Source organism: Medicago sativa, chromosome 1 (genome assembly GCF_051527215.1).
Source record: "Medicago sativa cultivar Bolivia chromosome 1, Bolivia_mono, whole genome shotgun sequence".
Taxonomy (NCBI): Eukaryota; Viridiplantae; Streptophyta; class Magnoliopsida; order Fabales; family Fabaceae; genus Medicago; species Medicago sativa.
In genome coordinates, this window is record NC_140749.1 from 21,096,804 (window position 1) to 21,165,123 (window position 68,320).

Below are 68,320 nucleotides of genomic sequence, written 5' to 3' on the forward strand. Positions count from 1 at the left end.
GAATGTTTATTTTAAAGCCATTTACCATGCCTACATGCAATGCATGTTGTATTTTTGTAATTATGTTATTTTTAGATCGTGGCCCTCTACATTAATTCGTGGATCGGGCTTTGCCCCACATCCAAATAGGGAGTCGTAAGCGGGAGTGACAAAGACTTTGGAGGAGTAGCAGTTTGGGAAGTCAAGCTTGAGGTCATCAGTAGGTCTCAAACCAAGTCATAACAGTTTAGAGTTAAGGGTCAACTTAGAGTTTTTATAGAGTTGTACATGCTCTACTTCTCCACATCTTAATAATACCATTGCAAATAATACTACCATGGGTAATGAATACCCAATTTCTTTATCTTAGATTAAGATCAGTTTAGTAGTTCCTTTAATTTAGGCAAAACTTTTGAAAGGAAAATTCTCCCTCTGCGTAGGGATGTACTTATGTCTTGTAAATTATTCAATTGTCTTACAAAGCTCTATATAACTCTGACGTTCATTTTGAAAAGGAACCTTTATTTTATTTTGTGAATAAAAGTCTATAACTTGTGATTAAAAAGGTTTAACATTATTCTTTTGATCTTCGTTAAAAAAAAAAAACAGACGCACAATATTTGGTGCTAAAAAACGGGGCGTTACAGCAAACATTTGTATTTCATTTGAATCTAAGTTGTATGATTGCTTGTAATGTTTTTTGGTTGTTTCGTAATGAGAGAGCAGAGATGTTCAAACGTGTGAAATAGAATTGCTTCTATTTCTATCATACATTGTAAGCTCATGTGAAATGGACCGGACGGTACCTTATATAAAGTGACAGATTAATTTACTTGTTGAATTTGAATTGAATATAAATTGCATATGGTTCTTAGAACGGAGACCTCTATAATTACGTGTGTCGCGATATCTCACACATGTGGATTTGGCTAAATTATACTTTAAATTATTTTAAGTTTCCTTTTGGTCATTTAAGTTTGTTTTGTTTCATTTTATCGCTTAAGTTACAAATTTTATGAAATTTGATCCCTTTAAGTTTTTTTGGGTTTAACTTTAATCGTTTAAGGTATAAACGTTTAACACTTTGGTCCCTTAAAGCACTGTTTGGGAGTTTAAAGGGAGAAGACTTTAGAGGGATGAGATTAGAGAAACAAATAGAGAAATCATTTAATTTTTTTGAGAGAGTGTTTTTTTAATGAATGATAAAACAATACAATGATTAATGTACTTTTAATTTTATGAATATTATAAAAATATATATTAAATTTGGAAAATTTACCCGAACTTCTAAAACCCTTCTCCAATACTATTTTTTTTAGTTCCTTCTAATTAAAATGGTTTTGTATTATAAAGAAAACTTAGCCCTTCAAAGTTCTCCCCTCCCAAAACTTTCAATTCTTTCCACTTATTTCTTCCTTTTTTTCAAGCCCTCCATTCCTCTTCAAACTCCCAAATAGAGCATAAGGGACCAAAATAAAACTAAAAAAAACTGAAGGGACCAAATTGTCTAACATTTCTAATTTAAAGGAGCAAAGTAAAATGAAAAAAAAAAAAACTTAAGAAACCAAAGTAAAATCTAAAATTAATTGAAGGGACCAAAGTATAATTTTACCTACAGTTTTGATGCATGCTGCTTTGATTTTTTTTTTTGAAAGAATGCATGTTACTTTGATGTGCATGTTACTTTGATGAGCTGAACATATTATATGATTCACAGAAAGTTAAATATAAACTACATAACAAAAATTAAATACTCCCACCGTCCTGGATTAACTGAGTCATTTACTAAAAAAAAATGTCCCAAAATAACTGAGTCATTTCAATTTTCAATACTACTTTCATCATTCCCAATTCAATATATTTCACCTTTTCCCCTTTATAACTCTAATTAATAGTATTACTTTCATCATTCCCAATTCAATATATTCCACTTTCCCCTTTATTTATACATTTTTCTTAATAAGTGTGAAATGAGCCAAGGGCTCAATTAATTCGGGACGGAGGGAGTAATATAGACATTCGGTTCTAATTAATTAAGGATTAGGAGACATAATCCTAAAACTGAAAATAATGGTACTAGTAGTCGTAGTAGATAGTTTATTTTTAGTAATAATCAAATGTGTTTTTTTTTTTTTTTGACAAAAACAAATGATATTCATTCATTCAAATTGATAGAGTACATCGATATAGTGCAAATTCGCTAAAAACAAAAAGGATGAATCTGTGAACATACTCACAGTATCCATGTTAATAGCATAAAACGGCAAAGTACAAATGCCTACAAGTATGACTATATTCAAATCACCGGAATAACCATGTCTCCGGATCTGCAACGTGGATGACACCAAAATCATTGATTGGATCTGCACTGGATCAAAGCTGATCTAACAATCTGAACCGATCAAATACCTGAGAGAAACAAAAAGACAAACAAGGTCGCACAAAGACGACGAACAAACTAACGTCGCACGAAGACGACAAAATCACAAAATAAAAAACGAAATAGATGTGAAAATCACTTATTTAAATAAAAGGGAAAGAGGAAAACAAGTTAGAGGGGTGATTTTGGGTCAAAAATTGACCCTAAATCACCCCTCTTTGATGGATGAAGGAGAAGAAAACTAGGGTTTTGGTGACGGCTCTTGAGAGAGAGGAAGAGAAAAAAGTTCGCATTTGAAAAAAAATGAGTTACCTTATTTTCATTTTTGTTGTCTAGAATTCTAATCAAATGTGTTTTTGAATGTGTGCAGTGTTGGACTGTTGGATCATCAAGCATGCATGCATGCCTGTTAAATTTGATTAGACGCATGAAGCTTGAATAAAGATATAGTAAACCAACTTTCACTGAAATAGAATCAATTGGTAAAAATTGATTTGCTTTTATGATTTCAATTAAATGGTGTTCTATTTGTGGCTTATATATCTTTTGAATTATTGTCACTTATCCTAAATGTTTTGCTTCTAATCGTATATTGTGGCAGTCGCCTATTTACTCCAAAATTAACTCCCAAGCACCTAACCTCACTTCACGTTCTTAAATCCTTCACCAACCACACGACCAATCCATCGGCTTTATAACATTCACACTTCACATGATTTATAACACTCAAAATATCTTTCACCTCACTTCTTTAAGCCTTAGCCCAACATGTTGGTTCAACATGTTCCAGATATATATCTCTTGGCTTTTGTTGGATAGTGTCAAAATCCATATTCATTATGAATCAAGTGATGAGAAATGCCAAAGCAAGCTCAAAGGACAAGAAATGGCAAGAGAAAAATGAATATGGATTTTGACACTATCCAACAAAAATTCTCAAGGTTGAAGTTTCTGAAATGATGTTTTCTTGAAATTACTCCTCATTTAGTATTAGATTACGGGGCTTATCTGTTGCACCATTTTTTAAAAATAAATCACTTGTTTTTATAGAAATAATTATTTTTTAAGAGTTATTCATGCTTTGTTGCAACTTTTTGAAGTGCATAAATTGAGAAGCAGTTTTAGTTAGTTTTCTTTTCAGATCATTTTTTATAGATGCTTTTTATTTTATATAAAAATATGTGTTTTGGTATTGTAAACATCTATCTGTATAATGTATTTGATTTGAACTTAAAAAGTATCGTATTAGCCTTTGGATTTTTGTTCTATGATTGTTGGTAATGTGTAATGTGCTAAAATATATCTGTATTTGATTCTTTGGAAACAAGGCTTGAAGATATTTTAGTACATGCAAATATATTGTTTTTTTATTAGTAGTTAAAAAAAATTGTTTGATTTTAGTCATGGTGAAATTCTTCATCTTCTTGAGATTTCTCCCTTTGGCTGGTTTTAGTCCCTTTAATACTTATGTTGATTTTTTTGGTGACAATAATATTACTTATTTTTGTTCCATGATAGATGAACTATTTTAAGTCTTCATGTTCTTTAGCTCATCAATTTCCTTCATTAAAGACAATATGACTTCCTTGGCTCTGGTATTCATTTATTCATCATCAAACTAGTCAAAATAGTTACAAGCTTTTGTTCCATGTACCATGAATATTAATGAGATACAACATTACAACGTCTACCAAGGAACAATAATAAAACTTATTGAATATTGATGAAAATAAAACTCAAATTTGTACATGGTACAACAATATCTATTAATCTTTTGACTTGAAATGCAAATGGTTATTGTAAATATCAAGTGTTTTGATAATAATCCGGATAAAAATATTTTTTTGATTTTACTCCTTGCAACACAATGAAACCAAAGAGCAATGATAGGTTGACACCTTTTAAGTTGTACACTTTTGTACTACTCTGGAAAATTTCAGTTAACCAAATATATTGTCTGTGTGAACACATATTTTCAGTTGTGTGACCACTATTTTTCCAAAATTTAGAAGTTGAAAAATGATCATACTGACCATTTGCATTTCGTCGTACCATAGCTTGCATTTCGTCATAAACAACTTTTTAAGCTGCAATTTTTTCACGCATAAATTCTAAATTCTGGAAAAAAATAGCGGTCATGCAACTGATAAAATATGGTCACACAGACCATATATTTGGTTAACTAAAATTTTCTAGGATGGTACAAAGGTGTACAAGCTAAAAATGTGTCAACCTATCATTTTTCGAAACGAAATCAAACATATATAGTTCCAATCCAACAATATCTTCAATGAAAGAAGGCAAATCAAATTATCCAACTAGAATACAAAAAGTAAAACGTGTGACACAACATTCAATTCTTGCAACACCCATATCTCAAGTTTTACCTTTCATCGAAAAATCATATAGCAAATCAATTCTTCAATTTTATTTTCTCTCTTCCCAATTGATTCCATATTGGTTAGAATGTGTGATTTAAAAATATTAGTATATTTGTGTATATCTTGTTGCAGACGATTCCAAAGGAATATGTGGAGAGATTTTGGTATGGAATATCAAACCCAATACTCCTTAGAGCATCTACAATGCTAGAACAAAATTTATGTTCTTCAAGCATTTTGGTGGGTCCATCATTGCCACATGGAAATTCAAGAACAACTATGTAGTTTTACTCCAATGCAAAAATACAATGTTTGTTCTTAATTTATTTTAAGTGGGTCCTTCACGTCAGTGTTCTCCAATGTTCTTTAGGAAGAACCGTTCTCCAACATGGCATCCACGTCATTCCACTCCAATGGTATAGAACATAAAAACAAGTTCTTATGGCCACAAGAACATAGGATAGAACAACATTGGAGTTGCTCTTAGACTCTCAAATGGTGTTCAACAAGATATATTTTATTTTCGGTGGAGAGTAATGGTGATAATTTGTTTTAAAAAAATTGGGAAATTTTTTTCAAAGTCTCTTAAATATGGATATCTTTTAACTTTTAAATACATAGGTGGATCATATTTCAAGGTTAAAATATTTGGTGCCAATATTTAGAAGTAAACTATTCCAATATAAAATCTGTTGATGAATTAGTTGTTAGAGATACACAAGAAGCAACTAAAGAAAATGTGGAAGTGGGTGATGTATCTAAGCAATCTCAAAGGACAAGAAATGGCAAGATAAAAATGAAATTTACGTCTTTAAGCAATCAATTTCACCCCCTTACACCAAAGCCAAAACAATTTAGGTCCCGTTTGGTTTGAGCTTATTTTGAGCTTATGAAAAATAGCTTATGTAAATAAATAAGTTTTTATTTTAATTTATAAATTTTCACTAACAAAATTCATATCTTCATAAACTATTTTTTTCATAAACTACCTTAAAAACTTATAAATAATACTTAAAAACTTATTTATTTGCATAAGTTGTTTTATATAATCTCTAAAATAAGCTAATCCAAACGGGCCCTAAGTTATAAAGAAACTTATACATCAAGGGATCTACCACGATTGAGTACGAGCATGTTTGGTATTAGAGAAGTTTAAATCACAACGGACCATTATAATTTTGTAAAAAATAAAATAAAATTGAGCGGGGGTATTGTAAAAGTTACATGTAGTTTTTGTAAAGAGAAATGATATTTTGACAACCACTTTTTGACAACTTTTGGACAACTTTCTCTCTCATACTCACATGATGTTGTTATCCTCTCTCTTCCTTTTTCTCTCTCCATTGTTTTTGACCAATAAGAAGTGAGAAAAACAAAGTTGTCAACAAAATTGTCATCAAATTGATGTCAAAATATCATTACTCTTTTGTAAAATCACGACGATGCCATGCAAGTGCTACATAAGTTGTGCATTGTAAAACTAATATTTATATTTTGTCAAAAAAAAAAACTAGTATTTATATTATTTGTTTTAATATGTTTTTCATATGATCATATCTATATTTAAGGGTGGGCATGGTTCAGTTCGAGATGAAAACTGGATTATTTGCTAAATTTAAAAGAATTGAACCGAACTGTTTGCATTTCGAATTGAACCGAACTGTTTCAAATTGAACTGAACTATTCCGAACTGAAACGAAATGTTATTATTGGTACCATTGAAAAATATTTTAAAAAAAACAAACGAAATCGAATTTTAGTTATCAAACTGAACTCAAATGTTCGGAATCGAACAGTTTCAAATCGTCTTTTGATCGCTTGAGCCGGAAGGTCCATGCCGTTGAATTCTTGAAGCTCGACTATGCCAACTGCCATAGTATATAATTTTCATGCATGTTACATTAACGGCCATAGTATATAATTTTCATGCATGTTACATTGATGAGCTGATGATCATAATAGGATTCATAGAAACTTAATTATAAACTATAAAAATAAAAAATAAAAACGACATATATAATTTCAGCCATGTTTTTTAAATATTCATTCAGTTCTTTTATTTAAAAATAAATAAATTTTAATTTAGTTTAATTTCTATCTTTTGTTTTCGATTCCACACTCAGTCTTCTCTGATTCAACGCGCCACCTTTTAGGGTCGTTGTTCCATGGCGCTCTCTCGTTTCTCTATTTTCATCTCTGATCTTCTTCTCCATCGATTCTCATCCTCCACTGAAGAAGGCGAGTCAAGTGATGATGAAGCCACAGAAGAAGTTCAAGAAAGTGATGAATCAAGTGATGATGAAGCCACAGAAGAAGGTGAAGAAAGTGATGAAGAGAGTGATGAGGGTTCTGATGAAGTTGAAATGGCAAAGCAAGCTCAAAGGACCAGAAATGGCAAAAGAAAAGCAAGTATGGATTTTGACACTACCAAACAAAATTTCTCAGGGATTTTTCTCTGTTTTTTTTTAGCTAGAAATTACTCATTTGGTAGACTAAGGTTTGTCTGTTACTCAATTTTTTAAAATAAATCATTTGTTTTATAGAATATAAATAATTACTTTTAAGACTTATTCAATGGTTTGTTGCAATTTTTTGTCTGAAAGGTTGTCTTGAAGTGCATAAATTATGAAGCAGATTTAGTTGGTTTTATTTTCAGATAATTTTTGGTAGATTCTTTTTATATAAAAATATGTGACTTTTTTTGGTAGAAAAATATGTGATTTTTTTTATGATAAAAATTATATATTTGGTTTTTCGTAAAATCATCTTAAAATAATCTCTACATCAAATGTATAATAAATAGTTAATGCCTAAACAAAATAGATTATTATATCTCTTTAAACTTTGCAGGTAGTAACAAAGTGGCCATGGTGAAGAAGGCTAGAAAATATCCAACATCCGAAGCTGTTAATGAGAATCCCTCTTTTCAAGTTATAATGACACAATCTTACGCCAATGGCTATCACTTGGTAAGTTTGCTATACAAAGTATCTATTAATTTTAGTTTTAATTAATATCTCTGATAATCCATGATTTGAAACCGTGGTTACCAAGTGAGTTTTCAAGAGAACACTTGAAAGATTTTAAAGGGACTGCAACAATAAGAGTTGGTAATGAAAGGAGTGTGGAAGTGGGTTTAAGGTATTATGATACCAAGGAAAACTCTTGTATGGGAGGTGGTTGGAAAATATTCAGGCAAAAATATAATTTGCAAGTTGATGATGTTTGTAAATTTGAGATGATTCAAAGAAGACCAATTTTATTCATTGTTACTATTACTCGTGCCAAGAAACCAAGCCCAAAGAAATTACTAGGTGTTTCTTTCTTTCTTTCTTTTTTATTTGTTTTTTTTGTATGTTATAATTTTTTTTATTTGATATTTGATTAAAATCTATTTTTCTTTATTTCTTTTGTCCATGATAAGGTTATAAAAAAGGGGTCTCTTGTCATAGTAGTGTTGTAAAGAAGGAAGACATTGGAGAAACTTCTATGAGCCATCCAAAAGGAAATTTTCTTGAGGGTATTCTTCTAACTTTTTATAGTTTTTTAAATTTTATAATTGTAAATGGGTTTGAAATATTTGTAACTTTTAAATAGTTCTTTGAACTATCATATATATAATTTTTAATTTGGTCTTCAAACTTATGAATAACTTATTAGTTTTTGGACTAATTTTTTAATTGTATATCCTTAATCTTAAATTTAAAAAAATACCCGTGAATTTGAAATAATTTTAATTTATCTTGTTGAACTTTTTGTTAGTTAGTGATAGACCTAACTTATCCGGTATTCAATTTTTTCTGTTAGTTTAGAACCTAACTATAAATCTATTCAAATATATCTAATTTTTTTGGGTGTTAAAAAAATTATATTAGATACTATCATTTTGTTATGCATGTACAGAAGGTCCTGATGTGATGAAGCATAAGACATTCAAGGTTTTGGTGAAGAACACAGCCCCGGTAGGATTAATTACATAAAATATAGTTACATATATAGATAGAGATGTACCGAAGGAGTTTATGGAAAGAGGATGTCATGAAAATATTGTGGAGTTGAAAATGGGGAGGAAGTCATGGTTTGTAAAAGTGAATTATTATGAGAGTATTCATGGCTGCAGATTCAGTAAGGGATGGAGAAAATTTATGAAAGAATGCAAAGTGGAGATTGGAGATACTTGTCTCCTTAAGTTGATTGATGAACGGAAATTTGTGTTTGATGTTTCAATTGCAGGAAAGAATCCATTAGCTGTTTGTTCTCCAAGAATCCATTAGTTGAACATTTATATTCTATTGTATTCTATTATTGCAAACATCTGTATTTCATTTGAATCTAAGCTGTATCGTGTCAATCTTTGAACTTTTGCTCTATGGATTGTTTGTAATGTTTTTTTGGTAGTTTTAAACTTGATTCCTTGGAAACAAGGCTTGAAGATCTATTAGTTAGTACATGCAAATATATTGTTTTTTACTAGTAGTTAAAAAAAGATACAAAATTACAATGTCTACCTTAACATACCACACCCAAAAAAAGGGCAACCGCGGGGTTTTCATTCGTTCAAGCTGTCGTCAATGGTGAACCAATTCTGCAATAACAACATTTTCTTTTTCTGGACACATTTTTCATGATTTACTAGAGTGTAATGGAATAAGTGCGACGAAGAAATGGATGAATTAGAATATGATGTACAAATTGAAACATAAGAAATTTGAAACAATAAGTAGAAATTGAAATAGAATGAGAAAGCAAAGCAGGAAGGAGAATAAAAATTGAGGGACAAATAATATGTTGCGAAAATGAATGAAGAAGGATAAATAATTACATGTGTGAGAGGCACACAAGCAAACACAATATTACACATATTACACATGAGTGAGAGGCAAACAAGCAATTAGTTACGCCACCAAACCTTTTTGGAAGGGAACCAATCCTCATAAACACAATATTCATGAACCTAACAGACGTGTATTGCTTTGCACAACCCTTTGAGCATTCAAGGATAATATGATGCTAAATTGGATGAAGAAAGGGACCAGTGAAATTTTCTTTAGGGATTTCAATATTTTATGGTTTTCGTGTTCTTGTGAAGATAGTTTGAATTATGAATATAAAATTGGGAACTAAGGGATTAAACAAAGTATAAGGATAAATATATATGAAATTAACATATCATAACATTTTAATTTTAATAATTATTATATTTATCAAAACATAATACTTCACTAAAAATTATTGACAATGATAAAATTTGAAGAAAAAATGTTACACCAAAACATGATATTTATTTATATAAGATCAACATGAGGTTTTTTAATATGTGCAGTATTGTTCCTATTATTATGCATTGAATCCCCTATTATTGTGAATTTTTTCTATTAATAAGATTTAACTAATTTATTAGCAAAATAAAATTTCATCAAAATAAAAATTAAAGTAAACAGGAACGAAAAAATTAAAATAAAATTTCAATCAAACTAAAATTAAAACAAAATTATAGCAAAAGAAAATAATTAACTAATTTTAATATATGAAAACAAGAACGAAAAATAAAATTAAAAATAAAATTTCAGCAAAATAAAAATTATATATATATATATATATATTTAAATTAAGAAATTTTTAGTATCTTTTTTTTTTTTAAAGAAGAAAATTCTAAGTATCTTAAATATAATCGATTTAAATTTTATCATGAATTAAGAATGTCTTTTATGTCATTTTATATCTATTTGGTTGTTGACCATATACTTTTATCAAACACTTCAATTAGTTTATCAACTATAATCTATCAACCATATTGCCTATAAGATGTGCGTTAAATTGTCAGTTATTCACTATTTTTACCAAAGAGTGTCTTAGTCAACCCTTCTTATTGCTAGCATTTTCTTTTTGAAAGAATTATTGCTAGCATTTTCAACAACACTCATATCACATTGAATTCAACTATTAAAGTATATGATGAAACTTATTGATCTAAAGATAAAAAATATAAACGTTTTAATGGTACAACATCTTATATTAATATTTTGACTTAAAATGCAAATATAAACGTTTTAATCTTTAACTCGGTAAAAACATTTTTGATTTTACTTCATTGCAACACAATGAAACCAAGTCAAACACATATAGTTCCAATCTAACAATGAAAGAAGGCAAACCAAATTATCCAACTAGAAGACAATAAAGAAAACGTGTGACAGGTATATTAGCTACAAATATATATATATATATATATATATATATATATATATATATATATATATATATATATGGAAATAGATATAGAAACTTTTAACTTGACACAAAATCATGTCAAGATTTTCATCGTAAAAAATAATTGAAGTTGACAAATATATGCTACAAAAGTGACTTTGCTTTATCGTTCTCAAAAGTGAACTTCCCAGCACCTCACCTCACCTCTACATAGAACCTTGACAAATCCATATCCCAATTTTTCCTCTTTCAATGAAATGAAACCTCAAATTGATTGCATTTCAATAAAGGTTGGCTGATCCATCATGCTTCCTACTTATTCATGCTGTCTGCTTTCTTTTGCTGATCTCACACATTTGCTTATTACTTAAAGTTCACAAAATCAAACTCCCTGGCACCTCACCTCACTTCACTTCTTAAAGTAACATACTAATCGTAAAACTTGCAACACTTATCAACAAGAAACCATATGATGCTTTAATTAATGCTTTGAAAGCTTGCTAAACTTGATAGATCTATATACCAAATCATTCCTAGGAAAGCTGTGAAAGTTAATAATCTTTAATGGTACAACTATGAATCATAGTATAAAGTAATGGTAAGATATAAACTAATGCTTTTATTGGTACAACTCTCACTGACTAAATTTGTCATGCCACCAAAGATTAGATAGATGCAAGAGACCTTAATTGTGTCATCTCATTGCTAAATTTTGGGGTAATATAAGGAGTATCAATTAACAATTTAATTTATGCATTAAAAATTATTGAAGTAATAAATAATTCATAATTGTGAAATAATTTTTGGTTAGGTTATTGAACCATTTTTAATAATTTGTAATTGTGTTTTGACGGTTTATTTCAAATTTCTGGGGTTTAATTAAGTTTTCTATGTCAGACCCTATCTACAAAATTATTATAAGATTTAGGACACAATGATATATGCATCTAGTTCAAAGACCAATTTAAATTCTCTAAATAATTACGGACCTTCTGTTTATTGTATAAAATTTATAAATTAACATTTTTTTTTTGTTTCTCCAAATTTAAGATTTTTGTGAATTCCAAATACCTAGGGCTTGTTTGGATTGAGCTTATTTTGAGCTTATCAACAAAAGCTTATGCAAATAAATAAATTTTTATGCTAATTCATAAGATCTTACTAACAAAAATTGTATATTCATAAGTTGTTTTTTCACAAACTACATTAACAAAATTATTAATAATAAATTAATGCTTCTTTATTTATATAATCTGCTTTGAATAAATTCTAAAATAAGTCAATCCAAATGGACCTATAATTTAGGTCTACTATTTACAAACATGCATAAATAATAATTGTGTTTGTATTTGCTGGATGCGCCAAAGGAGTTTATGAATAGAGGATGTCATGAATTTTTTTTGGAGATGAAAATGGATGGACAGTCGTGTTTAGCAAAAGTGAATTATTACCATAGTTTTTAGGTCGATTATGGAATTATTTGCACTAGAATATACTCATTGCACTTAAATGTTGAATTAAGTTCCCTTGAGAATCCACAAGTGGTTTATGAGACCTTGCTAATTCACGTGTGTCGGATGATCCATCTGTGGTGGCGAAATACTCTTAAGGCCAGTGCGTTTGCACGCCTCAGTCAACAATTCGATAAGTTTCTTTATTCTATGTTTTATTTTATTATGAGTTAAATTATTTGTACTATTATTTCTATTTGATTTATTAGTTAATAATAATTCTATGTCTAATTTTTCCTACAATAGTGAGGCTCGAAGCCACTTGTGGGTCTTTACGACCTTGTAATCCTCGATTTAAAGTTTAAGATTTGCTTAAGGTTGTGGTTTTTAGAGCTTAGCACAACTGGTAGGAATATTGTATATTATATTATATGTAGGGGCGGGGGTTCGAACCCCGAACATCTCACTTCTTCACATTTATGAGATTAGGCGGGGGTTCGAACCCCGAACATCTCACTTCTTCACATTTATGAGCTAATATAATACCTTAACAGAAGCACATTTTAAAGTCACAACCCAATACCTTAGTTGAGAGGTTTTTTTAATTCTTTAGTTTCCTATTCTATCACCACCGTCATTCAATATCCACTCTCGTTAAATCGCCATTACCTTTATAATTCTCTGGTTCCATCGCCACCGTCATTCACTATCTGCTCTCGTTACATTTTTACACACACACGTTGCATGTCCAAAAATAGCGACTTCTCAACATATAAACTTAATATACTCTTGTGTCACATCAATTATTTACTAAAACTTCAATGAATCAATACCTGTATAGTATGAATCAATCAATACATGTGTTTAATTTTGTGGAAAAGTCACTAAATTGACTTGGTTGGCAGCCAGTCGGTTGGTTGCGGTGGAATATTTTTTGGCTTTTAAATTAGTACTTCCATAGAAGGTAAAAAGAAAATGCAACACATGTTTTATAAACATTTGTTGGTGGTTCAAATATTTTAATAATGTCTTAGAATGTGTTTAGTCAATGCTAATTTAAAAGTTTATAAAATGTTTTTTTTCAACACATACTTTCAATTATTTGATTCCTTAACAAATACACTTTATATGTGACCTAAGGTAAAAATGCAAAGTTGTCTCATACATTTATAATTTTTCATAAAATTTTGAAAAAGATGACTTTTTTTTTTCTCTCTATTTTTTATTAAAAATAGTAAATATCCCTCTTTAAGCTATTTTTGAGAGATCTATATTAGACAATCAAGAGTCAAGAGTAATACAAAATGTTTGCATCCTATACCCTCTAATACATTTAATTGTATGCACCTTAGTATAAAATTATATTACCCATACATTTTAATAATATGTTGCCCATCGTTTAAGGCATTTAAAAACACATGAGTTGATTGTTTGTAGTGTGTAGAAATTAAACTATTTTTTTTAGATTGGTTGATTTATTTATTTTTTAAAAAATTTTGATTTTATTTTATACGAGTGACATGCATCCAAAAATCCCTGACCACATGCTTAAGGGTTCCAAGTCCCTTAATACCCACCGTTGCTTAGCAGTGACTAATCTTCTTTAGAAAACATGGGTCACACAAGGTGGGTGCTTCTATATGAATTGTTTCCATACGCATGAACAAGAAATCAAACCCCTGACCACATGCTTAAAGGGTCCAAGTCATTTACCACTTGAATCTACGCATTGTTGGTTGCAACAACTTATCTAAAAATGCCATGCATCATCCAAAAATCAAAAGCCTGTCGGTCCATATATTTATAGTCATCCTCTTCATCATCATATCATTCAAAGAGTGAAAATTTGAATTACATGAACTTTTAGTACAATGACCTTATTTCAGTATATTGCATTATTTGTAACAATTCTCTTCATCATATTCTACAATATATGGAGACGAAACAAAAATGAACTTATACCAAATTGGCCAATTATTGGCATGCTACCATTAATTTTGCATAATCAATCCAATATTCATGATTATGTAACCTTACTTTTGAAACATCATGGTGGCACTTTCCATTTTAAAGGACCTTGGTTCACAAACATTGCCAACCTTACCCTCACCAGTGATCCCATGAATGTGCACCACATCACTAGCAAAAATTTCAGCAATTATGGGAGAGGATTTGATTTCCCTGAAATTTTTGAAGTTCTTGGTGTTAGTCTTTTAAATTTGGATTCCAATGATTGGAAACAAGAGAGGACAATACTTCATTCATTGCTCAAAAGGAAAAGTTTTAAGACATCCCTTCAACAAATCATTCAAAAGAAGTTAGAGAATTGCCTATTACCATTTCTTGAGCATGCAACAAAAGGTTTACAGGTACTCGATTTACAAGATATTCTTGATAGGTTCACCTTCGATATTATCGGCACCTCTTTATTTGGATTTGATCCTAATTGTTTTCCTTACAAGTTCAATGAGTTCTCAGATATTGCGTATGCTAAAGCTATTTCTGTGATTGAGGATACGATATTGTATCGACACTGTATTCCAAAATGTTTTTGGAAACTACAAAAATGGCTACAAATTGGTCAAGAGAAGACAAACAAGGTAGCTCAAGAAAATATTCATAAATTCTTGAACAATTGTATATCTCATTACAAAGACGACGAAGAGAAAAGAACGTTTAAAAGCGATGAAGACGTGGATGAATCTCATTCTTGCCTGCTAAAAGAACTAATGAAGGAAGGATTGGGAAAGGGGGAAATGGGTGAGAAGTATGTTAGAGACACAACACTCAATCTCTTGGCTGCAGGAAGTGGTACAGTTAGTTCAGCTCTAAGTTGGTTCTTTTGGCTTGTTTCAACTCATCCTAATGTGGAAGCAAAAATTATTCAAGAGATCAAAGATAATTTTCTAAAAGAGGTTGATAAGCTAGTTTATCTTCATGGAGCTATTTGTGAAGCCTTAAGGCTTTATCCTCCTATACCATTTGAACACAAGTGTGCAATTAGATCAGATATACTACCTAGTGGAGACCATGTTGGTCCAAATACAAAGTTAATATACTCTTTGTATGCTATGGGAAGGATGGAACAAATATGGGGAGAGGATTGCTTGGAGTTTAAGCCAGAGAGATGGATATCAGATAGAGGAGAAATTATACATGTACCATCTTACAAGTTCATAGCATTCAATGCAGGTCCTAGAAATTGTATTGGGAAAGATATTAGCTTTGTTCAAATGAAAATGGTTGCTGCTAATGTGTTGTGGAAGTTTCACATACATGTGGTGGAAGGTCATTTTGTTACTCCAAGGGTTGCTATGGTTCTTCGTATGAAACATGGTTTGAAGGTCAAAGTTAGCAAAAGATGCATTTGATATAAGTATTAATCTTAAGTTCATATTAATCACTATGTTGCTTGTTGAGTGTTTCCTTTAACCTATTTGTATTTCCTATTTGTCATAGTTTAATATGTTATGGTGAGATTATTCTATTTTCTAGTTATGTTTGCTTTTATCAAATAGATAGATGCATATCCTCGTTGTTTGGAATTTTTTGAATTTGTTCGATGGCATATGAAATGTAGATTAATAAGCTAATAAAATGTATATGATTCCTCTAATTGGCAAAAGCATGATATGACAAAATATAACTCTAATTGCTAAAAAATTAAAACATTCTTCAAAACAAATTCAATCCATATAGTTTGGAATTATAAGAAATAAAACATAAACATAAAACAATGATACTAACACATAACTCTAATTTAACTTCTCAAATACAAGCTTTTGGACCATCTTCAATAGGCAAGTATCACTCTTTTTCAAATCACACCCCTTCACAAATTCAAGCCAACCCTGCGCAATAGTCCAACACATGAATTACTACTATATTGTGAAAAAAAGAATTTTACAAGCCATAAATTTTTCATAAATCATAGAAACTAATCAAATATAATTACCTTCAAAATAAGGAGTTTCCAAGTCCTTTTCCAAAGAGAAAATAACAACTTGAAATGGAACTGTTTCTTTGCCTTTGTTTAGCACAAAAACACAAACATCACCAAATTTCAAATTATTCTCTTCACGGAATTCTCTCCAACCACAAGTTAGTGCAGATTGTTTATTTAAAGTGAGCTTCAAATTCCATTTATCTTTGTCAACAAAAAGGGTAGCATCATCTCTTCCTTCCATCATGTCCATATGTTTCTTGACAAATTCATTTGGTATGACCTATAAATACACACATATAGTTTGCATAAAAAGAAAAGTACACAAATATACATTAGACATATCAATGAGTGATTTAGTTAGCATGCATTGTTCATATTTTGTACATATGCAACCAATCACAATCCATTATGTAGGCAGTGGCGGAGCCAGACAAAAATGTTTGGGGTGGCCGTCATCCCGCCATCAAAATCAACTAAAATATAATATATAAATCATTCAAAATAAACCAAAAACCGATCATTCAAAATTTAAACTACATAATATATAAAGTCGATCATTACATACCTAAAGACGCACTTTACGCTTTCCGAGTGACTTTAAATCATCAATAATTGATTCAGAACTAATACATTCACTAATTTCCCTTTCGATGTAAATTGACATGCTATCTGCTAAAAACCCATGTCCCATCTTGTTTCTCAACTTAGATTTCATAATCAACGGCCTTCCTCTTGAAAATAGAATCGATTCTTTGAATCTTCATCTTAACTTTTCCAACTGTGTGCTCCAATAGTATGTCGTATGCCCACCTTTTAACAGCAAGAATCAAACCAACAATAAGATTACAATCAACAATAGTTTGTAACATATCAAAGGGAACATAATATAGATTCATACACACAATTCCAAAATCTATTTTAACAGAATCTGGAGTATGCCTACGTAATTAAATTATATTCTTCAGATGCTCAATTTCAAATGACATACATGGTGTTTCAGCAGACTTCTATGCAAAAGTTTCACATCTACTACCAAGAAACTTTAGAGTACATTACTTCTAAGCTTGCCAAGAACTAGAGGCGTAACATTGTTGCATCTGTTAACAGGCAGATATTGTCTATTATGCATGCTTTTTATTAGCTTTACACTTTTTTATAGAACAAGTTATCACAACTAACAGTTAACTTAAATAACATCAACAAAAAGCTATACTTTTTCAAAACCAACAAACAGTTAAAGAGCATTCAAGATAAAGCCAAAATTAAGATGGTTAACAACATTAAACAGAGTAACAGACCATTGTCCATCTACTATCTCCTCAAACAAACATGTAATCAACTAGGTTTAACAACAGCAGATGGAAAACTCATGGCAATCAATCAAATAACATGTAATCATCAGAGAATAATCAGATTTGAAGGAAAATACATTCAATTTCACATTACCTTACAATTTACAAGAATTAGGGTTTGTGGAGAGAGATGGAGATAGCTCTTTAAACAACACAGAAGATGGAGAAGGAGGTGAGTGGTCGCGGCGGTTGCAGTTGGACGGCGGTGGACTGGTACGGTGGTGTGGTTGTCTTGTCTGGACCGACGATTTCTTTGTTGGTTTCCCGAAGAAGAGAACGCGTTCTGTTCTCACTTCCCATGAGAGAGAAAATTGCTGACCAAATGAAATTTAATTGGAAAATACTATTATTAGCCAAGGGCATAATCATAATTTCACAAATATAATGGGGTGGCGGTGGCTCCCCCTTGCCACCCCCCAGTTCCGCCACTGTATGTAGGTACTTTTAAAGATGTTCTAAGAAAAATATAGCAAAGTCCAATTATGGCATACTAATTTGGTTGAGTGATATGTACAAAATATTTACATACACTGCTTTGATAATATTCACATATATTATTGAATTAATACTAATTAAAGTGATCAAATAAAATAGTTTATTACCAAGCGATCTCTATCAATGTATGACTTTTGGATCATACATGCAAAAAAGTCCTTATCAGAGTCGAATTTTTTCTTCACTTTCTGGAACAAAATTCTACATCTCTCCTTAATATCATCACAACTACTTCCTGCTAAAAAAATAAGAATTCACCAAAAAAAATTAGTAGCAAAAATAAGTCAAGAATAGATAAAAAGAAACACAACATGATGATAGGAAAAAACCAACCATTGTTCACATGCTAACGCTTAGAATCTTTTTGTTCTTTTGAGTTGATTTTCATCTTCTTACAAACTTCCATAGATGGTGCTGAAAATTTTAGCCTTTTAACCCGTGATGATGAAGGGTTCTCAATAATTTTCAAAGAACTATCACTCTCTTCAGATTCTTCCCTAGTTTCTCTTGACGGGTATTTTATTTCTAATCCGCATCTACCGAATACAATCACATTAAAGACAGAATTTTCTTGATATTGAAACACCAAAAATTGTGATTCATTCAAAGACAAATAATTTGCAAGTTCTTTCCAACCATTGCAAAATATAACTTCATTTTCACTAGTTTTCTCCCAAAAAACTTTCTTTTCCATCATGTTTGGAAACCTTAGAGTAACTGGGTTTGTTATTCCTTTCCAATACCTTTTCACAAAAGTTATGGGCACACTCTGTAACAAATTAAACACTCAAACATTAATCAATACTAATACAATGTTTTAGATCGAACTATTTCTATTATGATTAAAACAAGCATTGCTGTTATATGAAAGTGAGAACTAGCAAAATTTATATAAAAAACTATATTCATCCACCTATATTTGAACAATCACTATTTCAGATCAAAAGTTTTAATTTCCAATATCATAAGATCACATTTTCACTACTAATAATATCAATTACTATAAAGAAAAACAATTTCTTCATTAGGGCTGCATCCAACAAAGGCTAGCTAGGGATGATTAATGTATAGAGTTCGTAAACTATTTTTCACTAATAACTTCATAATCCAAATTTTGCAATGCATATTTGCATATTGTGAAAAATCAAGGGAAGAAAGAACAAAAATTGTTACCAGTTTTTCTTCTTGAAGGGTACTTTGACGAATAACCTTAAAAAAGTGGACACCATTACTCTGATGACCATGTTCTTGAGAAGACATGGTTCTAACTTTTTCTACGGAGCAAAACTATGAAGAGTGAGTGTTTCAGTGGAAAACAAGTGTGTGATACATCAATATGCAGAATTAATGGTCAATTATATACTAGCTTGTAACGATTCTAATTACCGTAATATGTCTTTATTGGTCAAGAGGAAGTTATTTTCCTCCACCAATCAAAGTGTTTTTCTAAACTTTAACTTCCATACAATTTTCTATTTATTACTTTATCTTTTTCCAATTCTTTTAATTTATGTTTCCCATACCATTAATAAAGAATATTGTTGTAAAACAACTCACAATTAATATTTTTCATACAACATTAACTACATTTTTTAATCCTATTTATTACTTTATCTTTTTCCAATTTTTTTAATTTATATTTTCCATACCATTATTGAAAGATGTTTTTGTAAAAACAAACTCACAAGTCACAACTAATCTTTTTCATACAACATTAACTACATTTCTTAATTCATATGCATTTGCTAGAGTGACATATAAAATGGAATGGAGGGAGTATTTCTTCAGAACACTTTTCCGACACCCCTCACATGACACTCTTGAAATCTCGATTTAAGAATTCGTTTTTTGTAAAATGGTTTAACGGCGAGAATATCACAAGTGTTGAGAAGTGGAAAATCTTTGGTTGAAACTCGTAATCCAACATATGAAACTTTTATATAGTTATCAACTGAGTTGTACTTGGAAAAACTATTTTAAATTAATGACTTAATCACTGGTTACGCGATAAAGATCTCAATATTAAGTTTTGGGTTAAATATGTTTTTTGTCCCTGTAAATATATCAACTTTTTGTTTTAATCCCTTTAAAAAAATTCTCAACTTTTAGTCCTCCTAAAGTTTTTCATCTTCACTTTTGGTCTCTCCTTGTAAGTAAACACATATGTAAAATTCATATTTTTTAATAAAATTTTGCAAAAAGTTTATAATATTATAAAAATCTCTCAAAGAAAAAAGATTTTTTTAACAAAATATGAATTTTGTATGTTTGGCGATTAAAAAATGTTATTTAACTAATATTTTTTAAAATAATTCTAATTTTTTTTAGAGAGATTTTTACAATATTTTACAGATTTATGCATAATTTCATTAAAAAAAATAATGAGTCTACACATGATTTGACTTAAAATAGGGACTAAATGTGGTTATTGAAAATTTTATAGGGACTAAAAGTCGAAGGAAAATTTGTAGAGGGACTAAAACGAAAATTTGATATATTTATAGGGACCAAAAACATATTTAACCCTTAAGTTTTTCTTGTTGCAGTCTCCTTAAGGAGAAATGTGAACCGAATTGGTATTATCATAGATGCAAACAATAATCAAGTTTCTAATGAAGATAAGATTTGTGACGTTGTGTTTTATCTTGGTTTTCGGGTGTCAAACATTGATTACGTTTGAACCTTTTTAACCGGTGATATCTTATTTTTTCTTGGGAAGGGAAAAAGTAAGCAAAACCCTTGAGAATCGAGGTCCGGGAGTTGTTTTCGCTACGGGAAGGTGTTAGGCACCCATAACGACTATAGTATCCTATAGGAACCGTCTTTAATTTCTACGCGCGCGCTCTATTTTTAAATGCTATTTGAAAATGTTATTTACACCTAAGAGTTTACTAAGTGAAGAATTGGAGGGAGAAGGATGTGTTTGAATTTTTGTTTTAATTGAATTGAAGGAATTTTGTTCCTTGCCTACGTACCCGTTTAAGGGATCAAATCCACCGTAGTTCTCTTCCAAAAATGTTTTTGTTTTTGTTGGTTGATTTTAAGTTTGAAAATTGGAATTTTGAAGAATGAGAAAGAGGCCTCAAGGGCATGAGATTAGGAAATTGTGAAGTTGAATTAGTCATTTGCAAAATATGGTCTAAACATGATTATTTTCATTGAAATTTGATTAAAAAAATGAAAAAGGAAAATTCAATGGGATTTTGATCCCAAGGTTTATTATGAAAATGATTTTGAGTGAAGTTTGTCCAAGTTTTTTTTTGGAAATTGATTTTTCTAAGTTTAAAGCCTAAACATACATCTAAACATACAATCCTAAACATACATCTAAACATGCATATTCTAGCTATATACCTAAAGTGGTGTGTGTGCATGTGTCGGTGCTTGTGTCGGTGTACATTATTAGAGTCCATTGTCCTTTACATCATACCCTAGATACATTCTATGGCCTCTTTGCCAAGAAATTAAAAGTGCATAAAGGAAAATATTACAAAACTCCTAAGTGTTTACATTCTAACTTTGGTACAAATTAAATTGCAAGAAAAAATAGAGATGAATATGGGATGAAATGGAGATGCTTATGGAGAATATGAGACATGAAATGAAATGGTTAGTAACACATGACAATATCAAAGGAAATAAAGCAAGAGAAATACTAGAACATAAAGGATAGAAAATAAACCAAAATAAAGGCAAAATGAGTGCGAACATGACTAAAATTTGTTCATAGAATGCAAGAACCACATGACCTATAATTCTCACATTCCAATACATTTTAAAGGTTTAGAATCAAATCTTGGAATGGGAATTAAGGCAACATGATTTAATTGGCATTTTAAAACAAATTTTAAACATATTTGCATTATTTAGCTACACAACTAACTTGTAAGCTAAGTAACTAATCAAGATTCATACTCATGCATTAATATCAAACACAAACAGTGGCTAAACTCTATGGAATCAAGTGGTATAGGTCACCAATATTCACCAAGCAATTAGGATTAAAATCAAACAAATTTTCATTCATTTTTAGCGCAAAATATCACAAAATAGTAGGAAAATTAACACCTTAATTTTTAACCAATTTTAATATGTAAAAATTATCACAAAATGCTACAAATCTATCAAGAAACCTACATGAATTTTTTAGGAATTTTTTAAACGTTTTTTGGACTAAAAAGTGCAAGAAAATTACTAGTTTTAACAAGAATAGGGAAAAAAAGCTTCAAATGTTTTTCTCAGGCTTTGGCACAAAAAAATGTCAAAAAAATGTTAAGAAAAATATTAAGAACACATAGAAAAATTTTTAGGATTTTTCATGAAAAGATTAAATGGACAGGGGTGCAAATAGCGAAAATCAACAAGAACAGCAGATACAAGGGGGGTGCGCGTATCAAACTGGGAAGAGAAGCAAAACGTTGTTGGGCCTAAGAACAGAGAACGGGCTGCAAGAGGCTGGGCATGGGTCAAGGCTGGGTCGGTTTGACCCATGGGTTGGATTTGGGTTTCTTTCTTCTTCCTTGTTTGCCCAGAACACGTATCTCTTTCTCCTTCTCCACCGTTCAACACTCCTTCTCTTCCAACCTCAAACAAAACCAGCTTCTCCTCATAACAACAACACCCAAACAGACTCACGTAAACGCAATCATCCCCCAAATCGTCTTTCTTCTCCCTAAACGTTCATTCTCCTAACCTTCATTAATCGTCCCTCATCTAGCGCAACACAGAGCAGGAATGGACGCAGGCACGCAATGAAAAGGACAAACACCAACGATTCCACTAAAAGCTTTAAATCCGACGCAAAAATGGAGAAACAACACGAGATCACACACGAACTAGGAACGAATTGGAACTACGACGTGATTACAGGGGAAGTTCAAAACGTAGAACAAATGAAAAAGGAAAACGGTGATACCTGAGGTACGATCGGAGAATCGAAGGATTTAACACGGAGAACCTCGACAAGATTTCGATCCAGCAAGCATCTTCAATGGTCTGAACGCTTCTTCTTCTTCTTAATCTTGGTGAATTCGAACCCCTTTCCTCGAGCTTTGATGCGGTTTTGTTCTTGATTCCGTTTTGAGTCCGAATTGGTTGTGTCTTGACTTGTACAGTCTGAGTTCGTCGCCGTTGTTGCGATTGATGCGTTTCAATTTACGGCTTGAAATGAATCATTGTTTGAGGACGATGATTGCGGCGGTATTGAGACGGATTTGGGATGAATTTTGTATCGAATTGAAGGTTTGTGTTGTTATGAATTCAGCGATGGAAGAAGATGAAAATTGCAACTGCAATGAGTTTGTGTAGGTTTCGTTTCGGTGATGGAAGAATGCGAATTGTTTTGAAAGTGATGAAGGTTTGGGCTATGGAGGATTTGTGGCGGTGATGGAGGTTGAAGATGAAGTTTGATGGTGGTTATGGTGGTTAGAGTGGTGGTTAGAGGTGGTTAGAGGTGATGATGGAGGTTGTTAGGGTGGTTGGAGTGGTGGTTTGAGTTAGTTAGAGGTGAAGGAAGGTTGTTAGAAGAGAGGGAAAAATTGAGAGAATAATTATGAAGTTTATGATTTTTTGTGGAGTTTTTGTGAAAAATGATTGAATCCATATTCTTGACCATGACTTTGACTTATATAGGTGATGAAAGGGATGCTTGGACCAATGAGGAGATGCCACATGGACTAAGTAGTAACAAACTCTTAAGGACCAATAGCATTTGGACACATGACACTTGGACTCTAACAAACTAAAAAAAGGATTAAAATGTAAATAACAAAAGTACAAGGACCGAAATGAAAATTAAACTAAAATTGAATTGAAAAAGTAAAATGAAAATTAACGTAAAACGAGACGATTAAAAACAACAAAGCAGATTAAAACGAATCAGAAATATTATGTGAAATGACCAAAACGCCCCTAGGGACTAAAACGACTAAAAATGACTCAGATGCAATTTTAAAATGGATTTTTAACAGGGAATTAAAGCAAGAGCTTATACAAACAACTTAAAAGACTCAAAGACAAATTTAAGAGTTTAAACAGAGTTTTGACACATGAAAAGACTAAAATGCCCCCTAGGGGCAAAACTGACTCAAAATGACTTCAAATGCAATTTTTGAATAGATTTTGACATAGAATGAAACAGAGACTTATTCTAACCAAATGAGAAGACTCAAACAAATTTTTAAAGATTGAAAGAAATTTTGACATAGGAAATGACTAAAATGCCCTTTTTCACGAATTTTGCAAATAACATTGAAAAAAAATGCAGAGAAAGATGCAATTGATCAGAGACATATCAGATGACTTGAAATGCAAGAAAAGAAGAATTGATTGGTATTTTTAGGTCCAAAATTAGGGTATAACAGCTGCCCCTATTTAAGTTTCTTTGTCCGGAGAGTCAAGAGACGAAGTCTTAGAGTTGACGGGACGAAGATACTTAAATATTAACATTTGCACTGCTTTTGGACATAAAAATACGCTTTCAGATTTTCAAAAAACATGAACGCCATGCAACATTTCATTTATGAATGCAAGACAATCGAACCGGAATCTACGGGCTGTGTCACACCACCAAGGGATTTATAGACATCAAGGTAGAAAGAACGGGCAACAATTAGACAGGTACAAGCTGTTCTTTGGATCGAACCTGCCGCTTGACAGAGAGATACAAACAAGAGATGGGTGCAAGCTGTTCTTTGGATCGAACCTGCCACTTGACCAAGGAAATACAAACAAGAAACGAATACAAGCTGTTCTTTGGATCGAACTTGCCACTTGATTGAAAACATAGCCATATAGGCGGATACAAGCTGTTCTTTGGATCGAACTTGACACTTGATTGAAAATACAAACAGATAGGCAGACACAAACTGTTCTTTGGATCGAACTGGTTGTTTGGCTGGAGACATAGACAAAAGGGTAGATACAAACTGTTCTTTGGATCGAACTTGCTGCTGGATCATCACCTCATCATGTCGGTAGGTGCAAACTGTTCTTTTAGATCGAACTTGCCGTTTGACCGATAACAAAGCATAAGCTAGGTACAAACTGTTCTTTTTAGATCGAACTTGCCGTTTGTCCGGAAGTATAAGTATATAAGCAGGTACAAGTGGTTCTTTTTGGATCGAACCTGGCACTTGACCAGTAACAAGGTTCATTGGAAGTCTGGTTTAACAAGATACCAATTGAGGGTAAATTGTCATTGACTTGATTTGGAAGTAGACATGACCATTTTTGTTGGCCCAAGAGTAAATTGAGAGTAAATTGACATTGATTTGAATTGAATTGAAAGTTGAAATTGACATTGACATTGACATTGACATTGACATTGGATATTGGCATTGACATTAACATTGACATTGAATATTGACGTTGACATTGACATTGACATTGACATTGGATATTGGCATTGACATTGACATTAACATTGACATTGAATATTGACGTTGACATTGACATTGACATCGACATTGACATTGACATTGAAAGTTGACATTGACATTGACATTGACATTGGATATTGACATCGACATTGAAATTGACATTGACATTGACATTTGGCATTGACATTGACATTGACATTAACATCGACATTGAAATTGACATTGAGATTGCTTCGAATTTGACAGTTGAAATTAAATTGAACTTGACAGTTGAAATTGAGATTGACAGTTGCAATTGAAATTGAAATTGAGTTTGACATTTGGAATTGAAATTGAAATTGAAATTGAGTTTGACAGTTGAAATTTGTATTGGAATTGCAACTGAAATTGGATTTGAAATTGGAAATGCAGCATGCGTGTATGGTATAACAAGATTATTGAATGTATGAGCACATAAAATGCATGATTATGCATGTATGAATGCTTGAAATGCATGATTGGTTTGTAACTTGACAGAGAAGTTTCACAAAGGCAGACAAAACATTGGAAGATTGGGCACGTAGTGGCTCGTGCTGCAACACATTCACAGGGGAAAAACCTCTTTGGAGAGACCGTCGTTGGGAGACGTATCGAAACCATGGCTGAGGGCAATATAAACTTGTAGAGGAGGGGAACCTGGGAAAGTTCTTGGATACAGGCCGCCGTTGCTAGGCGTGTCAGTGCTGGGTAAACATTGGATGTTCGCATCTGTGGTCAATTCTTTTATTCTTTTCATTTTTTCATTTTCAAAACCCCATTTTTGCCTGAACCGCCCTTTCGGGTTTTCGATTCACCGGGGAGTAAAGATTCTTTTTATTGCCCCATTTTTGCCTGAATTGCCTTCATAGGTTGTCAATCAGAGGGGTGCTCATTTTTGCCTAAGCCGCCCTTTCGGGTTTTCAACTTAGCGAGCTTTTCATTTGTATTTTTTTCATTTTTTCACTTTCATTTTCATTCTGTTTTTTCATTCTTGCCATTGACCACAGACCATCCTGGGGAGTAACCTGCTTGTAACATGTATCGAAACAGACATTGACATTCATTTATTCATGCATGTTTCATTGAAATGTACCCTGTTGCTCAGGTTTGCTTTCAAAATAGACAGAAAAAGATTTTTCAATTTTCAAAGATGTTTGTTTCAGATATTGACATTATCAAAATAGAAAGAAAATGTTTTGTATATAACATTGAAAGTAGAAAGAAGAATAGAGTTTCAAACAATAGCACAGGCTCAAATTGATGTAGAAGAGTGAAAGTCAGCCAAAGGCATGGCTTCACGGATTTACAACGCTTGGAAAATGGTAATTTTATTGGTTGGTGATACATTGAACATGATGACCGCTACATTTCATAGAAATTTTGAATTCACAAGTACAGAAGCCTCTGATGAAGACGATCATTGACAGTTGTAGATGCCCCAAGGGGTGATGGTGATTTGCCAGGTATAGTTACTTGTCTTTTATTGTCAACCTCATTTTTGCATGAACCGCCCTTTCGGGTTTTCGGCTCATCGAGGCGCTCATTCTTGCCTGAGTTGCGTACAATCTCAGCGAGCTCTTTCATATTCATTTTTTTTGTCCCTAACTTTTGCCTGGATCGCCCTTTCGGGTTTTCGATCCACCGGGAAGCGCATTTTTGCCTAGGCCGCCCTTTCGGGTTTTCGACCTACCACGCTGTTCTTTTCTTTTTTAGACAAAGTATTTCTTGACTATATCGGCATTAACAGGATTTGGAAGCTCAACACCATCCATGTGTGTAAGAATCAAAGCACCACCAGAGAAAGCCTTCTTGACAACATAAGGACCTTCATAGTTAGGTGTCCACTTGCCCCTTGGGTCGGGTTGTTGACTTATCCTTCTTTTCAATACAAGTTCGCCTTCCTTGAATTCTCGAGGTCGGACTTTCTTGTCAAAAGCATTCTTCATTCGCACTTGATACAACTGTCCATGAGTCATGGCATCCATACGTTTCTCTTCAATCAGATTCAATTGATCATACCGACTTTGACACCATTCAGCCTCAGTTAATTTTGCTTCCATGATCACTCGAAGAGATGGAATCTCCACTTCCAGAGGGAGAACCGCTTCCATGCCATGTACAAGGGAGAAAGGAGTTGCCCCGGTTGAACTGCGCACCGTAGTACGGTAACCATGCAAGGCAAATGGTAGCATCTCGTGCCAGTCTTTGTAAGTAGTGACCATCTTCTGAACAATCTTCTTGATGTTCTTGTTAGCGGCCTCAACTGCACCATTCATCTGAGGTCTATAAGGAGAAGAGTTGTGATGTTCAATCTTGAATTCTTCACATAAAGCTTGCATCATACTATTGTTCAGATTGGAACCATTGTCAGTGATGATCTTGTTGAGAACACCATATCGACAGATGATGTTATTCTTGATAAACTTGACAACCATTTGCTTGGTCACATTTGCATAGGAAGCAGCTTCAACCCATTTGGTGAAGTAGTCAATTGCCACTAGAATGAAACGATGTCCATTGGAAGCCTTTGGTTCAATTCTTTCGATCATGTCAATGCCCCACATAGAGAAAGGCCATGGGGAAGATATAACATTGAGAGCGTGTGGAGGCACATGAATCTTGTCAGCATAGATTTGACACTTGTGGCATCTCTTTGCATGTTTGTGGCAGTCACGTTCCATGGTTATCCAGTAATAGCCGGCTCTTAACAGTTTCCTTGACATAGTGTGACCCGAAGCATGGGTCCCAAAAGTACCATCATGTACACCATGCATCAATTTCTCAGCTTCTTGTTTGTCAACACATCTTAACAAGACCATGTCATAATTCCTTTTGTATAGGATTTATCCGTCCAGCAGGAATTTACTAGCCCATCGTCTCAAAGTCTTTTTATCCCTGTTGGAAGCACCAGGTGGATATTCACGATTCTGCAAGAATTGTTTGATATTGTAATACCAAGGCTTTTTATCATTCACATCTTTATCAGCTTGATCTGGCATATTTTCAATAGTAAACACATGAGCGGGTCTATCAAGACGTTGCACTTTGATCACGGGAACATCATTCCAGTGATTGACACGAAACATGGAAGACAGAGTAGCAAGAGCGTCAGCCATTTGATTTTCATCCCGAGGGATGTGGTGCAGCTCAACCTTGGTAAAATATGTCAATAGACGTCTTGCATAGTCACGGTATGGGATCAGCTTCTCATGGTGAGTCTCCCATTCACCCTTTATCTGATTAATAACAAGTGCAGAATCTCCATAGATGTTAAGGTGTATGATTCTCAGATCAAGGGCTTCTTCAATGCCCAAGATGCATGCTTCATATTCAGCTATGTTGTTGGTGCATTCAAAAGTTATTCGTGCAGTGAAAGGAATGTGGTGCCCCTGCGGAGTTACAATGATGGCCCCAATTCCCTTACCATAAGCATTAACAGCACCATCAAACACCAATCCCCACTTGCTGTTGGGATCCGGCCCTTCATTGATCAGTGGTTCTTCACAGTCTTTTGCTTTCAGATACATGATCTCTTCATCAGGGAAATCAAACTTAATTGGCTGGTAATCATCAAGGGGTTGACAAGCAAGATGCTCAGCAAGGGCGCTTCCCTTGATTGCTTTCTGAGCTTTATACACAATATCATATTCAGACAACAACATTTGCCAACGTGCAATCTTTCCAGTAACAGCAGGCTTTTCAAAGATGTACTTGATTGGATCCATTCGGGATATCAACCAAGTTGTATGATTCACCATGTAATGACGCAGGCGTTTGGCAGCCCAAGCTAAAGCACAACATGTCTTTTCAAGCATTGTATACCGAGTCTCACAGTCGGTGAACTTCTTGCTCAGATAGTAGATAGTATGCTCTTTCTTACCAGTCTCATCTTGTTGACCGAGAACACAACCCACTGAATCATCCAACACTGACAGATACATAATCAAAGGCCTTCCTTCCACCGGTGGGACAAGGATAGGTGGTTCCAACAGGTATTCTTTAATGCTATCAAAAGCTTTCTGACATTCATCATTCCATACAACAGGCTGATTCTTTCTGAGTAATTTGAAAATTGGACCACAAGTAGTAGTCATGTGAGATATGAATCTTGAAATATAATTCAGACGTCCGAGGAAACCTCTGACTTGCTTCTCAGTTTGAGGGGCCGGCATCTCTCTGATGGCTCGGACTTTGTCTGGATCAACTTCAATGCCTCTTTGACTGACAATGAAGCCAAGCAACTTTCCAGATCGTACACCGAACGTGCATTTATTAGGATTCAACCGCAGCTTGTACTTTCTTAATCTTTCAAACATCTTTTTCAAATACACAACATGTTGCTCTTCATCACTTGACTTTACAATCATATCATCAACCTATACTTCAATCTCTTTGTGAATCATATCATGAAACAGAGTAGTCATACCCCTTTGATAGGTAGCACCAGCATTTATCAAGCCAAACGGCATCACTTTATAATAGAACGTTCCCCATGGAGTGATGAAGGACGTCTTTTCCCTATCTTCAGGGGACATTCGTATCTGGTTGTAGCCAGAGAAACCATCCATGAAGGAGAACACTTTGGATTGAGCAGTACTGTCAACAAGCACGTCAATGTGAGGCAATGGGAAGTTATCTTTTGGACTGGCTTTATTCAGATCTCTGTAATCGACACACATTCGAACTTTCCCATCTTTCTTTGGTACTGGTACGATGTTGGCAATCCACTCAGGGTATTCAGCTGTCATGAGGAAACCCGCATCAATTTGCTTTTGCACCTCAGCCTTGATCTTAAGAGCCATGTCTGGACGAGACCTTCTCAATTTCTGTTTGACAGGAGGACATTCAGGCCTTGTCGGTATCCGATGTTCCACAATCTTGGGATCTAGACCCGGCATATCTTCATAGGACCATGCAAAGACATCTGGATAATCGTGGAGAAGCTGAATAATCTTCTTTTTCACCTCTGGCTCAAGTGCAGCACCAATCTTGATCTCTCGCTTGTTCTCTTCAGTACCCAGGTTGATAAGTTCAATCTCCTCCTGGTGAGGCTGAATGGCTCTTCTTTCTTGCTCAAGCAATCGAGTAATTTCATACGGTATCTCTTCATCATCCTCCTCATCTTCAGCTTCATATACAGGGAATTCAAAATTTGGAGGAACCATAGGGTCACTGTGTTCAACGGGTTTATTATGGTTCAATCTGCATAATATGATTGGAATGATTTTAGAAAAAGTTTTTCATGCAGATTTTTGAAATTAATAAGAAAAATACAGATGTTTTGGTTTTTTCTGGCATTACCATTATTTCCAAGAAAAAGGCACTAAAAAGTAAAAAACAAAGAGTCGTGAGAAAGACGACAACTTTTATTGATAACGGCAATGCCGAAACAAACATGCCCTTACAATGATATCACTTTCGCCTTGGGCAGAGCGAAAGGATTGTTATTTTGAAAACAAAGAAAACATGAGCAACAAAACACATTACATGGAAGCATGCATGACTAAAGGAACATCAATGGCTTCCCAATTTCTCACAGTGCCTCCTGGTATAACGAAGGTAGGCACGAAACCACCTCCAGCAGCATCTTCAGTAATAGCATTGATGTACCCAGCACTGTAGAAAGTTCCCTTTGAAACAGCAGATGTCGGGGAGAATCCAAGGCCTTCTTTACGCTTGCCCTGCTTGCAGCTTGCCCTGCCAGCAGCTTTGCCCCAGCCAGCAGCTTGCCCTGCTTGAACAGCCTTCTGGGCGTCTTTCAGTGAAGCCATAGCAGTACCAGCCCTCCGGGGTTCTGCGCCCTCAACGGTCAAGCCTTGAAACGACGTCCCTTCAGCGGACCCTGCTTCAACACAAGAGAAAGATGATACTTGGCTAACCAGAAATGCCTCTTCACCATGCACAGTGACGATCTTACCATTCCTCATGAACTTGAGCTTCTGATGCAAAGTAGAAGTTACTCCTCCAGCGTCGTGGATCCACGGTCTTCCGAGGAGACAGCTGTAAGAGGCATTGATGTCCATGACTTGGAAAGTAATCTGAAATGTCTCAGGACCAATGGTAATTGGCAAGTCCACTTCTCCGAGAACATCTTTGCGGGATCCATCAAAAGCTTTAACCAGATAGCTGCTACCCCTCAGAGAAATCCCATGATGGCTCAATTGCCTTAGTGTGGATTCAGGCATTACATTCGGAGATGATCCAGTGTCCACCAACACATTGGATATCATGTCAGATCCACAATGCACTGAGATATGCAGAGCCAAGTTGTGGTGTTTCCCTGCCTCGGGGAGTTCATCGTCACCAAACCCCAAGTTGTTGCAGGCAGTAATATTACTCACTATCCCATCGAACTGATCCACAGAGACTTCGTGGTCAACATAAGCTTGCTCGAGTATCTTCATTAACACTTTCCTATGAGCCTCTGAGCTCATGAGTAGAGACAGGATGGATATCTTTGACGGGGTTTGCAGCAATTGGTCAACAATCTTGTAGTCACTCTTCTTAATAAGCCTTAGAATTTCATCCAGATTAGACTCTTCAATAGATTGGCCTGCTGGGCCGGGGTTCTTATCAACAGGAGGAGCAATTGGTGGAGTTACCGTGGCAATAGGTGTCACCACCCTCTTTTGAAACAAGGGTGGACGGACTTTTCCGCTTCTCAGAGTTGTAACTTCACTGGCAACATTGTCAACTGTAGCTGGGGATACCAGAGGCACGTCTACTCCATTCTCAATCATGGTTGCACTGTATTTGTAAGGAATTGCTTTGGTAGAGGTATATGATACCAGACCAGGTAACCTGATCACCAAAGGCTCAACACCCCTTGTCTGAGGTACACTTTCGACAGGAGAGTCATGGAACACTGGCACAATCACACATACATCACTGGCAATCAAGTGTTCGTTATCCATCAGACTCTGGATATCACCTTGCACAACGCAACAGCCCATAGGATTCCGAAGACATTCTGAACAAGAATCATGATCATGTTTGAACAAAGAAGCCTGGCAGAGCTTGACATGTAACGGTACCAAGGGTGTAACAACATTGCGGACATCCAACACGGGATCCTCTTGAGAAACGGGGACTCTTTCAAAAGCCTCAATCATATTAACAACAGCATGGTTTGGGAGTGGATTGTCAAGAACATGAGGAACACTATTCTCAAAAGTCAACCGTCCCTTTTCTATTAGGTCTTTCACAATATATTTCAGAGCAAGGCAACCCTCAATATCATGGCCTTGAGCGCCCTGATGGAATTCACATGTAAGATCATGCCGGAACCTGGGAGGCAATGGATTAGGCGGAGGCTTGCCTGGTCTAGTGACACAGTGTCCCTTGGCCAGTAGAGTTGGGAGCAGCTCGCCATACCGCATTGGTATTGGTGGAAAAGAAGGTCTGGGTTGGGGACCCTGTTGTTGCTGCTGTTGCTGTTGAGCAGGAGGCTGTTGTTGTACTTGTTGGGCAATGGCGTTAACAGGTGCTGGTGGTTGGCCCGGTGGCAGAGGATATTGCTGGTAGAATGGCGGGAAGAAAGGATGTTGAGAGTATTGCATGTATTGATAAGGCAGAGGTAATTGTGTAGCAGCTGCAGATGGGTTACCAGACACCATCCCCACATCAGATTCTTTCTTCTTATGATGACCATTACCATACTTCTTTGGTGCACTGTTTGAAGATTCACCTTTCTCTAGGACAATAATACCATCTCGGACGGCCTCCTCTAGACGCGTTCCCATTGTAACCATATCAGAGAAGTTATTTGGGGCAGAGACTATCATTCTCTCCTTATATTCCTTCTTCAGAGTCTTCAGGAATGTCTGTGTTAACTCTTCCTCATCAAGTCGAGGAGAAACACGGGCAGCTGCCCCTCTCCACCTCTGAGCATATTCACGGAAGGTTTCATCTGATTTCTGAGACAGGGCTTTAAGAGAGTCCCTATTTGGTCTCAGACGGGTATTGAATTCATATTGACTCTCAAAAGCAGCAGCCAGATCCTCAAAAGTATGGATGTTGTCTTTGCTCAAACTAGTGTACCAATCTGCTGCATCATCTGTCAAGCTGCTCTGGAAGCAGTGGATCATCAGTGCATCATTATCGGCGTAGTTAGCCATCTTTCGGACATACCGGATAACATGGTTGTGTGGACAAGAAGTTCCATTGTATTTGTCAAATTCTGGCTCTTTGAATTTCTTAGGAACCTCAATTCGGGACACCAAGCATAGATCACGAGCTTTAGCAGGAGCACCATTGTTTCCTCGGCTAGCCTTGACCTCACGGAGTTCTCCAGCCAACTCCATCAACTGTCTTCTCATAGCTTCCATTGCGGGATCTTGTCCACGCGGAGTGTCAACATCAATCACCTGTTGTACAGTGTGTACAATAGGGTCGGTAACAACAGTAGTCACTTGAGGCATAGCAGTGGACACAGGAATCTGTCCTTGACCAGCAAAACCAGAGACACCAGCAGCAGTATTAGGAGAGTAGAAAGGTGGGAGTCCATAAGGACGGCCGTTGGGCATAACAAACTGAGCATCAGTAGCCACAGTAGACAGTGGGATAGAGGGAATCACCTCAGCAGTGACTGGAACAGAAGTGGCTGGTTGTTCCTGTGCAGCCATCATAGTGGACATAACGTCATGAGCCTTAGCCAAGTCTTCTTTTAGAGCAGCCAATTCGGCACGGAGCTGAGCATTTTCTTCCTCAAAGTTAGCCATAATTCTTCTCTTGTGAAATCTTGTCTGATGAATTCTATCTGGTTGGTAGACTTTGCGAGTACGAGCCACTTTTCAGACTGCGGCAGAAGAACCAGGAGACAATGAGCACGGGAAGCCATTTGTGACCGATGAATGATGCATATGATGCATGATATGCAAATGCAAAAAGACTCTTTTTTTTTTGTCAGAAGACTTGTCAAAGTGGTTGTGAACATCACGGAGAAACACGGTTTTATTTGAAAATCTTGAGCAAAACTAAAAGTTTAGTTGAGATGGTATCACTTGGTGTTCACATCCGTGACGTTCAAAAGATGACTTGTCTAAGTCCTCCGATAAATGCATGAAAAAAAAAATTTATGCATGTATGCATGTATGCATGAATGCATGATTATGTTCAAGTTCGGAGAAAACATGGTGGGTTGAAGTTCAAAGTCGAGGAGTCATGGGTGGACACGGTGTCCGGTGAATCTAGGGCTTTAGGATAATAGTAACCGGGTTCTAGAAAGGTTCCCAAGTTGCAACCTCTCCGACGTATATCACGGTGTCACGAGACAACACTCGCTCCATGATTATCCGCGGAAGGTCTAACTTGAGTGTAGCATCGCGTGACGACTAAAACTCGAGACAACACTCGGTTTAGCCTCCGCACTACGTCCTAGAAAATGGCCATGGATGGGTTTGGTTATCTACGGTTCATAGCGTCATAGAACAATTAGAAGTAAAGTGCCTAAACGCGACAACACGCGCCGACAACATCACCCCCAAAATGCCTCAGCTATGTGGGATTGATCGCATAATCCAAAACACGAGGCAACCCCCGGAATGAATTGTCGATTATATCCCTCCTAAATCCTAAGTTCACTCAGCCCGGGTGCAGGACTTTTGATATTCTCACCCCACACGTTTGCAAGAAATTAAACATTTATTCACATAGGAAAGCAAGTAAAAGAAGCAAGTAAAAAGAGCGCAAGCGTGGAAATAAGGACTAGGCGTAACTCTCGAATGTCCAAAGTGAAGTCGCCAGCTGTTTTATCTTGGTTTTCGGGTGTCAAACATTGATTACGTTTGAACCTTTTTAACCGGTGATATCTTATTTTTTCTTGGGAAGGGAAAAAGTAAGCAAAACCCTTGAGAATCGAGGTCCGGGAGTTGTTTTCGCTACGGGAAGGTGTTAGGCACCCATAACGACTATAGTATCCTATAGGAACCGTCTTTAATTTCTACGCGCGCGCTCTATTTTTAAATGCTATTTGAAAATGTTATTTACACCTAAGAGTTTACTAAGTGAAGAATTGGAGGGAGAAGGATGTGTTTGAATTTTTGTTTTAATTGAATTGAAGGAATTTTGTTCCTTGCCTACGTACCCGTTTAAGGGATCAAATCCACCGTAGTTCTCTTCCAAAAATGTTTTTGTTTTTGTTGGTTGATTTTAAGTTTGAAAATTGGAATTTTGAAGAATTAGAAAGAGGCCTCAAGGGCATGAGATTAGGAAATTGTGAGGTTGAATTAGTCATTTGCAAAATATGGTCTAAACATGATTATTTTCATTGAAATTTGATTAAGAAAATGAAAAAGGAAAATTCAATGGGATTTTGATCCCAAGGTTTATTATGAAAATGATTTTGAGTGATGTTTGTCCCAGTTTTTTTTTGGAAATTGATTTTTCTAAGTTTAAAGCCTAAACATACATCTAAACATACAATCCTAAACATACATCTAAACATGCATATTCTAGCTATATACCTAAAGTGGTGTGTGTGCATGTGTCGGTGCTTGTGTTGGTGTACATTATTAGAGTCCATTGTCCTTTACATCATACCCTAGATACATTCTATGGCCTCTTTGCCAAGAAATTAAAAGTGCATAAAGGAAAATATTACAAAACTCCTAAGTGTTTACATTCTAACTTTGGTACAAATTAAATTGCAAGAAAAAATAGAGATGAATATGGGATGAAATGGAGATGCTTATGGAGAATATGAGACATGAAATGAAATGGTTAGTAACACATGACAATATCAAAGGAAATAAAGCAAGAGAAATACTAGAACATAAAGGATAGAAAATAAACCAAAATAAAGGCAAAATGAGTGCGAACATGACTAAAATTTGTTCATAGAATGCAAGAACCACATGACCTATAATTCTCACATTCCAATACATTTTAAAGGTTTAGAATCAAATCTTGGAATGGGAATTAAGGCAACATGATTTAATTGGCATTTTAAAACAAATTTTAAACATATTTGCATTATTTAGCTACACAACTAACTTGTAAGCTAAGTAACTAATCAAGATTCATACTCATGCATTAATATCAAACACAAACAGTGGCTAAACTCTATGGAATCAAGTGGTATAGGTCACCAATATTCACCAAGCAATTAGGATTAAAATCAAACAAATTTTCATTCATTTTTAGCGCAAAATATCACAAAATAGTAGGAAAATTAACACCTTAATTTTTAACCAATTTTAATATGTAAAAATTATCACAAAATGCTACAAATCTATCAAGAAACCTACATGAATTTTTTAGGAATTTTTTAAAGGTTTTTTGGACTAAAAAGTGCAAGAAAATTACTAGTTTTAACAAGAATAGGGAAAAAAAGCTTCAAATGTTTTTCTCAGGCTTTGGCACAAAAAAATGTCAAAAAAATGTTAAGAAAAATATTAAGAACACATAGAAAAAATTTTAGGATTTTTCATGAAAAGATTAAATGGACAGGGGTGCAAATAGCGAAAATCAACAAGAACAGCAGATACAAGGGGGGTGCGCGTATCAAACTGGGAAGAGAAGCAAAACGTTGTTGGGCCTAAGAACAGAGAACAGGCTGCAAGAGGCTGGGCATGGGTCAAGGCTGGGTCGGTTTGACCCATGGGTTGGATTTGGGTTTCTTTCTTCTTCCTTGTTTGCCCAGAACACGTATCTCTTTCTCCTTCTCCACCGTTCAACACTCCTTCTCTTCCAACCTCAAACAAAACCAGCTTCTCCTCATAACAACAACACCCAAACAGACTCACGTAAACGCAATCATCCCCCAAATCGTCTTTCTTCTCCCTAAACGTTCATTCTCCTAACCTTCATTAATCGTCCCTCATCTAGCGCAACACAGAGCAGGAATGGACGCAGGCACGCAATGAAAAGGACAAACACCAACGATTCCACTAAAAGCTTTAAATCCGACGCAAAAATGGAGAAACAACACGAGATCACACACGAACTAGGAACGAATTGGAACTACGACGTGATTACAGGGGAAGTTCAAAACGTAGAACAAATGAAAAAGGAAAACGGTGATACCTGAGGTACGATCGGAGAATCGAAGGATTTAACACGGAGAACCTCGACAAGATTTCGATCCAGCAAGCATCTTCAATGGTCTGAACGCTTCTTCTTCTTCTTAATCTTGGTGAATTCGAACCCCTTTCCTCGAGCTTTGATGCGGTTTTGTTCTTGATTCCGTTTTGAGTCCGAATTGGTTGTGTCTTGACTTGTACAGTCTGAGTTCGTCGCCGTTGTTGCGATTGCTGCGTTTCAATTTACGGCTTGAAATGAATCATTGTTTGAGGACGATGATTGCGGCGGTATTGAGACGGATTTGGGATGAATTTTGTATCGAATTGAAGGTTTGTGTTGTTATGAATTCAGCGATGGAAGAAGATGAAAATTGCAACTGCAATGAGTTTGTGTAGGTTTCGTTTCGGTGATGGAAGAATGCGAATTGTTTTGAAAGTGATGAAGGTTTGGGCTATGGAGGATTTGTGGCGGTGATGGAGGTTGAAGATGAAGTTTGATGGTGGTTATGGTGGTTAGAGTGGTGGTTAGAGGTGGTTAGAGGTGATGATGGAGGTTGTTAGGGTGGTTGGAGTGGTGGTTTGAGTTAGTTAGAGGTGAAGGAAGGTTGTTAGAAGAGAGGGAAAAATTGAGAGAATAATTATGAAGTTTATGATTTTTTGTGGAGTTTTTGTGAAAAATGATTGAATCCATATTCTTGACCATGACTTTGACTTATATAGGTGATGAAAGGGATGCTTGGACCAATGAGGAGATGCCACATGGACTAAGTAGTAACAAACTCTTAAGGACCAATAGCATTTGGACACATGACACTTGGACTCTAACAAACTAAAAAAAGGATTAAAATGTAAATAACAAAAGTACAAGGACCGAAATGAAAATTAAACTAAAATTGAATTGAAAAAGTAAAATGAAAATTAACGTAAAACGAGACGATTAAAAACAACAAAGCAGATTAAAACGAATCAGAAATATTATGTGAAATGACCAAAACGCCCCTAGGGACTAAAACGACTAAAAATGACTCAGATGCAATTTTAAAATGGATTTTTAACAGGGAATTAAAGCAAGAGCTTATACAAACAACTTAAAAGACTCAAAGACAAATTTAAGAGTTTAAACAGAGTTTTGACACATGAAAAGACTAAAATGCCCCCTAGGGGCAAAACTGACTCAAAATGACTTCAAATGCAATTTTTGAAATAGATTTTGACATAGAATGAAACAGAGACTTATTCTAACCAAATGAGAAGACTCAAACAAATTTTTAAAGATTGAAAGAAATTTTGACATAGGAAATGACTAAAATGCCCTTTTTCACGAATTTTGCAAATAACATTGAAAAAAAATGCAGGGAAAGATGCAATTGATCAGAGACATATCAGATGACTTGAAATGCAAGAAAAGAAGAATTGATTGGTATTTTTAGGTCCAAAATTAGGGTATAACAGCTGCCCCTATTTAAGTTTCTTTGTCCGGAGAGTCAAGAGACGAAGTCTTAGAGTTGACGGGACGAAGATACTTAAATATTAACATTTGCACTGCTTTTGGACATAAAAATACGCTTTCAGATTTTCAAAAAACATGAACGCCATGCAACATTTCATTTATGAATGCAAGACAATCGAACCGGAATCTACGGGCTGTGTCACACCACCAAGGGATTTATAGACATCAAGGTAGAAAGAACGGGCAACAATTAGACAGGTACAAGCTGTTCTTTGGATCGAACCTGCCGCTTGACAGAGAGATACAAACAAGAGATGGGTGCAAGCTGTTCTTTGGATCGAACCTGCCACTTGACCAAGGAAATACAAACAAGAAACGAATACAAGCTGTTCTTTGGATCGAACTTGCCACTTGATTGAAAACATAGCCATATAGGCGGATACAAGCTGTTCTTTGGATCGAACTTGACACTTGATTGAAAATACAAACAGATAGGCAGACACAAACTGTTCTTTGGATCGAACTGGTTGTTTGGCTGGAGACATAGACAAAAGGGTAGATACAAACTGTTCTTTGGATCGAACTTGCTGCTGGATCATCACCTCATCATGTCGGTAGGTGCAAACTGTTCTTTTAGATCGAACTTGCCGTTTGACCGATAACAAAGCATAAGCTAGGTACAAACTGTTCTTTTTAGATCGAACTTGCCGTTTGTCCGGAAGTATAAGTATATAAGCAGGTACAAGTGGTTCTTTTTGGATCGAACCTGGCACTTGACCAGTAACAAGGTTCATTGGAAGTCTGGTTTAACAAGATACCAATTGAGGGTAAATTGTCATTGACTTGATTTGGAAGTAGACATGACCATTTTTGTTGGCCCAAGAGTAAATTGAGAGTAAATTGACATTGATTTGAATTGAATTGAAAGTTGAAATTGACATTGACATTGACATTGACATTGACATTGGATATTGGCATTGACATTGACATTAACATTGACATTGAATATTGACGTTGACATTGACATTGACATTGACATTGGATATTGGCATTGACATTGACATTAACATTGACATTGAATATTGACGTTGACATTGACATTGACATCGACATTGACATTGACATTGAAAGTTGACATTGACATTGACATTGACATTGGAAGTTGACATCGACATTGAAATTGACATTGACATTGACATTTGGCATTGACATTGACATTGACATTAACATCGACATTGAAATTGACATTGAGATTGCTTCGAATTTGACAGTTGAAATTAAATTGAACTTGACAGTTGAAATTGAGATTGACAGTTGCAATTGAAATTGAAATTGAGTTTGACATTTGGAATTGAAATTGAAATTGAAATTGAGTTTGACAGTTGAAATTTGTATTGGAATTGCAACTGAAATTGGATTTGAAATTGGAAATGCAGCATGCGTGTATGGTATAACAAGATTATTGAATGTATGAGCACATAAAATGCATGATTATGCATGTATGAATGCTTGAAATGCATGATTGGTTTGTAACTTGACAGAGAAGTTTCACAAAGGCAGACAAAACATTGGAAGATTGGGCACGTAGTGGCTCGTGCTGCAACACATTCACAGGGGAAAAACCTCTTTGGAGAGACCGTCGTTGGGAGACGTATCGAAACCATGGCTGAGGGCAATATAAACTTGTAGAGGAGGGGAACCTGGGAAAGTTCTTGGATACAGGCCGCCGTTGCTAGGCGTGTCAGTGCTGGGTAAACATTGGATGTTCGCATCTGTGGTCAATTCTTTTATTCTTTTCATTTTTTCATTTTCAAAACCCCATTTTTGCCTGAACCGCCCTTTCGGGTTTTCGATTCACCGGGGAGTAAAGATTCTTTTTATTGCCCCATTTTTGCCTGAATTGCCTTCATAGGTTGTCAATCAGAGGGGTGCTCATTTTTGCCTAAGCCGCCCTTTCGGGTTTTCAACTTAGCGAGCTTTTCATTTGTATTTTTTTCATTTTTTCACTTTCATTTTCATTCTGTTTTTTCATTCTTGCCATTGACCACAGACCATCCTGGGGAGTAACCTGCTTGTAACATGTATCGAAACAGACATTGACATTCATTTATTCATGCATGTTTCATTGAAATGTACCCTGTTGCTCAGGTTTGCTTTCAAAATAGACAGAAAAAGATTTTTCAATTTTCAAAGATGTTTGTTTCAGATATTGACATTATCAAAATAGAAAGAAAATGTTTTGTATATAACATTGAAAGTAGAAAGAAGAATAGAGTTTCAAACAATAGCACAGGCTCAAATTGATGTAGAAGAGTGAAAGTCAGCCAAAGGCATGGCTTCACGGATTTACAAAGCTTGGAAAATGGTAATTTTATTGGTTGGTGATACATTGAACATGATGACCGCTACATTTCATAGAAATTTTGAATTCACAAGTACAGAAGCCTCTGATGAAGACGATCATTGACAGTTGTAGATGCCCCAAGGGGTGATGGTGATTTGCCAGGTATAGTTACTTGTCTTTTATTGTCAACCTCATTTTTGCATGAACCGCCCTTTCGGGTTTTCGGCTCATCGAGGCGCTCATTCTTGCCTGAGTTGCGTACAATCTCAGCGAGCTCTTTCATATTCATTTTTTTTGTCCCTAACTTTTGCCTGGATCGCCCTTTCGGGTTTTCGATCCACCGGGAAGCGCATTTTTGCCTAGGCCGCCCTTTTGGGTTTTCGACCTACCACGCTGTTCTTTTCTTTTTTAGACAAAGTATTTCTTGACTATATCGGCATTAACAGGATTTGGAAGCTCAACACCATCCATGTGTGTAAGAATCAAAGCACCACCAGAGAAAGCCTTCTTGACAACATAAGGACCTTCATAGTTAGGTGTCCACTTGCCCCTTGGGTCGGGTTGTTGACTTATCCTTCTTTTCAATACAAGTTCGCCTTCCTTGAATTCTCGAGGTCGGACTTTCTTGTCAAAAGCATTCTTCATTCGCACTTGATACAACTGTCCATGAGTCATGGCATCCATACGTTTCTCTTCAATCAGATTCAATTGATCATACCGACTTTGACACCATTCAGCCTCAGTTAATTTTGCTTCCATGATCACTCGAAGAGATGGAATCTCCACTTCCAGAGGGAGAACCGCTTCCATGCCATGTACAAGGGAGAAAGGAGTTGCCCCGGTTGAACTGCGCACCGTAGTATGGTAACCATGCAAGGCAAATGGTAGCATCTCGTGCCAGTCTTTGTAAGTAGTGACCATCTTCTGAACAATCTTCTTGATGTTCTTGTTAGCGGCCTTAACTGCACCATTCATCTGAGGTCTATAAGGAGAAGAGTTGTGATGTTCAATCTTGAATTCTTCACATAAAGCTTGCATCATACTATTGTTCAGATTGGAACCATTGTCAGTGATGATCTTGTTGAGAACACCATATCGACAGATGATGTTATTCTCATAGTAGTTAATAACGGATAGCGGCGCGTAGCGGCCGACCCCAAAAATGCTATAGCGGGATAGCGCCTAGCGCTATGACCGCTATTTCATATAACTTTTTGGACAAATTATATAAATAATACTATAAACTTCTCTCAAAAAAAACATAAATAATACTATAGATTATAAACAAACATATATCACTTGTAACTTCTGAGTTGTCCCAACTGAGTTGTAACCAAGTCTGCCACTTCATTACATTCACAAAGTGTCTCAATGCATTTATGCAAACCTCTCAGCAATTTGGGATCTGTCTCAATTTCTGGTTTGCTATAAAAGTATTTAGGATTGATTGAACACCAGAAGCTGGGATCCTTCCAGTGATTAAATTGCCAAACAATGTCGAGATTATCACCGGTCCACTTATGTCTTTGAGCACATGAGTCAACAGACACAGAGTTTGATTGAACACCAGAAGCGGAAGCTGCCATGACTGTGTTGTCCACAAAAACAACAAAAATAAGGAAACAGAGAGCAGAATAGAGGATGAACAAAACAGAGGATGCTTTTTAGGGTACAGATCTGATGCTTTTGAGAGAAGATTTAATGAAGAGAGGAAGTTTTTTGAGAGAGCAGATGCGTACAGATCTGAAAGGCGCCGTAAAGAATGAAAGAAGGAAGAGAGAAACTGAAGTTATTAATTAGGGTTTGACGAAAATGACAAAAATACCCTTGTTTTTTATTTAAAACCAAGGAGAATCTTGTATTTTCACGTAAAATGAAATAGCGGTGCAAGAGTGCAAAACCGCTATGCAGTGTTGCGGCCGCAATTGCGCCGCTATCTCATAACGCTACGCCATGGCTTATTGCATAGCGGTCCTGGACCGCACCGCACCGCGCGGCCGCTATTGGCCGCTATAGCGCCGCTATTAACTACTATGGTTATTCTTGATAAACTTGACAACCATTTGCTTGGTCACATTTGCATAGGAAGCAGCTTCAACCCATTTGGTGAAGTAGTCAATTGCCACTAGAATGAAACGATGTCCATTGGAAGCCTTTGGTTCAATTCTTCCGATCATGTCAATGCCCCACATAGAGAAAGGCCATGGGGAAGATATAACATTGAGAGCGTGTGGAGGCACATGAATCTTGTCAGCATAGATTTGACACTTGTGGCATCTCTTTGCATGTTTGTGGCAGTCACGTTCCATGGTTATCCAGTAATAGCCGGCTCTTAACAGTTTCCTTGACATAGTGTGACCCGAAGCATGGGTCCCAAAAGTACCATCATGTACACCATGCATCAATTTCTCAGCTTCTTGTTTGTCAACACATCTTAACAAGACCATGTCATAATTCCTTTTGTATAGGATTTATCCGTCCAGCAGGAATTTACTAGCCCATCGTCTCAAAGTCTTTTTATCCCTGTTGGAAGCACCAGGTGGATATTCACGATTCTGCAAGAATTGTTTGATATTGCAACTGCAATGAGTTTGTGTAGGTTTCGTTTCGGTGATGGAAGAATGCGAATTGTTTTGAAAGTGATGAAGGTTTGGGCTATGGAGGATTTGTGGCGGTGATGGAGGTTGAAGATGAAGTTTGATGGTGGTTATGGTGGTTAGAGTGGTGGTTAGAGGTGGTTAGAGGTGATGATGGAGGTTGTTAGGGTGGTTGGAGTGGTGGTTTGAGTTAGTTAGAGGTGAAGGAAGGTTGTTAGAAGAGAGGGAAAAATTGAGAGAATAATTATGAAGTTTATGATTTTTTGTGGAGTTTTTGTGAAAAATGATTGAATCCATATTCTTGACCATGACTTTGACTTATATAGGTGATGAAAGGGATGCTTGGACCAATGAGGAGATGCCACATGGACTAAGTAGTAACAAACTCTTAAGGACCAATAGCATTTGGACACATGACACTTGGACTCTAACAAACTAAAAAAAGGATTAAAATGTAAATAACAAAAGTACAAGGACCGAAATGAAAATTAAACTAAAATTGAATTGAAAAAGTAAAATGAAAATTAACGTAAAACGAGACGATTAAAAACAACAAAGCAGATTAAAACGAATCAGAAATATTATGTGAAATGACCAAAACGCCCCTAGGGACTAAAACGACTAAAAATGACTCAGATGCAATTTTAAAATGGATTTTTAACAGGGAATTAAAGCAAGAGCTTATACAAACAACTTAAAAGACTCAAAGACAAATTTAAGAGTTTAAACAGAGTTTTGACACATGAAAAGACTAAAATGCCCCCTAGGGGCAAAACTGACTCAAAATGACTTCAAATGCAATTTTTGAAATAGATTTTGACATAGAATGAAACAGAGACTTATTCTAACCAAATGAGAAGACTCAAACAAATTTTTAAAGATTGAAAGAAATTTTGACATAGGAAATGACTAAAATGCCCTTTTTCACAAATTTTGCAAATAACATTGAAAAAAAATGCAGAGAAAGATGCAATTGATCAGAGACATATCAGATGACTTGAAATGCAATAAAAGAAGAATTGATTGGTATTTTTAGGTCCAAAATTAGGGTATAACACGTTGCACGTGATTATTTTGTTGATCTCTTCTAAGCTCAAAACAACAATATTCGACCAATTATAGATGTATCCATGAATCTATCTCTTTGGAAGACAAAGTTATATTGACAACGCATTTCGTTATTGATAAATTCGATGCCATTTTTTATGAAGCTGGATAAATGTCCAAGACTGAATGGCTTCAATCTTTATTTTTTTTCCTTCCAGAAATTATGGTCGACTTGTGGACAAAAACTTTTTACTCAATGTTGTGGGTTGCTTTAAAACTTAACATTAGCAACATTTATGATAGGATTGGTTGGAATCATCTTAGAGGGGTTATGCCAAAGATAGGGATTTCTCATCAATGGATTAACTGAATTATGATGTGTGTTGAAAAAGTGGATTACTTTGTTCTTGTTAATAGTAATGCAACATCTCATATTAGTCTAGGCAGAGGCTTGAGATAAGGAGACCATGAAGGTGAGAAAAACACAAGAAGGGGGGGTTGAATTGTGTTAGCTTTTTTTCTTCGTTTTCTCCTAAGCTGAAAACACTAATCAGAAGCAAAGTGAGAACTGCTTCTGAAGTGGGATTCAGGACTAGTATGCAGCGGATAAAAACACACAGAGAGAGAGAGAGAGAGAGAGAGAGAAGAGAGACACAAAGCAATTATACTGGTTCCACAAACCGGAAGTAGTCCAGTCCCCCTTGCACTTCCAAGGAGAGTTCACTAAAATGTAATATCTGATTACAATTGCTCACTGCTAAACTTAGCAAGAGACTTCAAAATGCTCAAGCACACAAGCAAGAGACTTCGTATGCTCCTGAACACAATCAAGAGACTTCTATTGCTCAAGCACAACTGCAAGAGACTTCTAATCAAACAGAATTACAAGGAAAAATGTTTGAGGTTGAACACTTGATATACAATCAGAGATACTCACAATACAAATCAGATATAGACTCTTAAGACTCTAGAATTTCTAAGATATGAACTTAAAGACAGAAATTCTAAGTGAACTTTGAATGCAGAACAATTTCAACAGAGTTTTGCCACTTGTAAATTGTTGTTGAGTCTCTAGTTCAGCATTACCAATCTTTGAGTCTTCACTCCTTTATATAGAGGTGTGAAAGAGACGTTGTGAAATTGCCAGCACATCAAAAAGAGTCGTTTAAAGCTATGATCAATCACCAATGATCTTTTGCCTGATATGGTTGTTGTCCTATGAAGGATCCATTTCAAATCCTTTCCCATTGTGAAGGAACATTTCTGCAGGCAGAGCTGTTTTTCTTGTCTTGTAGCAGAGACACAACAGAGTAGTGGAGAAGGTGGTTGTACACTTCGTACAATTGTACTTTTGTCAACGCTTTTTGAAGATAAGCATCCAATGCCTTCAAATCCATTCAAAATGACCGTTGCTTTGCATTCCCAGTCTTCTGCATTGTTTTCGAGTCCATTAAACAGCTTTTGAAGCTTTTATTCTTCCATCTTGATGAATTCCAGCTTCTGGTGATTTCCAGCTTCTGATGAGGTTGCTTCTGATGAGCTTCAGCTTCTGATGACGTCATCACTTATGGAACACTTGTCTTCAGGAGCACTTTTGTCTTCAGGAGCGCTTTCTCTTCAGATGCTTTAAGCTTCCTTTTTGTTGATTTCTTAGCTCTCTAATGTTCATTCAGAACCTATTTAAGATATAAATTTTTGTATATGGTCCTGTACAGTTGAACTATTATTAGCTAGTCCAATTGACAATTTTTAATACCTTGTTATCATCAAAACTCTCAAGGTTTATTGTTAAGCATATTTTGTTCCAACAATCTCCCTCTTTTTGATGATGACAAACAATAGTATTTAAAATGTGCAATTGTTGTTAATCTAATTAACAAGTTGACTTTTAAGGGTATGAGGTTTGCAAGCCCCCCCTGAGTCTAATAGTTCTTAAGGTGAGTTTTGTAAGCTCCCCCTGAGTTCTATTCAAGTTAATTAAATTCATCGTTAAAAATGAGATAACTCTCAGAATATTCTCACATTAAATAGACTAAGAGATGAGAAGTTGGTCCTATTAATTTAAAATGATGAGAGATTAAATTAATGGGGCTTAGAAGCCTATAAATACTATACATATTACTCCCCCTTTTGTCATCAACAAAAAGTTTTTAAAGAAAAACTAAAGACAAAAGGAAAGAAGTAGGAAAAAGATAGTGAGAAAATATTAGAGAAGTAAACATATAGATATCAGAGCATAATTAAAAAATATATCAGAGCGCATAGATATAGTAGAGCAATTGTAAGTCAGAAGCACAAAGATGTTCAGAAGCAGATATATAATCAGAAGAACAAAAGATATTCAGAAGCATAAAAATTAAGATCAAGAACATAACAAGACATTTAAACTAAACAGGCTGAATATGTGCAACTAAGGTTGGGCTTGTTTGTTCATCATATCCATCATCTTCTGTAGCATCAAGTTGGTCTGCTCTTGTTGCTTTTGCATATCCTCTTGCTTCTTTTGCATAGCTTCTTGCTGATGCTTCATCTCAAGCTTGAAGGACTCATTGCTCTTAATCAGATTTTCTTCTCTGATTTTAGCTTCTCTCAAGTCTTCTTTAGCTTTTTCTAGCTTTGCATCAGTAGAAGACTTATATTCAAGCATGAGTAGCTTCTGTTCCATGAGTTCTTTCTTCAGCATTTTGTTTTCTGATTCCAAAGAAGCATTCTTGTTCAACAAGTCCAGACTTCCAGATGCTGACTTGAAGTTAACCTTGGCTAAGAAGCTCAAATCTAGATCCTTAGGATTCACACCAGTAGGAATAAAGTCATAAATCTCTCTTCCCTTGATGCTTGAAGGATTCTGAACCCAGGTTCTGACAATTCTTACTCTCTGAAGATTATTGTCTATGCCTCTTATCCAGTCTTGGAGCTTTTGCTGAGCTAAGTCTTGTTCATCTATGCAAGTTCTTTGAAGTTCTGACAAGACAAAGTCAACTCTCTCCTTTAATCTCTTCCATTGATTTTCATAGCTTTCTTTGCGGACAAGATTATTTCTTTCTTGGATCAGCTTGACCAGCTCCTGTCCTATATTCTCACACACATGTTGTAATAGAGTAGAATCAAGGAATATGGTTGGTGGTAGGGGTATCTTTGTAGGTTTGGTTGAGGCTATAGGTACAATGGCTAGGGATGATGATGATTAGCCATTTGTGAAGTTTGGTGTTTGAGTGGAGCTAGTTGAGGGTTGATAAGGGGTAGTTTCTATAACCATGGCAGAAGATTGAGGATCATTATGATCATCCTCAGAATCAATATCCATGGATGTGGCTATAGAAACAGAGTTGTCAATGCAGGTTGGTATGAAAACAGTTTCAGGTGAAGGTGTGGTGGATGATTGGATATGCTCATGAGCAAGTTGTTAAGGAACAATGTGTTCAGGAACAACAGGCTCAGGAATTGAAACATGCTCAGATGTAGAGACATGTTCAGAGCTAGAAACATGAACAAGTCTAATTGTTGAGGTCATTTGTGAGTTAGGTGGTTGTTGTTGGGGGCTTTCTGAAGCAACTTCCTTAGAAGCAACTTCAGAGGCTCTTTGTAAGCTTGGCCTAACCTCTGGTAGTTCACCTGAATAGTGACTAACCAGATTGTCTATGACTGTGGTGTCTTGAGTTGGGTTGGTTGAGGGTGGTTGAGATGATGAGGATTCAATATTCTCATCAGAAGGAACCATGTTAAGTGGTTGAATCATTGGTGGCCTTAAAGGATTACAACTAACAGGAAATCTATTGTAGAGATCTGCTTTCCTTTGAGCTAAGCCAATGACTCTTTCATCTATATCAGTTCTAACTGGTTCTTGAGAAATATTAGTTTTAGGCTTAATGTGTTTAATTTTGTAGATTTGGTCTAGGGGTCTATCATCTGAATCTGTTGATGATGATGATGATGATGAGGATTGGGTTGATTCTGATCCTATCTCTATAACACTGTGAGAGTGTGGAGAATTAGGAATACCTGTTTCATTAGCATCTGGAGCAACATCTGAGTTAGCAGCAATGTCCTCCTGAGCTCCTCCATCAGCAGTCACTATCATCAACATGTTTTCAGCTTCTGAAGAAGCCAAATTCTGCAAGTCTTCAGATTCTTGAATCACTTGCTGAGCTACAACTCCAGCATCTTCTCTTGCAAGGCTTGAAGCAGGGACTTCAATACCTCTAGCCAGTTCACCTATTTTGGCTAGTGTTGCAGCATCCACAACCTTCTTCTTCCTTGGTTGTTGACCATATACTTTTATCAAACACTTCAATTAGTTTATCAACTATAATCTATCAACCATATTGCCTATAAGATGTGAGTTAAATTGTCCGTTATTCACTATTTTTACCAAAGAGTGTCTTAGTCAACCCTTCTTATTGCTAGCATTTTCTTTTTGAAAGAATTATTGCTAGCATTTTCAACAACACTCATATCACATTGAATTCAACTATTAAAGTATCTGATGAAACTTATTGATCTAAAGATAAAAAATATAAACGTTTTAATGGTACAACATCTTATATTAATATTTTGACTTAAAATGCAAATATAAACGTTTTAATCTTTATCTTGGTAAAAATATATTTTGGTTTTACTCATTGCAACACAATGAAACCAAGTCGAACACATATAGTTCCAATCTAACAATGAAAGAAGGCATACCAAATTATCCAACTAGAAGACAATAAAGAAAACGCATGACAAGTATATGTATATTAGCTACAAATAAATATGGAGCAGAAACTTTTTACTTGACACAAAATCATGTCAAAGTTTTCACCGTAAAAAATAATTTAAGTTGACATATGTATGCGACAAAAGTGACTTTGCTTTATTGTTCTCAAGTAAACTTCCTTCCCAGCACCTCACCTCACCTCTACACAGAACCTTGACAAATCCATATCCCAATTTTTTCCCTTACAATGAAATGAAACCATAAATCAATAAATATCTTCTCGCAATTAAACCACACTTCTACCATTTCTATCAGTATCACCTCATAATTGATTGCATTTTAGTAAAGGTTGGCTGATTCATCATGCTTCATGTTTATTCATGCTGCCTAGTGCCTACCTTCTTTTGCTGATCCATCAACCTCATATCACACATTTGTTTATTACTAAAATATTTTAAAATCTCTATTAGTACAACTTCTCAAACCAAGATATGTACAATCATCTTTTTTTTGTTTGTTCAAAGTTCACAAAATTAACTCCCAAGCACCTCACCTCACTCCACATATTTTTATTACTTATTTTGTTGTGATTTAATAAAGCAAGAATACTTTTATTGGTACAACTATAACTGACCAATTACCTAATTAAGGAACCGTATACAAATAATTTTCCTAATCAAGAAGTTGGTAATTAAAGAATAGAATACTCTCACTTCTTTTGAAAGTTTGGGTGATTTGCTAATTTGTAAGTAAAGTGAACAAATGTTGTATGATTAATATGATTAAGTAGCAAAGTAGCGCACCAATCATAGAACTTGCTACACTATATCAACAAGAAACCAAACAATGCTTTAATTAATGCTTTGAAAGGTTGCTAAACTTGATAGATCTATATACAAAATCATTCCTAGGAAAGCTATCAAATTCATGATGCTTTAATTAACGCTGCAACGATGAATCATAGTATGAAGTAATGGTACGATCTAAACCTTTAATGCTTTTATTGGTACAACTCTGACCAAAATTGTCATGCCACCAAAGATTAGATAGATGCAAGAGACCTTAATCGTGTCATCTCATTGCTAAATTTTGGGGTAATATAAGGTCATATCAATTAACAATTTGTTGAGCTAATATGGACCTCTTTTATTAAGGTCCACTGATGGTCCTTGCTGATTGACTGGCAATAGCAGGTAGTTTTTTATCCTTTCCAGTTTACACTGTACAAAGTACCAAACTGAGACAAAAAGTAAGTTACCGCCGACCAATTAATTCCACAATTATCATGGCTGAGTTTTTGGAATATAAAACGAATGAATAACCCAATTTGCAACAAATCCAGCTCACTATTTTTTTCCTTCTAAATCTTCAATTTCATCCTTTAAAAGGGTGACGAAACCCAGCAATAACACTTCCAAAAGTACAGCGACATCCTTGAAGCTGTCATCATTTTCAACAAGCTTCCCAACAAATCTAAAGGCTACGACATCCTTGTGTGATCAATCATTACATTAAGCAATAGGAAATTCATTCCAAATTCTTAATTTGATTAAATATTAATAAATTAGGTGAAGGTAACATTCTAGGAAGCAGAGGCAGCGAAGAAGGCTTGCGACGAATCAAGGATGAACATTAATGGACTCTAAGCCAACCTTCTCTGGGTGTTGGCAGATAAAGGTCTTCTCCCACTGCTCCTATGTACATGAGGAATAGAGTGAAGAAAATAGAAAGGGAATTGAAAAAGTGTTTTGTATGGTGTAAAATGGAAAGGAATAAAAACTACCTACTATTGCCGGTTAATTAGTATGGACCATGGGTGGACCATAATAAAAGAGGTCCATATTAGGGGCTCCCTATATATATATATATATATATACTCCCTCCGATCCTAAATATAAGCAAATTTAACTTTTTAGGTTCATTCAATTAATGATGTATGTGGTTTATATTATGGACCACATACATCATTAATTGAATGAATCTAAAAAGTCAAATTTGCTTATATTTAGGACCGGAGGGAGTATATATATATATATAAAGTTGCTAACTAGTGCCCCAATGTCTTTGAATAAAAAATCCACTAATAGAAACTTTGTCTTGAAAATACGAGTTTTTAAGTTTGTCTTAGCAATAATCAATGTCCTAAGGACATTGACTTTTGGTTTTATAAAAACATACTCCCTCCGTCCCTTAATGTAACCTCTCTTTGCTTTTTTCACATTTCTTAAGAAAAGTTGACAATGTAATTATTATGTCTGTTTTGTGTGTTAATATTACCATATTGTCCTTTGTTTGTATATGTATTAAATTTGACTTTTTAAATTTCAAAACAAGTTAGTAGTATTAATTAGGGGTATGTTTAAGAAAAAAATAATAAATGCATCTAGTAATTTGAAAAGAGGTTTAGATTTAGGGACAAAAATAAAGTCAAATGGGTGGTTAGATATAGGGACGGAGGGAGTATTGATGTTGTGATCCATTCGATGATCGTTATTCCCGATAAACGTAATCAGTAATAATGAGCTTTTGGGCTTGTGTTGAACAAAGTGTAGAACGAACCATTATGATGAAAATTGCTCTTTTCACTTTTAAAATTGCTCTTTTTTGTCAATTGTTTATTACTCAATCACTTTTTATAGTGGTTGAGCACTTTTTAGATCGGTTGAATCGATCTTAAAAGTGTCAAACGACAGTTAACTTTCTCTTGACCAACAATAAATGGAAAAAGAGCAATTTGAGAAGTGAAAAGAGCAATTTTCCATTAGGATCCATGATGGATGGTACGCAAGGTTACATTGTTATAAATAGAGAAACTAGATCCCATTTATCATCACTCTGATAATTACACTTGTTTCCAATTTGTCCCATCAATAACTGATAGAGTTTTAGCAAGTGTACTAAAAATTATTGAAGTAATAAAACAATTCGTAATTGTGAAATAATGTTTAGTTAGGTGATTGAACCATTTTAAATAATTTGTAATTTTGTTTTGACGATTTATTTCAAATTTATAGGGTTTAATTAAGTTTTCTAATTCAGACCCTATCTACAAAATTATTGATATGATTTAGGAGACAATGATATATACTTTTAGTTCAAAGATTTATTTAAATTCTTGAAATAATTAGGGACCTTCTTTTTATTGTATAAAATTTATATATTAACATTTTGTGTTTCTCCAAATTTAGGTCATAATGTGATGAAACATAACAAATTTGAGACTTTGGTGAATTCCAAATACCAAGTAAATTTTACTTCTACTATTTACACACACATAAATAATATGTGTGTTTGTGTTTGCAGGATGCGCCAAAAGAGTTTATGAATTATTACCATAGTATTAGCAGCAATATGTTCATATTTATGGAAGAATGCAAAGTGAAGTTTTTTCAAGGAACTAACTAAAGGCTTAGTTGAATATTTCTTTGTTTTGCTCTTGAAGATCTATATTTCCTTCGAATGTCAAAATTTGCTCTATATTTCTTCTAGGTTGTTTTCAATTTATGGGTTCCTTTTCCACTAGACTCCTTTAACACAAGACACAGATATTTTAGCACATGTAAATTTATCATTTTTGCCTTCTTTTTTTTTGTTCTCTCTTTGAACTTTTATTTTTCTTTCAGTTTTTAGGTCGATTCTGGAATTATTTGCACTAGAATATTCATTGCACTTAAATGTTTTTATTTTTTTTTTATAAATCATTGCACTTAAATGTTGAATTGACATGTAATATACAACGACATGTATTGTGAAACGGTGGGGGTAATCATTGCACTTAAATGTTGAATTGACATGTTATATACGCAAGCTTTGTATTTCTTCCTATGATGTTTATAGAAGATGCCCCTCTGTTGTAGACTGGGATTATTCCCCAGGTTCTTAGTAGTTTGAGTTGTGCGGGAACCGCGACAACTTTGAAGACATGGTAGAATGGTGACTTGGATTGGTGATTTGTAGTAGTGAGATTTGAAGCCACCTGTGGGTTTTAAAGACCCCCAGTAATCCTTGGTTTAGAGCTTAAGATTTGATTAATGTTGTTGTTTTTAGAGTTAATACTCTCTCTTATCTCTGGAGCTTTGCATTTTGTTATGTAATTTATCTATATTTTTTTTTAAGAAGTCATACTAGTTTATTGAGATTGACATCAGAAAAAATCGAATCTAATATTTTAAGAGGAACACACTTTAAGACCGCAAGCCAACCCCCCAAATCAAATCAAATCAAATGGGTTGGAAATAGTTTATCTAAATTAGTTGTACTTACAATGACTTTAAAAGTCAAAGTGCATGAGTTGTGAGAGAAAGTCTAAGTTGGTCACAAACACAAATAAAAATTACTTAGGTACACACATATTGATAATAAAAATTTATAGATAAAAGTAAAAACCGATGCGACTAATTTATTATTCTTTTAGTTCTCTCCATTTATGTATGTGTGTCCAAATATTTTTGATTTGGGGTTGTGATCAAGTAAGAATTGCTTGAGTTGTGGACACACCAGTCCTTATTAAATTTTCTGAAACAACTTTTAAAAGAAGAGATTTCACTCCGATTTCAAATAAAGCACGAATGTGTACGTTTTACTTCGATATTTTAGTGCTTTAAAAAATAAAAAATAAAAAAATAACCCTCACCATTAAAAATTGGTGTGTTGGACCCTTTAAGTTCGTCCCCAACTAAATATAATAGAAAGATTAGTTTATCCTAAATTTTAAAATATTATCATAGATTTATTCGACATTTTTTTTTTGGATTAAATTCGGTCGCGAGAAAATTTTTACTCTAAAATTAAAATTACACCCAGTCTTTTGAGCAAATATCTAATGAGCGTCGACAAATTACCTATGTTTCCATACCACTTTGTACCACGCGCCATTTCTAATATTGTTATCATGGATTTGGATAATCTCAATTATGATTTTTTTTTTTTTAAAGTTATGTGGATGATCCCACGATCAAGATATATTGGACTCTTACAACTTATAAAATTATAAAGAGTCCATTACATTTTAATAAGTTCATCTGTATAACCCTTCCAGTGTTCGTAATGCTTCATCTAACGTTGTTGCATGCCTAATATCTGGTTCAAACCTAGAACATGATTAAGTTAGAAGAGAACTGCAACATCTCATCTAAACGCTCTTGTATACTGTTCAAGGTTTGAATTTTTTATTTTCTTATTCTATCACCACCGTCCTTCAATATCCGCTCTCGTTAAATCACCATTGCCTTTATTATTCTCTCGTTCCATCACCACCGTCATTCAATATCTGCTCTCGTTCCATTTTTACACACACAAGTTGCATGTCCAAAAATAGGGACTTCTCAACATACTTAATATACTCCTGTGTCACATCGATTATTTATTTAAACTTGAATGAATCAATACCTGTATAGTATGAATCAATCAATACATGTATTTAATTTTGTGGAAAAGTCACTATTGGTTAGCAGCCAGTCGGTTGGATGCGGTGGAATATTTTTTGGCTTTTAATTAGTACTTCCATGGAAGGTAAAGAGAAAATGTAACAATTGTTTTATAAACATTTCGTTAATGGTTCAAATATATTAATAATGTCTTAGAATATGTTTAGTCAATGTTTTAAAAGTTTATAAAATGTTCTTTTAAACACATAATTTCAATTATTTGATTCCTTAACAAATATACTTGATATGACCAATGTAAAAATGCAAAGTTGTCTCATTTAGTATAGTTCGTTACTTCTTGGTATATTTAATTTGGTAGAGAGGAATGAAATTCTTTTTAGGGGGACGTCAAATGTTGATCAGTACTGACTGAAATTTATGATTTTTCATAATTTTTTTAAAAATATAACTTTTTTTTTTCTATTTTTTATTAAAAATAGTAAATATCCCTCCTTAAACTATTTTTTTAGAGTTTCATATTAGACACTCAAGAGTCAAGAGTAATACGAAATGTTTGCATCTTTAACCCTCTAAAAACATTAACTATTGCACACCGCTTCTAACCGCAGTATTTTTCTTCAGATCTTTTATGTCAAAAGCAGTGACTAATCTTCTTCAGAGAATTTATGGGTCAGACAAGGTGAGTTCTCTCAAATTAATAGTTTCCACATGCATGAACAAGGAATCGAATTTATGACCACATGCTTAACGAGTCCAAGTCCTTACCACTCGAACCAACACATTGTTGATTGATCAACAACTTATTTAAAAGTGCCATGCATCCGAAAAGCAAAAGCTTGTCGGTCCATATATTTATAGTCATCCTCTTCATCATGATATCATGCAAAGAGTGAAAATTTGAATTACATGAACTTTTAGTACAATGACCTTGTTTCAGTATATTGCATTATTTGTAACAATTCTCTTGATCATATTCTACAATATATGCAGACGAAACAAAAATGAACTTATACCAAATTGGCCAATTATTGGCATGTTACCATCAATTTTGCATAATCAATCCAATATTCATGATTTTGTAACCTTACTTTTGAGACATCATGGTGGCACTTTTCATTTTAAAGGACCTTGGTTCACAAACATTGCCAACCTTACCCTCACCAGTGATCCCATGAATGTGCACCACATCACTAGCAAAAATTTCAGCAATTATGGGAGAGGATTTGATTTCCCTGAAATTTTTGAAGTTCTTGGTATTAGTCTTCTAAATTTGGATTCCAATGATTGGAAACAAAAGAGGACAATACTATCTAAAAGAGGTTGATAAGCTAGTTTATCTTCATGGAGCTATTTGTGAAGCCTTAAGGCTTTATCCTCCTATACCATTTGAACACAAGTGTGCAATTAGATCAGATATACTACCTAGTGGAGACCATGTTGGTCCAAATACAAAGTTAATATACTCTTTGTATGCTATGGGGAGGATGGAACAAATATGGGGAGAGGATTGCTTGGAATTTAAGCCAGAGAGATGGATATCAGATAGAGGAGAAATTATACAAGTGCCATCTTACAAGTTCATAGCATTCAATGCAGGTCCTAGAAATTGTATTGGGAAAGATATTAGCTTTGTTCAAATGAAAATGGTTGCTGCTAATGTGTTGTGGAAGTTTCACATACATGTGGTGGAAGGTCACTTTGTTACTCCAAGGGTTGCTATGGTTCTTCGTATGAAACATGGTTTGAAGGTCAAAGTTAGCAAAAGATGCATTTGATATAAGTATTAATATAAGTTATCTTAAGATCATATTAATCACTATGATGTTTGTTGAGTGTTTCCTTTAACCTAGTTGTATTTCCTATTTGTCATAGTTTAATAGGTTATGGTGAGATTATACTATTTTCTAGTTATGTTTGCTTTTATCAAATAGATGCATATCCTCATTGTTTGGATTTTTTTTTGAATAAAATTGATTAATAAGCCCTAAACCCTAAGGATAATACGTAGATTAATAAGCTAAGAAAAGGTATATAATTCCTCTAATTGGGAAAAGCTTGATATGACAAAATAGACTCTAATTGCTAAAAAAATCAAAACATTCTTCAAAACAATTTCAATCCATGTAGTTTGGAATAATAAATAAAACATAAAACAATGAGACTGACACATAACTCTAATTTAACTTCTTGAAATTACAACATCAAATACAAGCTTTTCAACCATCAAATTTAACTTCTTGACACATAACCCTTTTTCAATTCACAGCCCTTCACAAATTCAAGCCAACCCTGCAATATATAGTCCAACACATGAATTATTATATTGATGAAAAAAATAATTTTACAAACCATAAAATTTTCATAAATTGTTAGATCACAATTTTCCCATTATATTAAAAGAATTTCCGATGGACACTAATCAAATATAATTTACCTTCAAAATAAGGAGTTTTCATGTCCTTTTCCAAAGAGAAAATAACAACTTGAAATGGAACTGTTTCTTTGCCTTTGTTTAGCACAAAAACACAAACATCACCAAATTTCAAATTATTCTCTTCACGGAATTCTCTCCAACCACAAGTTAGTGCAGATTGTTTATTTAAAGTGAGCTTCACATTCCATTTATCTTTGTCAACAAAAAGGGTAGCATCATCTCTTCCTTCCATCATGTCCATATGTGTCTTAACAAATTCATTTGGTATGACCTATAAATACACACATATAGTTTGCATAAAAAGAAAAGTACACAAATATACATTAGACATATCAATGAGTGATTTAGTTAGCATGCATTGTTCATATTTTGTACATATGCAACCAATCACAATCCATTATGTAGGTATTTTTAAAGATGTTTTAAGAAAAAATATAGCAAAGTCCAATTATGGTATACTAATTTGGTCAACAAAAAGGGTAGCATCATCTCTTCCTTCCATCATGGCCATATGTTTCTTGACAAATTCATTTGGTATGACCTGTTTTAGATTAATAATTTCAAGATATAGTAGTTAAATGGATGCAATTTGAACCTATCAATAGACACATACATTTTATTCAAAAAAAAAATTAGAAATATACAAATATACATAAGACATATCAATGAGTGATTCAATTAGCATGCATTGTTTATATTTTTTTACTTATGCAACCAATCACAATCTATTATGTAGGTATTTTTATAGTGTTCGTGGAAAAAAATGTAAAAAAGTCTCATTATGGTATAATTTGGTTGAATGATATGTAAAAAGTATTTACATAAACACCATTAATCTCATCAAAGAATAGATAATTGATGAGAATTTATCTACACTGCTTTGATAATGTTCACATTATTAATGAATTATTATTACTAATTAAAGTGATCAAATAACCTTTCAAAAATAAAAGTGATCAAATAAAATAGTTTATTACCAAGAGATCTCTATCAATGTATGTCTTTAGCATCATACATGCAAAAAAGTCGTTATCAGAGACAAAAAATTTCTTCACTTTCTGGCACAAAATTCTACTTCTCTCCTTAATATCATTACAGCTACTTCCTGCTAAAAAAATTGAGAATTCACCAAAAAAAAATTAGTAGCAACACCTATAAAATAAGACAAAAAATAGATAAAAAGAAACATAACATGATGATAGAACAAAACCAACCATTGTTCACATGCTCAAAAACATGAAATCTAGGGACTATCCTCTTATCATGCTTAGATCCTTTTTGTTCATTCGAGTTGATTTTCATCTTCTTACACACTTTCATAGACGGTGCTGGAGATTTTAGCCTTTTACCGCGTGATGATGAAGGATTCTCAATAATTTTCAAAGAACAATCACTCTCTTCAGATTCTTCACTAGTTTCTCTTGAAGGGTATTTTATTTCTAATCCGCATTTACAGAATACAATCACATTAAAGAGAGACTTTTCTTGATATTGAAACACCAAAAATTGTGATTCACCCAAAGACAAATAATTTGCAAGTTCTTTCCAACCATTGCAAAACATAACTTCATTATCACTAGTTTTCTCCCAAAAAACTTTCTTTTCCATCATGTTTGGAAACCTTAGAGTAACTGGGTTTGTTATTTCTTTCCAATACCTTTTCACAAAAGTTATGGGTACACTCTGTAACAAACACACAAACATTAATCAATACTAATACAATGTTTTAGATCACACTATTTATATTATGAAAGTGAGAAAAAAAATTATGAAAGTGAGAACTAGAAAATGTAAATACATGATAGCAATATATAAAAAATATATAACAATCTATATTCATCCACCTACATTCGAACAAACACTATTTCTTATCAAAACTTATTATTTTTCATATCAAAAGATCACATTTTTTTTATCTTAATAATATCAATTATTATAAAGAAAAACAATTTCTTCATTAGGGCTGCATCCAACAAAGGCTACGGATGATTAATGTATAGAGTTCGTAAACTATTTTTCACTGATAACTTCATAATCCAAATTTTGCAATGTATATTTACATATTGTGAAAAATCAAGGAAAGAAAGAATAAATATTGTTACCAGTTTTTCTTCTTGAAGGGTACTTTGACGAATAACCTTAAAAAAGTGGACACCATTACTCTGATGACCATGTTCTTGAGAAGACATGGTTCTAACTTTTTCTAGAGACCAAAACTATGAAGAGTGAGTGTTTCTTCGAAAAAGAAGTGTGTGATACATCAATGCAGAATTACACACCAAATTAATGGTCAGTTATATAGTACTCCCACCGTCAATAAATTTAAATCCCCTTTGCATTTTTCACATTTCTTAAGAAAAGTTGTCAGTGTAATTAATGTGTCTGTTTTGTGTGATAATATTACCAAATTGTCCTTTGTTTGTATGTGTATTAAATTTGATTTTTCAAATTTCAAGACACATTAGTAGTATTAATTAAGGGTATGTTTAGGAAAAAAATAATAAATGCATCTAGTAATTTGAAAAGGGATTTAGATTTAGGGACAAAAATAAAATGAAATGGGTGGTTAGATATAGGGACGGAGGGAGGGAGTAGCTTGTAACGATTCTAATTCTAAGACTAAACAATGCATATTACCATAATATATTTACTATATTTGGTCAAGAGGAAGTTATTTTCCGACACCAATTTTTTTATTTTTTTATATATAAATGCTTAAATCAATCAATATATTATCTGTTTCTTCAGTTCATTTTCTCGGAAACACCACTCACATGAGTCCCTTCAAATATGACGTTTTTAAGGCAATTAAAAATAATAACTTTTCATTGAAAAACATCAATTATTTATTAAAAAGTTATATATTTAATATAAAATATACAAATTTTAAAACAAACTTATCATTTTAAATGTATAAATTTACACATATAGAAAAACTCATTTAAGAATTCGCTTTATGTAAAATGGTTCAAGGGGGAGAATGTCACGAGTGTCGAGAAGTGGAAAATCGTTGGTTGAAACTCATATTTCAACATATCAAACTTTTATATGGTTATCAACTAAGTTGAATTTAAATTCTATACTTATTTTGAATTAATGACTTAATTGAGTTACACATTCGTTACACGACAAAGATCTCAATATTAAGTTTTGAGTAAATTTGTTTTTTTATCCCTATAAATATATAAACTTTTCTTTTTATTCCTTCTAAATTTTTCTTCGACTTTTAATCCTTCAAAAAGTTTTTCATCTTCACTTTTGGTTCTTCCTTTTAAGAAAACACATGTGTAAAATTCATACTTTTTTTAATGAAATTTTGCTGAAAAGTTTATAGTAATATAAAAATCTCTCCCAAACAAATTAGCATTTTTTAACAAAATATGAATTTTTATGTGTTTTGCGGTTAAAAATTCATGTTTAATTCATATTTTGTTAAAAAAGAAACTATTTTTTTTATTTTAGAGATTTTTACAATATTTGACACATTTCTGCATAATTTCATAAACAAATACAAAGGCTACACATGAGTTGTCTTAAAATATAGACCAAATGTGGTTATTAAAAATTTTATAGGGACTAAAATGAAAAGTTGATATATTTATAGGGACAAAAAACATATTTAACCCTTAGGTTTTTCGTGTTGCAGCCTCCTTAAGGAGAAAAGTGAAAGGAATTGGTACTCTCATAGATACAAACAATAACCGAGTTTCTGATGAAGATAAGATTTGTGATGTCGCACGTGATTATTTTGTTGATCTCTTCTAAGCTCAAAACAACGACATTCAACCAATTATAGATGTTATCCATGAATCTAACTGTTTAGAAGACAATGTTATATTAACAGCGCCTTTCGTTATTCATAAATTCGAGGCCATTTTTTTATGAAGTTAGATAAATGTCCATGATTGGATGGCTTCAATCTTTTTTCTTTCTCCAAAAGTTATGGTCGATTTGTGGACAAGAAATTTTTATTCAATGTTGTGGGTGGCTTTCGACAGGTACCTTTCCATCTACCTTGAATATGACTAATATTACTCTTATCCTGAACGGAGACTCCCCGGTTTCAATGAAGGATTGAAGGCCTATTGCTTTGGTGTTATGTGGTTTATAAGATTTTTGCCAAAGTCTTAGTGAACAGGTTGAAATTAGTCTTGAATAAATGCGTATATGATAGCCAATCATTGTTTGCACCTAAGATCTCTATCTTAGATAATACCATGTAAGTTATTGAAATAGTTCATTATATGAAATCGAAGGTTAAAGGAAAGAGAAGGGATGTTGCTTTAAAACTTGACATTAGCAAAGCTTATGATAGGATTGATTGGAATCATCTTAGAGGGGTTATGACAAAGGTGGGGTTTTCTCGTCAATACATTAACTGAATTATGATGTGTGTTGAAAAAGTGGGTTACTTGGTCCTTGTTATTACTAATGATGCATGTCATATTATGCCAGACAAAGGCTTGAGAGAAGCAGACCCATTCCACCTATTTATTTATTTATTACATGTGATGAAGGTCTTCTAGCGCTTATTCGAAAAGATGAGGCGATGGGTGAAATCAATAGTGTGAAAATTTGCAATAATGCACCGATTATATATCATCTCTTGTTTGTTGACGACTGCTTCCTCTCTTTTAGAGCCAATGTGGACCTATCAAATAAACTGAGAGTCATCCTTTTTACTTATGAAAGAGCTTCTGATCAGGCAGTGAACCTCCAAAAATCCAAAAAAAATTGTTGAAGAAATGTTTCAACTAGTAACCACAATAATATTGAAAACATCTTTGGTGTGCATGTTGTCCTAGCTATTGGTAACTATTTAGGGCTCTAATTTATGATAGGAAGAAGTAAAAAAAACTACTTTCAGTTTCATCAAAGATAGAATGTGGAAGGAAATCAATTCATGGCGCAGTAAAAGCCTCTGAAAAAGAAGGTCGTGAAATTCTCATTAAATCAGTACTTCAGTCCATTTCCACTTACTTTATGAGCTTATTCACTCTCCCAATCTCTCTTTGTGATGAAATTGAGAGAATGATAAATTCTTTCTGGTGGAGTCATTTAGGAGAGGTCAAAACAAATGCATTATTTGACTTTCATGGGATAAATTGTCCATACATAAGAATGACGGAGGTATGAGTTTCAAAAACAAGCTATGTTTGGAAAGCATGGTTGGTGGCTTATGACAAATTCTGATTCGTTTACATCTAGACTTTACAATGCAAGATATTATCCTAGATGTAATTTTTTTCAGTCGACGTTGGGACATAAGCCCAGTTTTGTATGGCCACGTATATGTAATTCTAAGTTTATTCTTATAGTGGGAAGCAGATGGAGGATAAGTGATGGTGAGGATATCTCGGTTTAGTATACCAGGTGGATTGCAAACGATGTTATGCTTATTCCACATGTTGATGGAGATTTTCCTCTAGATGATCTAAGAGTCTCAGTGCATGCTACATGATCGTAAGGAATTGAATCTACCATTTCTTAAGACAATCTTTAACCAGTAGACTGTTGATCATATAATTAACACACCACTATACCCATCAATGACGACACATCAAATTATTTGGCAAAAGGAAAACTATAGTGAATACTCAATCTGTAGCGCTTATGTATGGTTGACTCTTTTAAGTCCTCTTACCCTTCGTCTTCTAACAACACTATGGAAGATAGATTCGTCAAGTGGAATCATAACAACTATTCTAGTGTCATTCTTAACGTTGATGGAGTTGTCTTGGCTCCCTCATTAGAACTGGTTATGGAGGAATTCTTAGAAATGATGCAGGATTTTACATGCATGGGTTTTCCGGATATATCCATGATTCTTCTGACATTCCTTATGCTGAGCTCTATGCCATCTACTGTTGTAAAATTAGGAATATAAATTATCTCTAAATAATAATCAACATATAAAAATGAGCAAGAAATAAATATTAAAGAGAATAAACAATAGAGATATCAAGTAAACTTATCTGTGCTTAATTTATTTGTATGACTTGGCGGCTGACATAGTTTTATCAACATCATCCATCAATACGTCATAGGACACCTACACAATAGTAAACCGGTGGGTAACCTGAGGCGTGATAGAGTCACTGTCCTTAAGCATTTATCCGTCTCATAAGCGCATATCCTCCCAGGATACAACAGGTTCTTCTCTGATATGAATCATATCAGAGGCGACAGAACAGCTCGAATCTGTTAAACACTGGAATGATGTTACCCATAATTAATTGAAAAGGTTTCTTTTGTATCAGAGGTTTTATTTTCAGACTTTCTAAATCATACGTATTCCCTGGAAGAAGTGTATATAGGCTATTTTCTAAAATGACCGTTCCGCTGTAATTAAAAGAATGATTGTGAAAATAATGACAATTAAAAGGTGGTTTGATTGTTCCCCTATATTTCTCACTTCAGGCACAAAAATCGGTTTATTATAACAAAGCTTACGTTACTACAAAAATGGACTTTCATTACCTCTGTTTGACTACGTTACTACAAAAATGGATTTTCATTACCTCTGTTTGACTAAGCCAAAGTTAACTGTAAAAAAGGAATTAGCACACTTTAATGCTATAATGCATTGTTACTCTTTAGTCTCTTATTTATTAAATAATTGAATTAAATACTTTTTACTAAAATCTATTTCAATTAAAAAATGAGGGACAAAATAATATTCGAAAACTTTTGAAATATACTTAAAATTTACAACATCTACTAGGGCCTATCGCTAGCCAAAGAGAAGGGTATTGTTGATCTTTTTTGCTATTCTGATTCATTATTATGTATCAACATCATCATCGGTCCCCTCTTGAAGTTTCATGTTTAGGCTGTTTTTATTCAAAACATAAAAAGTTGATGGAGCAGACTCAAGCAACTATCAGCCACACCCTCAGGGAGGGCAACCAGTGTGCGGACTTTATGGTCAAACTTGGTGTCTCGTCTAATTATGAGTTCATGCGTCACGATTCTCCACCTACGCAACTCTTGCCCCTCCTTTGGTCTGATGCTGCTGGAACTTTTTATATGAGACTTTAATTCTCTTTTTCTTCTTGTTTTTTTGGGTTGCTTCCTTGCACTTTAGCCTTTGTAACCGAAAAAAAAATTAAATTGTAGCACTTATGTCCTACTGAACTTAGCTCAGTTGGTAGAGACAATGCATAGTATATACAAGGTTTAGGGTTCGAACCTCGGACAAAAAAAAATGTAGCGCTTATTGTTTTGGCATTCAAGATTTCCTTGATCCATCTCATTTCAAGGTAGAAGCTTTAGATTCCTCCCAAGGAAACAATATAGGAGTACTAAATAAAGCCTTTAAAAAAAAACTTGGCATTCAAGATTTCCTTGATCCATCTCATTTCAAGGTAGAAGCTTTAGATTCCTCCCAAGGAAACAATATAGGAGTACTAAATAAAGCCTTTAAAAAAAAACTAAGGAAACAATATAGAAAGCTACACAGCAAGATACGTAATTTTTCTTTTTTCCAATAAGGGTGCATTTAATACAGACCACTTAAAAATGGTTCATAGCGGACCTTAACCATCGTCGATAATTTTTTAATTATCATAAAAAAAGTTATAAAACTTACTAAAAATATTTAAAGGACCGTTTCTTTCAAAAAAATGTATTTGAAGGACCGTTATTTTTAAAAAAAAAAAAATCAAAGAGACAAAAGACAAAAAATACTTTATATTTATAATAAGAATTAAAAACTTACTTAACCATATTTTTTCAAGAAAATTATTAAGTGGCATCACATGTTTTTTTTTTTTTTGAGGGAAAGTGGCATCACATGTTGTAGACATCATTCCTTTAGATTTCTAATCACAAAAAAAGGCTAATGTCAGTCAAATAATTGAAGCATCAAGCTTTTGTCTCATGTAAATGGATTTAATTTTGTTTTACATAAATCGTGAGTTCAAGCACTTGGATGTGTTATTATTAATTTTTTTTAAAAGGTTGTGGAAGGGTTATTAAGAACAAAAATACTAAGAATTATTTACATGAGATGAGATGAGATGAGATGAGATGAGATGGGATTTGGATTGCCTCCCTTAAATAAACAAATGCAGTTTAATTTTAGATATTAACAATATAAATGTAGGCAAGAATCGTACACATGATTTTCATGATGACACTTGATGATCTATATCAAAGAGTTGTGTGAAAATTGAAAAAATATGGTAAGAATCTTTTTACTGTTGTAAAGTGGTGATGACTGAAAAGAATATCTGATGAGTCATGCACATATCTTAAGCTTCATTCTTTATAGATGAAAATGGAAATGGGAATCTAAATTATGATGATACTCCATCTCGTAATACTTGACATACTTGACCATTTCACACAGATTAAGAAAAGTGTAAAGATAAAAGAAAGTGAATGATATTTTTACTGAATTGCCCTTATTATTATTTTTAAGGGAAATGTTAACCGGTGCCCCCGGGGCACTGATTATGGAAACAAATATAGTAACATCGCGTTGGAACTTGTGCAATCAACTCATTCAAAGTTTAAAAGTATTACTTTTAATTTTAAACTTTCTTTTTTTGGGTTCTTTAACCAGTTACCCGGGGGCACCGGTTAAAAAAAACCCTATTTTTAAACCTTCATTTATTTAAGTAATGATTACTTTCTTTGTTCCACTACAAACTTTTACATGAAGGCCACAAAAAGTAACTATAAGGGGTAAACTTATCAAATTAAGCTTAAAAATTTGAGAAGGTCAAGTATTGTGGGACATTTTTTTTTCAAATAGGTCAAATATTGCGGAACGGATAGAGTATTTGACAAGATTGGGAAATAGACTAGGGCTGAAGCACGTAAAAGAAGAAACCAACATCTTGATTCTTGAATATGCTGAAAAAAGTAAGAATAAGAATATTGAAATTTCCCATGCAGACTGGAATGTCAAGACTTCCATCACCGCAAAGTCACAACGTCACAAAAGAAACGAAAACCAAGGGAGATAATCCACCTCAAAGATAATAAGCCACATATAATTAGTGCCCGTTTGGTTCAGCTTTGAATATAATTGATTCTGAGAGAATTGATTCTGACAGAATTGATTCTGAGAGAATTGATTTATGTTTGGATACAATTATGTAGAATTAATTAAACAAAATGATTTATGTTTGGATGCAATTATGTAGAATTGCTTTTAAATGTATAATTACTAAAATAGACATAGCTAAAGGAGAATTGATAAAGAATGAGAATTGATAAAGGGCAATAAAGTAAAATAACGTGTTGTAATAATAAAATATACAAACCTATACACGTTGTTCATGGAGAATTGATTCTAGAAAAGCTAGAAGCTAGGATTTGTAGCTTCATGGAGAATTGCTTTTGGAGGACAAAAGCAATTGTGAAAAGCTGAACCAAACACGTTGTTTTTGGCTAGAATTGTTTTTGGCACTGTAGAGAATTGATTTTGGGCTAGAATTGCTTCTCAGAAGCCAAACCAAACAGGCCCTTAGTTATATACTCCCTCCGTCTTACAATAATTGTCACTTTAGCATTTTTTTTTAAATAATTGTCATTTTATAATATCAATGCAACATTTATTTATTTTTTTCCATTATTATACCCTTATTTATTGAATTTCATCCAACTTAACTACTCCACTAACTACAATTAATAAGGATATATTAGTAAATGCTACTAATTTTACCATTGAAATCAACACAATTATTCATTTCCTTAGTAATCGTGAACAAATCTTAAATGACTAATATTGTGAGACGGAGGAAGTAATTTTTTAATTTTAAATTTTTGGATCAATGATAACATAATTTTATTTATTACAATGATATCTTAACTTTTAACTCGATACTTTATACTCCTTCCGTTTTAAAATAAGTGTCGCTTTAGATAAAAAATTTGTTTCAAAATGAATGTCACTTTCAGTTTCCAATGCAATAATAACTTTTTCTTTTCAATTGTACCCTCCAATTAATACTCAACACACTACTTTCCAAGTATTACTTTTAAAACTAACCAATAGTTAATAAGGATAATTTGGTAAAATAATCATTTTCTTTCTTTTAATCATTGCATTTCTTAATATGTGTGTAAACACCTAAAACGACACTCATTTTAAAACGGATGGAGTATTAATTCCAGGAGCTAATCTCCATTCAACTTCTAAAATTTGGGATTTATCTATTTCTTTTTATGCCTTTTGGGGTTGATTATTTTTCCCTTATATTTTCTTTAAGAAAGGTGTGAATTGTTAATTTAGAGCCTATTAAGATTGGTTTATTTTTGAGTTTATGCACAACAATTTAGGTAAATAAATAAGTTTTAGGTATTTTTCATAAGCTTCTCAAGGTGTTTGATGAAAAAAAACAGCTTATAAAGATACAAATTTGGTTAGTAAGAACTTATGAATTAATATAAATATTTATTTATTTGTATAAACTATTTTTTATAAATTAAAAAATAAGTCGATCCAAACAGACTCTTAGTCTTTAAAATTATAAAGTGATGTCAATTTAGTTTCCAATGCAAGAAAACTTGGGTACTAATCGTACGAGATCAAGATGACGTTGGTTGAGATAGAACAACTCCCGTCAAGATTGGTGTTTGGGGTGGTACTTGTAAGTACTTCGACGATCAAGTCAATATTAAAAAAATGACATAAATCAGTAAATATAGAAATTGTGCACCTTGCACTGTGGTGAAGGATGCTCTTTATAAACAACGAAAATGAGTAGTTGGGAAGTGATGGATGGTTTGTTATGGACTTT

At 34.1% G+C, this 68,320-nt stretch overlaps 2 protein-coding genes, 1 long non-coding RNA gene and 4 pseudogenes across 5 annotated transcripts; 3 read left to right on the top strand and 4 right to left on the bottom strand.

The window, feature by feature from the left end:
* The first annotated feature begins 3,217 nt into the window (after positions 1-3,217).
* LOC146953550 (B3 domain-containing protein REM9-like) lies at positions 3,218-9,110 on the top strand (annotated as a pseudogene). Its single transcript, XR_015010671.1, has 5 exons — positions 3,218-3,300; positions 7,595-7,708; positions 7,783-8,054; positions 8,165-8,260; positions 8,644-9,110. The product of XR_015010671.1 is annotated as a B3 domain-containing protein REM9-like (transcript).
* Positions 9,111-14,268: 5,158 nt separating this feature from the next.
* Positions 14,269-15,955, top strand: LOC146953551 (alkane hydroxylase MAH1 pseudogene; annotated as a pseudogene).
* A 109-nt stretch (positions 15,956-16,064) lies between these two features.
* LOC146953552 (B3 domain-containing transcription factor VRN1-like) lies at positions 16,065-19,610 on the bottom strand (annotated as a pseudogene). Its single transcript, XR_015010668.1, has 5 exons — positions 19,368-19,610; positions 18,528-18,963; positions 18,302-18,432; positions 16,357-16,627; positions 16,065-16,252 (listed from the first exon to the last, which is right to left on the bottom strand). The product of XR_015010668.1 is annotated as a B3 domain-containing transcription factor VRN1-like (transcript).
* LOC146953553 (uncharacterized) lies at positions 16,787-18,131 on the bottom strand. The gene is made up of 3 exons (XR_015010674.1): positions 17,794-18,131; positions 16,913-17,157; positions 16,787-16,820 (listed from the first exon to the last, which is right to left on the bottom strand). It is a non-coding gene; the product is annotated as an uncharacterized LOC146953553 (long non-coding RNA).
* A 28,842-nt stretch (positions 19,611-48,452) lies between the features above and the next one.
* On the bottom strand, positions 48,453-54,620 carry LOC146953554 (uncharacterized). Its single transcript, XM_085741724.1, has 2 exons — positions 54,587-54,620; positions 48,453-49,321 (listed from the first exon to the last, which is right to left on the bottom strand). Exons 1-2 carry the CDS (start codon positions 54,618-54,620, stop codon positions 48,453-48,455), a joined length of 903 nt encoding a protein of 300 aa, XP_085597850.1.
* A 1,434-nt stretch (positions 54,621-56,054) lies between these two features.
* On the top strand, positions 56,055-57,037 carry LOC146953555 (cytochrome P450-like; annotated as a pseudogene).
* A 174-nt stretch (positions 57,038-57,211) lies between these two features.
* Positions 57,212-59,808, bottom strand: LOC146953556 (B3 domain-containing transcription factor VRN1-like). The gene is made up of 5 exons (XM_085710579.1): positions 59,669-59,808; positions 58,781-59,249; positions 58,544-58,671; positions 57,567-57,837; positions 57,212-57,421 (listed from the first exon to the last, which is right to left on the bottom strand). Exons 1-5 carry the CDS (start codon positions 59,753-59,755, stop codon positions 57,411-57,413), a joined length of 966 nt encoding a protein of 321 aa, XP_085566705.1. The 5' UTR covers positions 59,756-59,808; the 3' UTR covers positions 57,212-57,410.
* Positions 59,809-68,320: the final 8,512 nt, after the last annotated feature.

Excerpts from the sequence above, each read along its gene's own strand:
- LOC146953556 (XM_085710579.1), bottom strand. The coding sequence starts at position 59,755 with ATGTCTTCTCAAGAACATGGTCATCAGAGTAATGGTGTCCACTTTTTT. Across the intron at positions 58,672-58,780 it reads TTTTGAGCATGTGAACAATG|GAAGTAGCTGTAATGATATT; the intron begins GTTGGTTTTGTT and ends TTTTTTTAGCAG. Across the intron at positions 57,838-58,543 it reads ACATTGATAGAGATCTCTTG|GTCATACCAAATGAATTTGT; the intron begins GTAATAAACTAT and ends GTGTATTTATAG.
- LOC146953554 (XM_085741724.1), bottom strand. The coding sequence starts at position 54,620 with ATGGCGCGTGGTACAAAGTGGTATGGAAACATAG. Across the intron at positions 49,322-54,586 it reads AAAGTGGTATGGAAACATAG|TATATGGTCAACAACCAAGG; the intron begins GTAATTTGTCGA and ends GTTTGATAAAAG.